General features: G+C 41.6%; 1 protein-coding gene across 4 annotated transcripts; it reads right to left on the bottom strand.

Moving 5' to 3' along the window:
* Window positions 1-13,826: 13,826 nt before the first annotated feature.
* PXYLP1 (2-phosphoxylose phosphatase 1) lies at window positions 13,827-67,388 on the bottom strand. Of its 4 annotated transcripts, none has more exons than XM_054074828.1 (6): window positions 67,273-67,388; window positions 47,175-47,306; window positions 28,891-29,052; window positions 27,840-27,966; window positions 18,565-18,704; window positions 13,827-16,122 (listed from the first exon to the last, which is right to left on the bottom strand). In XM_054074828.1, exons 2-6 carry the CDS (start codon window positions 47,251-47,253, stop codon window positions 15,191-15,193), a joined length of 1,440 nt encoding a protein of 479 aa, XP_053930803.1. In that variant the 5' UTR covers window positions 47,254-47,306; window positions 67,273-67,388; the 3' UTR covers window positions 13,827-15,190. The 4 variants fall into 4 exon arrangements, with proteins under 4 accessions (XP_053930803.1, XP_053930802.1, XP_053930804.1 ...); XM_054074827.1 differs by lacking the exon at window positions 67,273-67,388 and adding an exon at window positions 63,780-63,877; XM_054074829.1 differs by lacking the exon at window positions 67,273-67,388 and adding an exon at window positions 51,061-51,083.
* Between the last annotated feature and the right edge of the window lie 4,701 nt (window positions 67,389-72,089).

Genomic DNA, 72,089 nt, shown 5'->3' with positions numbered 1-72,089 from the left:
ATGTTTGCTTAGAATGTCATCTGCAAAATTTACCAAAGTTAAGGTTGTAAAATTTCTTAAAGGGATGGCTGCAAAATGGAACCTGAAGATAATAATCAATATGATACCGCCGGTGGATGAATCGCCTTTTAAAAGGTAAATAGAGCAGGGATTTGTGATGCCAGTAACCAGGACGAAGCGTGACAGAATTTAAGTTCCTGACTGTTTGTAGCCTTCAAAAATGAAAAAAACCCTACAAGTACAGGGCTGCCAGAGGAGCAGCCTGGCCTCCAATATGGCATATTTCCATTAGCAACTATATCTTACACGATATCATGGAACAAACAGGTAGGGAATTCGTTTTTACCCCCTGAGGGGACCGGCTGCCGTTCTGCCTTCGGCATGAAGGTCTCTCAGTGAAGATTCAGACCTGGACACTGCTGATGTATCTTAACGAGATACAAAAAGGAATGGGAGGAGGGAGACAGGCAGTCACACCTTAGCATGGCCACTGATGTGAATTTTGAATTCCATTTGACACTGGTAAAATATTTTTCTCATTTGGAGAGCTTCTAACTGCAGCCTCACGAGCTATGCTGGTTTTTAATAAGATACAAATGATCAAACTCCAGGTCCCTCTCTCAGTTTGCAGCTCAATTTAGAAACTGTCAGCAGAAGAACTGAGCAGCCCCGCACTGCACTGCTCATGCTGTGTCTGATCAAAGGGGAATTATTCTCCAGGGCTTAAGGAGCGTTCAGTCACTGTTTACCCCAAGGCAGGAAGGAATAGCAACAGCAAGGCATCGCAGCCCTTAGAAAGTCTGCAGAGAAAAACTTCTAAGATGCATTAAGTACAAACAGTCTCAGTGCCCAAGGCAAACTGGAAAATATTCCCTCCCTCAAGTTACTTGAAGACTAAATTATCACCTGCAGACTGGAGCTGTCATTTCATACTGAGTAGAATCTTAGAGTGTCAGGAGTTCTACTCAAATCATTCACTCTCCCCCTCTCCACTCCAACACACAGAGGGGTTTCTTACACAAGCATTAAGAGAACACTGAATTACTTGAAGGAAGCAGTGAGATTTACATTAATACATAACATACATTAAAGTCCTGATTAAATTCAGCAGCTGCCTTCCAGTCACTTCAAACAGTTCTACATTCAATTTGGGGTTTATAAAAAACAAATAATAAATTTCTCAGCATTTCCCGGTGTAAGCACTAACCTAAGAATGAGTGGTCTGGTCTATAAACACTAAGAATGGAGCTTAATGATATGATTCCACCGGTGCAAGAATCAGAGAGGCAAGACAAATTAAATACAACCACTTCAAAGATACTCCTGTAGTGCAGACTTTATAGCATCAAACCAGCACTAGACGAACCAGTCAGGTTCTGGTGAGGATCAGACAGAGAAGATTGCTTTCTTTCACTGTCTAGTCAAAGCGTCTTGTCCAGTTCATTTTGGTAAAAGGGTCATCCGTTAGCGTATACGCACTGGCATTATGGTAGTAGGATCTAATCTTATCTCGCTCTCTCATGACTAAAAATATAAATACTTCTATTGAAAATACAATCATACGTAGGGAACTAAAATGATTATTCTTATCAGAACACAAGTTGGGTTGATGGAGAAGAACCAACGGAGTAAACCACACAACATGAAATATTTTGAGTTACGCACAGGAATTCAATGCAGTCTTCAAAGTTTCACATCAAGGATAAAGCCAAAAGTCAGGCTTGAGACGTTGGAAGTCCTGCCCATTGCTGTGTTAGGAGTGCTGTACAATTTGCAAATCCCTATCAGTGTTCTGTGGACGAAAAAGAAAGTAATGCAAATCTCTGAACTCTGCTGCACAATAAATTATAAGCTGGTTCCTTGAAGCGAAATCCTCCACAAAAACTGTATAAACCTGGTAAAGCCAAACAGCCTTGCAGCAACCAACCTGACCAGCCCTCTTCCATCACAGCCTACAGAACGGTAGATACTAGGTAACGCCTTTCTATCCAAGGTGTTTGTGCACTGGGAGCACGTGCTTTCAGAGCTCGTACACGTGACCAGCAAACAGAACTTAGCAGTTGCTCCTACGTGAGTAGCACAGGTTCTCTATTCAGCCAATAAGAATTTTGCTGATCTACTTTTACAAAGAGAGTCAGCCTAAGTTCCAGGACACTGGATTTATGTATGCATATACTGACCACATGCTTAGTGTATTTATGTTTTAGAAAATGCACAATTAAGCATAAAAATTTAGCATACCAAAAAAATTAACTCATCAACCAGGTTGATAAAACATCTCTCAGTTGGTGTCCCATTTCTGCTGTGTGTTTCATCCCGAGGAACACTGATGGGGCTTTGAAAAATGCAACAAAGCACTGTATAAATTAGATACATTATATTATCATTCACCCCTCAGATGAAGTCCAGCACCTGTTGGACACTGAGCAGCATAGCTGCACAGCAGGCTGCAGCTTGAAGCAGATCAGCTTTATATATTAAAGCTGCAGGTGGAGCTCAGAGCCAATGTAATTCCAGAGGCTGGAATTTCATCAGAGCACTAAGGTTAAAATTCCTTTTGTTACTTGTTGTAAAAGCGTGTAGAACTTGAATTAACAAAACGGTTTCTTTCTAGCCACTCTTATTTTGAATTGACATTGCTTCACTCCATTGGCAGTTTTAGTGGTCAGTAAAATCACAGAGGAATCGCTTCCCGACAGTCATTGCTTGTTGGAATGAGTTCAAGATATTCAGTTGGGGTGCAGGTGAGCCTTTTCACAGTTTGGTCCACAGCTCATGCTCATTGGCCTATACTGTCAGCGTGTTAGCATCCCTCAGGTGGATGGCATGTGTCACTTCTTAATGCAAATACCATGCTAATGCTTCCAGCAAGATTTGTTTGAAATTGCTTCTTCTCTTGACACTGAGAATGTAGACTGCCATGTCAAAAAAAAATAACATGGAACTTACCCACCTGCTTTCTTTGCAGACACTCATCAGAGCAGATCAGCTATCGAAAAGTACAGATATGAATCCAGAAACACTGTGTTACAGTACCTTTACGGGCAAATGTCTGTTCATGAAGAACAGAGATGAAAAAAACAGGTTGAGCATTTAAGGAGCCTCATCTCTGATCAACTTCAGTGTCTTCAGAATGTGCTTTGAGTTGCCCTAGAGATGAGGCACTTGGAGGCTCTCTTTCCTCCACCTGGTCCTACCACAAAGCCTGTAGAACTCAGCGACTTCTACATTCCTCTTAAATGTTGTTGAAATCAACCCAGGTTCAACAGTTACCAAGCGGAGACCTCTCCCCAAACCAATGCTGAACGTGATTACAGAAAACCCTCACTTTAGTGTCAAAATGCTACCAATAGACCAGATTCAGTTAAGTACCAGATCAAAGTACCAAAGCTTAATGTTCTTTTCTTCCATACATAAGTGTTTCATAGAATCATAGAATGGTTTGGGCTGGAAGGGAACTTAAAGATCATCCAGTTCCAACCCCTGTACTGTGGGCAAGGACACCTCCCTCTAGAATGATTATAGAATCGTTAGGTTGGAAAAGACCTTTGAGATCATGGAGTCCAACCGTACCTGTCCACTACTAAACCATATCCCTGAGCACCTGTTTACCCATCTTTTAAATACCTTCAGGGATGGTGACTCAACCACCTCCCTGCGCAGCCTCTGCCAGTGCATGACAAACCTTTCAGTGAGGGAAGTAAAAGTTTGGTGAGAGACATCCAAGTCTCCTTCACTGGCAAAAGCCATTTTCTGTTCCTGACATCTCAAGAAGGTAACGACCAACATCTTTGCCTCTCTTTGAGCAGATAAACTGCATACCTCCCGGCAGTTTTGATAGGAACTGAATTGATAAATGCTGCCACAGCTTGAAAATATACATCAATATTTAACAGGACAGACTGTAATCTCCCCTTGCAGGGAAGTGTTTCCACTACAAAAACTACTTTCCCCACAGGGAACATTGCTGGAAAATTTAATAAAGAACTTTTCAAAATTCACAGCTTTGGAGTCCCTGAGAAAAGAGAAGAGTAGATGCAGAAGAAAGTGTACCGTTCAAGCCTGATTCTGACTAGACAGATTTGAGAGCCAGAGATAAAGATCTTTTCCCATGTACTTACTTATTAAAGTCCCCTATAAAAACTTGTATTTATATGCAGACACACAAACAAACGCACATGAACTCACAGGCATCATTTGGATTCCGGAAAAGCCAAACTATGCAACAAGTTCAATTAAGAAGCTTAAAAGATGAAGTTTAATAAATCCTAAAAATAGTGGCTCAGACACGCAATAAGCCCTTCTCAATTCCCTGTCTGGAAAACAAGCTCCCATACACACGCCAATATTTTGAAGTTGCCCCAGCTGTCACTATTCTAACAAAAAAACATTTCAACTCCTTTAGACAGAGAGAAAATAGAGGGGAAAAAGGAAGTAATGAAAGGTAACAGGTTAAGACGATATAGATTTTTCCCTGATGAGGTTTTTGGCAGGAACCCAGGAATAAAATGTATATTTGCACACTCCAGTGGGAACTGAGAGAAACCTCAGCCCTGCCAAATTCTGTGGCTTCATTTTGATGGATGAGAAGTCATCACACAGCTAGTTGTACGTGACTTGAAGATTCTGAAGAAACATGCAACTACCAAACATCTGAATTGACGAGTTCTTTGCCAGGAGACTATCATGAATACATGACACCGGCGTTTCATGTGGTGGAGGTTAGAAACATATTTCCATGGAATCAAAGTAAAAATAAAGGATGAAAGAGACTTGTAAGTCACCTGTTGATCTCCTAGTTGCAATACAACATCAACAGATGCTCCCAGAAGGATGTTTATTTCTCCCGTTCCTGAAGACAGTGAAGGCTTGACTTCAGTCCCTCTCCCACCGCTTCATCCCACCATTCCACTGGGCTTGCTCCTGCAATTAAGTGTCCAACTTCAGTCTTTTTTACTACAATTACTTCTTGTCTTAATCATAAGGAAGAAGAGATAATTCCCTTCCTTTTCATAGTAACCGTATCTGTATTTGATTAAATTCTTCTCCCTTTTCAGTTTTATGTTCTGGAGTCTCTCTCACTCGAGGTTGTTCATATTCTTGAATGACACATTCTGTGTTTAAAAGTGAACGTGCCCCTGGAGGCAAGTCTTTCACCAGTGCTGAGAAAGTGGAAGGATTACTTGATTTATTTTTTTAGGCCACACTACTTGTTTATAGTGTACCATCCTGTTCTCCTTCTGACTCACCATCTGTGGACAGCATGATGGAAACATCACTTGGCTCTGGTTCTCTTTCTTTCACACTACTCTCATGGCCCTCAAGAATGCAGCCCCATCCCCACTCTTCTAAAGACTCCCCTTTGCTCCGAAACTGTCCTTACTTGTCAATTTTATTGCTAAATATTAGTATTTTGTCCTAATTACTATCATTTGCAGAGCACTTAGTCTGTAAGTTATCCTTAATTTTAATAAATACAGATGAAAGAAATCTTCAAAGATTGCACTGACTGTTTTAACACCATTTCGTACTGATAAAATGGTGCATTGAAACACGCTTCAGAGCTTCAAGCAGGAAGAGGAATCGTGACTGCTTCCATGCTACGTTGAAAGCTGAAGAGAATGAGGATGAAAGTGCATCCATGTTTCATCTGTTCTATATTCATTATTTAAAAGCAAAAAGGACTGAGTAAATGTTACCTGGAGTCTGTACTAATGAAAGAAAATGTCATTTTAAAAGGAAACTAAAGCAACACTACACCTATTCCAGAGCAGTAAGCAAATTGCCCAGAGACTATTTAGAGTTGGAAATATTCACAACGAGACTTTTATTAATCTATCACGTTTCCACCACAACTTAACCACAATCAAACTTCATATTTTAATTTGAAGGGCAACACCCAGAAGTATTCAAAGGGATTCCATGACATATTCAATTTTGGGCTTTTGTGCAAACTATTCCCTGCACCTGCTGCTTCCAATTCTTCATATTTGACATTCTATAGCTTCCTCACATCATTCACACACTATTGATATTTCTGTTCCACGATTCCAAGCCCTCTATTCAACTAGCAAAACACCTTCATGATGGCCAAAGTTGGATGAAATCTACACTCATATTTATAGGGAAATATGCATTTATACAAAAGCTGATGACTTTCTATCAAAGTGCATCAGCAATGATTTATTCCCTCTATGGATATAGAATAAACACTCTCAGGTAATAAAAAAGACATTTGAAGTTGGAGCAAAACATCAGCACAGGACACAAACGCAACTTGCATCCAGAATTTTTTGGATGACGCAAAAGGTTGATTGGGGTGGCATTTACATTACTTGGAGGAAATACATTCTGGGGATTTGGTGTTAGAAGATGAGACCCTCTCTCGCCAGATAATGCCCCGGTTTGTACAATTCATTAGAAACTATTGCTGCTAAGATTTTCCTCACACACTAAGTGAGCAAACACAAATACATAGGACTGCAAATATGACAAAGAAATATATACCTTAGTTCACCACCCACTCACACAATCACATCCCACAGTTTCTTTACTGTCCCGACTTAAATGCTAGCTGCTTTCATTGCGTTCTGCTAGGACATTATTTTACTACCACTTCTGCACCTAAGAATTAAACCCTGGTTGACCTTAGGTTTACTGCTGATCATTGGCAAAGCTGTGCCGATCTCTGCAGTGGTATTTGAAGTCCTTTGCCAATCTCGGAGCGATGCTGAGAGCCCAGGAGGAGAGGCAGGAGCAGACTGAGGACCTCACAGTCCATGTGCCCTCGTGGTGGGGAGAGGAGAGGGAAAGGGAAACCCTTTCCTTTGCCAGCCATAGGGTACAGGACAAAGATTCCCAACCGAATAGCCCTGGGGCTGCTTTTGCTTGAAGGGAAAGCTGCAGAAAGGAAAACTGCAGTTGTAAAGGATAGAAGCAGCCAGTGTATGTGGCAATCACAAGGTCCAGAGGTAGCATTTTTCAAGTGTGCACATAAACATCAGAGAATGACAGAAATGAAAAGGAGAATAGCTACAAAAACAAGCAGGAGCAAATAAGTTGGATTGTATCAGCATCACCTGCAGGAGACTGGCACCAAGAATGCAGTGATGGAGCTGGTGAGATGCAGGAGCACATCCCTAGCAGACACCACAAATCACAACTCCAGCAGCTACAGCAGAGGGCCAGGGGTCTGCAGTGGAACACTGTCCTGCCAAGGAGCTCTCAAGAACAAAGAAAAGCTGATTTCCCTCCTGCACATGCTTCTGGAATTTGCAGCAATTTTTCCTCCTAGTGGGCTGCTGGCCCTACGGACTGAAGCTAAGGTCTGCATCCCAATGGAGTGCTTTACAAAAATTGAGGACAGCAGTCAGTCCTTCGTGAAAAAGCAAGATTCTATCAAATCCTGTGGTTTCACAAGGATATAACAACATATGGATACAGAATAGAACAGAACAGACTATGTATAGGACCTACAACAATCATTGAGCCCAACTGCTTGACTAGTTTAGGGCTGACCAAAAGATTAAGCATGTTAAGAGCATGTCCCAAAGCCCTTTAAACACTGACAGACTCGGGGCATGGACCGCTTCTCTAGGAAGCCTGGTCATGTGTTTGACCATCCTCTCGGTAAAGAAATGTTTCCCGATATCCAGTCTAAGGCACTCTGGCACAGCTTTGATTAACTCCCATGCACCCTGTCACTGGATACCAGGGAGAAGAGATCGGCACCTCACTCTCCTCTTCGTCTCCTCAGGTAGTTGTAAAAAGCAATGAGGTCGCCCATCAGCCTCCCTTTCTCCAAACTAGACAAGCCCAGTGTCCTTAGCCACTCCTCAGAACATTCCTTCCAGCCTTTTCACCAGCTTTGTTGCCCTCCCCTGGACATATCTAATTCACATCCTTCCTAAATTACGGGGCACAGAACTGCACACAGCAGTCAAGGTGCTGCGACAATTAATTCCCATCCTATACCAGCCAGAAAAGCACTGTCAGAAGTAGCGCAGATGCACAGCAAGCCCTGACAGTTAATGAGGCTCTGCCTATCTCTATCTGTTTAAGCTGTCTGCCTTCCTCCTCATAAAACCACCACTTCAGAGCATGACCGGCTGATTCCAGCCCCCTATTAAAAGCAGAAATATTGTTATCACTTTTCTGCGAGCTGCTACATTTCACTGTTCTTTCTTACCAAAAACCTAATTACCACAACACAGACTGAAGGAGAAGTTAATTCTTAACAGATAAAACTTTCCATAAGCCTATTTAATTGTGGGCTCCCATCTAAAAGGTTGGGGACACAGCTGAGAGGACAGTAATTGCTGACAAACGTCATCTTACACCAGCTCTATTACACAGTAATGGCCATCACTTAAAGCCTTGTGAAAGAGGTTCAAGCAAAGAGATACCTCTCTGGCAAGACAGGAATAAGAACACACTCAAGATATTATTGTTACCCACTTGACAGAGTAACATCAGTAGCCATTAATTCTCCTTCTGGTGCCTAAACCGTGCATGTGTGAATGCAGCAGAAAGGCACTACGGCCTCTTACTAACCAAGGCTGAGTTTCTTTAAAAGAAAGAGACAGTGAATTGGTCAAAGACCTGTTCTAACCAGCCCTGTCAAAGGAAAACGTTAAGTGTGCGACCAGATGAAAAAGGAGAATGAAATTAGTGGCCAGTGGGTTAACATCAATTCATCAGAACTAGGCTTGGTTCCCCCTCTGTTGTTGCTCACCATTTTCAGGGCAGTCTTAGAAATAGACTTATCAGTATTACAGTTATTCCTCCCATCATTTAAATCTGCAGAAACCCTTTTTTTGAATCACAGTTTCTGGTTAAATATTGGCTGGAGATGCCAAATCCTGTAGCCGTACACAAGCGACTCTGCTGCAGCTCCGCGCGCCCCGGGGCCGGCCAGCAGCGAGACAGCACTCCATACCAGCCCTGGACCACACATCCAACCATACACACCAGCACTCACTCGTACACGCTACAGATGCCCTCTGAACTGGCCTTGGACATTCAGTCTGTCCCGTACCCGGTCCTGGATCCTCCTCCTGCTGGCTGGCACGCTTAAAACAGCTGCCTGTTTGTACCTGCTCCAGGGAAGATGCTGCAAGAACTTGCAACAGAGACCACATTTTATACCTCCGTTACCAAATTTTCTTTTTTAATCTCGTGTGCCCTGTTTTTCAAAGGCTTTCAACAGCAACAACTTCAGCTCAAATTTCCTCATCACATTCTCAAGGACCATTTTTCAAAGGCATCTTACAAGATGGACAAACAAATGGAATTTTTTGCTTTCTAACATAAAGAATGTTCTTAGAATAAAATCTGGACTGCTTCACATTTCAAACGCCATCACTGTTTGTCACCCTTCATTTTTATTTCAATAGCAGAAACTTGAAATGATGATTTTTGTCACGGGATCCTGAAGGAACAGCTTAAGGGTAGTTCTAAATCACTTTTGAAAAAGTCTGCCCAGGACTTTTGGAAACAAAGGGCTTAATGGTATTTGGTTTTAGTTTGAAGGAACTTTGTAAAGTTCAGAGCCTGTCATATCTCTACTGCTTTAATAATGACAACACACACATGTGACAAAGGTCCTTTCATGTGGAAAAGGGTAAGAAACCAAATCACAAGGCAAGCAAACTACTTGATGCCAAATCAGAAAACTGCCAGGGAAATACTCTGCTTCAGAATTCCATATCATAGAAGCATAGAATGGTTTGGGTTGGAAGGGACCTTAAAGCGCAACCAGTTCCAAGTCCCTTGCCACAGGACAGGGACACTTCCCAATGGATCAGATTGCTCCAAGCTGCATCTGACCTGGCCTTGAACATCTCCAGGGATGGGGCAGCCACCACGGCTCTGGGCAGCCTGGGACAGGGCTTCCTCACCCTCACAGGAAATATTCTTCCTAATATCTCACCCCAATCTCCCCTCTTTAAGCTGAAAACCATTCCCCGACGTCCTATCCCTGCACTCTCTGATCAACAGCCCCTCCCCAGCTTTCCTCTCTCCCCTCTTTCAGTACTGGAAGCTGCTCTAGTGTCTCCCCAGAGCCTTCTCTTCTCCAGGTTAAACAATGCTATGGGCTTTACTAACAAAACTGGCTTGGCTGAAAAGAGTAGGACTGAATTTGGCAAAAAGAAAAAAAAGCTCTAGTCATCTAAAGAATACACCTGCTTCCAGCAATATGAACCATTCGCTTCAAAGTAATCATCGCAGTTATTATTCCTACTTCACCCCACAACGTTTGGAGCAGCTTCTACAGACAAATAACCATTCGCTTCAGCCATAGAGAAGGAGGACTTTTGTTCAGACTGCAGGATGAACACCATCCGCAGCTTCCCTGGCTTTCACTCTGCTCTTCCACAACATAGCAATTCCAGAGCAAAGACACGCTTTATTCCCTAATTAATTCTCACAAAGCCATTTTTTGTACAACAGAAAAGGGCCACGAGAGGGCAGCCTACTTCTTCCTGCAAATGGCTTGCTCAGACAGGGTTTGCACGGAGAACCTTCTTTCTGTACGATTACACTCTGCACCAGATTAGTTCGCCTTTAGATAACTTCTCAACCATTCCCAAATACAAAACCAGAATATGCCAACTCTTCATAAGGTTCAAGGATCATTTGAAACTAGAACTATTACACCTTATTTTATATATTTATATATAAATAATACACCTTATTTATATATTTATTTTATATATTTATATATAAAATATATACACTTTATGTATTTTTTTATCAGAAATAAAAGACTGGGGAGGGGGGAGAAAAAAAGAATGTGCATAAGCACTATGCAGTAAACCAGGCTGAATTTAATGAGGAAACACTATGCACATTCACACATTTCTCTCAGGGTATACAAGTGCTCCACATGTTTAAATATCAGTTTCTAAATATGAAGTAGAGCACACAGCATTGATTCCAAGACAACAAGATGATCTCAAATGGGATTCCTTCAAGCAGCAGCCTAAATTTTTGCTCAGTTTGATTAAACCATGCAACTGCTCGAGTCAATGCTTCCCAGCTGGTAGGTCTAATTCACAATCCATCCCTATAGAGAGACTATAGATTCATCAGCTTCAGGAAAAATTCCCATCAATTTCTCTTTCTAATGTCTAGGTAGTTAAATTCATTCAGTCCAAATATATATCCACCCTCAATTGTCAGTCGAATCATAAATTAGGGCAAGCTTAAAGATCTAATAATTAACCAAGTTTGATAATGCAGTTGGCTTTTTGTCTCTGTAGCCAAGTCAGAAGTTTGCAAGAAGGATCTCATCATCCCTGTAGCTCTTTCTTTTACCTCTTTCAGTGACACTAGAGATGCAGGAAGTTGTTCATTCCTGAAGATCCTCTGACTACGAGGCTTACAGGAGATGGGCATACCTTAATGAACTATGAACCGTTAGCTCTTTCTTTTTTTCTACCTTAGAGATTTGGTAATGCCCATCCACTGACCCGCAGATATACGGGTGAGTAGGTGCTGGCAACATGGTCAGTTAGTTCGTGTTCAAAATGACTGCTTCAGCTAAAAAGGAAAAACTATTTATGACATTAGTACAAAAAAATGAAGAGAGGAAAAGATATTTTTCACATCTTTAGGCATCTAAATATGAAGAAGCTTTACCAGCGAGTGCAGTGATAGGACAAGGGTTAATGGGTTTAAGCTGAAAGAGGGGAGATTTAGATAGATGTTAGGAAGAAATGTTTTCCTGTGAGGGTGGTGAGGCACCGGCCCAGGTTGCCCAGAGAAGTGGTGGCTGCTCCTGTAACTGTTGAAGGCCGAGTTGAACGGGGCTGTGAGCACCCTGATCCAGTGGGAGGTGTTCCTGCCCAAGGCAGGGGTGATGGAACTGCATGATCTTTAAGGTCCCTCCCAACTCAAACCATTCTATGATATTCAAAAGATGTCTGGATAGCAGAGATACTGCAACATTATAAAGGTATAAGTTGCTGGAGTTCTGGAGAAGTTGTATTAACAGCTAAGTACACAGATGTTAAAGTAAGCGAACTGTAAGAATATAACACAATGATCTGCATTTCTCCTAGAAAAAGGAAAAGTTACTTACCTGTTAATTTTCCTGTGACCTTGTTTCTTCTTCAAAGGAAGGACAGGAGCACGCTGGAAGAGCAATGACTGGAAACAGTCACAATAACATAGGTGCCTTTCCACTGTAGTGCACACACATATCCCTGATCACATCAACTGTTTTGGACTGGATACCAGAAGAAAAACTGATGAAGACAAGACGTTAACAACCATTAAGCGCACTGCTTCTTTCACCTTGTTACATTCTGTTATACAGCCACCTACCTCTTTTCTTACAGGCTTCTGTATGCAAACGGGTCACAGTGAGTCTGTGCTCCTCCATTTATAAACTGTATATGTGTGTGTTACATCCCTCAACATCACACTGACTTCCTTAAAAACACGCTAAATATCATTCCTATATTCAGACACGGTGCAGGAAGGAGTGACCGCAGGGGGTGTTTGGCATTGAACAATGCTGGAAAGAGCATTTAGTACTCCTACACCACTTTTCCATCCTCCAACACAACAGAAGCTTACAGGTAATGGTGAAGTAAAGGCTGAGGAAGCGAGAACAGAAATGAGAAATGAAATGCTAGTTCCCATACCTCTCTAGGCACAAAGAGAACTTTGGCTAAAGCATAACAATACTTCATATTCTCCATTATCACCAGTATCAGGGACACCCTTCCCCGTAGCAGCAATGACTGCAGTCTGACATTCAGAAAGGAGAAACTTTTGACATCGAGGTCAATCCAAGGAACTGCAGCTACTAACAGAATCTGCATTTTTCTCACTTTCTTCTTGATGTATGACTATACAGAGAGCACATTTCCTGGCACCCAACCTCACTGATTTACCTAGTGAGATTAACTCCCAGGTATTGAGACTTCAAGCAGAATGCTTATTAGTTAACCAGCAACCAAAGGTCTGTAAAGCCTCTGTATTTTTCCTCATTTATAAAAAAAGTTAAGCTAGAAGTTTGGAAAACAGCTACAGTAATCATTAATATTTGGGATCTCAATGTTTTTTTGAGCTAAACAAATCAGAAGTTCATCCAAACTCACATCTCCAATCCGTGGCTGCATCTCAAAACCCCCAGGACAGACAAGGGGGATCTTTCTGCACAAGGAAATCAAAACGGAACACTCCTATGGTCTGTCTTCATAAGAAGACGCAAGGTCAGATGCTATTCCTAGTAGAAACTTTTGAAGACACCAAGACTGGCATTTGCAGAAGCTGTTATGGGTTTGAAATTTCTAAATAACAAACTTGAAACACCAATGATAAGCCTATAGTAATGTTTTCTGCACTTCAGCATCATTCCTTCAAACAGTCACCAAACAGCATCAAAGCTGAATGCTCTGAGGAGCGTTAGCTGCCTTCTGCAGACAGCTGAGCAGATCTTTGGAGGACTTGGTACTTAGGTTGGACAAAACGGTCCAGTTCACATCATTTACACAAAGCAAGCTCAGCTCTCAAAATCTCTCTTCCAGCGCACAAGCACACATGATGACGAACACAGGTAGTCTTTTAGACAGAAAGAAAATGTTTCCAGACATTACACATTCTAATGTGCTACAAAAGCCCCAAATTTTCTAACAGGATTTCTATTTCAGTATTCATGAAATGTTTACCTGCTCCTTCTCACAGAACCAGAACATATTAAGTGCAGATGTTACTATTGCAAAAAGCAGCTTAACAATGCACACTTCTCTTGTTACTGCAAAGAGCTAAGGAAGTCAAAATAAACATAACACGCAAGTATACAAAGAGTCCCCAAACTTTTATTTCAAGAAACATGTTCAATTGCAGCATTGAAAACAGAGTGGAATGCCAATAGAGAACTTATGCTGAGTTTTCTTTGATAAACTAGCACCATTGAATCACAATGACTAAAATACTTCTAGAGGCGTAAAAACCCTCCACCATTACAAAATTCCTATGAGCTCTATTAAAAATTGGTTCTTAGTTTACTACTCCTAAAGAGATGAACGCAGTTAAGTTTTTGTATCTACTCATTGCTCAAGTTACCCATAAAAGACAGTTTATTCCTAAGTCTAAACATCCTGATCAAGGGGGAAAAAATGTCTAAAAGTCAGTTTCACAAGTCTTTACAAACTAAATAAGTAAGAAAGATCTGCTGTGTTATAAATATACACAGTACGATATGTACAGGTCTGATCTTACAAAACAAGAGCTTCCTAGTCCATAAAAATACTAACTCAACTACAAAATTCTACTATTGTTTAGTCGAACTGTCTCAAGCAGTCACTGTAACAAATTCCTAAAACACTGATTTGTTTCATAGCACAGCAGCTTGAATGTGTTCACAACAGGAAAAAGCCCAACACTTCACCACAAAACTGATTTCTAATCCTAATTTCCCACACAGGTGTATCGGTAATGTTAGTGTTTGCTATCTATTTTAATGTCACAAGACCTTTACATATTTCCAGACTGTGTTTGAACTACTCAAAGTGCTGAAAGTGCGATCGAAGAACAGAGTTTTGTATCCATTTTCCAGTACACTTTTCTCTGTCACTGGTGACAGCAGCCACGTATTTCTAGGTCTGTGAGGTCTAAAAGGCACATGGTCATTTAGACATGCACAGGTGAGTGTGCACAAATACACACACCCGCTTTGCTTTAAAGACCTGCTCCTAAATATTAAAATGCTTCTTTTTGAGTAAGGAACTTCAAGAAATCCCTGCAAATGGTTTAATGCAGAACTCAGAAATACCGTGATACAAACTATTTCAAAAGACTGAAATGGCAGTGAAAAAAAAATAGCTTTGGGTTTTAAGCTTATGGTATTCAAGGACTGCTCTGGAACACAGAGAAACAAAGTCTGTGCTCTCACTCTATCCAGGGACATCGAGGTTACAGTACCCTGTGCTATGTATCATTTCATTACAGCTAACACAGCATTTCTGAGCACACACATATGCACAATGCTCCCTCACTATTCATTCTTCTACCGGAAACGATCTGCAGTCTGAACAAAAATATTTGGAGAATGTTTCCAGCAATATCCTCTTGTACTTACACATACAAGAAATAACAAAGCTGAACTGTGCCTCAACCAGAATACAGATTTTCACCAATACGTGAATTGACATTGCTTCCTTCTCACTTTCCACCCCTACAGTGGTCTTCTACGACATGCATCATAATAGCTAGTGCTGTTAAAAACTAAGAACATGTCTCTCTTCACAAAGTTAACAAATTTTTCTAGTGGGCACATTGGCTTGCTGGAATGTTTAAAATAATCCTTGCAAAATGAGGTCTGGAAAGTGACATCAGCGCCATTATAGAGGATGCGGATGAAGTGTTCTTTGGGTCTCTTCCCATCCTGCCACAGCTCAAAAACTAATCTGGCAGCAAATCTTGGAAATCTAGCCTCTGTAATGCCCAAGGCACTAAGGACAGGTGACAATGTGACATCATGTGCAGAGTAAAGAACAAATACTTCTTCTTTCTTGCCTTCTGCAATACGCTGCAGCCGATTAACAGTCTGGTTGAGGAGAGGATGAGTAGCCAATAGTGCATATAAGAAATAAAGTTTCTTTTCCTGTCTTTCTCTCTCATCTTCCAACTGATGTCTTTTGATCACTTTGAAGTGTTCCATACCAATGCATCCTGTTTGGGTACACGGAAAACTGACATTATGGCAAAAATAACACAAGAGAGAATCTATTGGGTTAGAAGCTCTCAGCTGCCTGGTGGGAACGCCTACAATCTTTGCCATTTCCACATATATTTTCTCCAAATCATTGTTTTTCACCCGTAAACTGTACTGTCTGCGCTGTTCCTCTTCTAGGTAGTGGTTTCGCATAGGACAATCGCAGCTTCCAGAGCAAAAGATGGTGCTCCACTGATGCCTCATGTTAATTTTCTTCCAGTCAAAATCTGGCAAAAGAGTGTAAAGCAGCGCCAACGCACTCTGCAGGGTCCGACTTTTTCCTGTTGTCTCCAAATAGAGCTGTTTTGCTGTCCAGTTGCTCAAAAGCAGTTTATGCTTGTTTATATAAATTTCTCGTAAGAGCTGGCCGTTTCGTAAGTGCTGTACAACCCCTGGAAGAGATTTTTTTGAAGAAGTTAGAACTCATGACTGGAATCTTCTTAGGTCTGGAGAAAAATAAAATACACAGCTAGCAATCTTACTGATAAATGCACAGTTAGTTAAAAGGTTATGAAATCCAACCCTGAACTTTACCTAGACTTGACTATTAGGAAAATGGCACAAAATACGAGATACTTGCTCTTCTTAAGTATCTCTTAGATTCTAGAAGCTAAACTGAGGTATAGATAGGAAAAGCTGGTTACATAAAATTGGTTTAAAACCTCGGTGGCTTAATCTTTGATCTTTTGACTAAAGACAGAGACTGAATGCGTCTAATGTGACTGGAAAAGTAAGACTGTTATGGGGATTGAGGCCGCATCTAAGCCACACTTCCAGACAGGCAGTGAATGCTGTGCTCCCCGCAGCCAGTAAAACTACTGCTCATCATGAAATGAACACACAGAATGTGAACTAGCATGTAAATTCACAAAACAGTGGTGAGGCATGGCAACTGCATCAAACTTCCCTCTCCATCTTCCTTCAGGAAGTATTTGAACTGCTTGTTAATTCTTACGCTAACGCTCTGCCTTTATCCAGGCGGAAAGGAAGACGGTGTGTATCCTTTGCACATGCCAAAACCTTTACTGTGGCATCCAACTATCTTGAGTTATCCTCCCACAGCAAAGCAACAGGCATGAACACTTTATGCACTAGAACATCTGTTTAACTTGCTACAGGCAATAGGAGCCTCAAATAGTAACTCTGTCACAAGCTGTGTGTGATGGTGAATCCAGTTTCACACACAACATGCTGTTAGAAGAGCTCCTTGTTAAGCGGACTAGATTTCTCCTGAGGTCACTTGGACCCTGGCCTAAGATTTCTTCCGGTTGGATTCCAAAACATAACAGAATTCAACAGGCAATTTTTGGACTAAAAAAAAACCCAGAGAACTCCAAGAGAAAAGTTGTCAGAAGGAAAGTGGTGCCACCTCCTCAAATCTTCAACACTGTTTTCATTGTCTTTAGAGAGTTTCCAAACACAGTGCCTGCCCAGATCCACTGTGATGTGCTTTTCCAGTCATCGGTATTTAAGATAAAAAGAGCAAAACGGTTAAAAGCAAGGTGTGGTAAAAAATTAAAATGGATCAATATTAACATTTGAAAAGACACAGGGGAACAGAAAAGTGCTATTAGTGGGAATTTTCAAATTAAATTAATGAATGTTGAAGAGAAAAATCCACGTGACTAACGCTCTTCACAATCACATTCCTACACTGTTGCAGAGCGGTATGTTTCCACGTGTTTGTGGGAAAGCACTTCTGCCTCATTTTTGATGCACCAATATGAATACATGCAGAAAAATAAGTGCATCAAACACACATACGGACTTCAGTTCATAGCAGCTCAGCCAGCTGTTCTGGGTGGAGGACAATTCCAGAAACTGTGGAATCTGTGAAAATCCGTTTCTTACAAAGTGGAAACTTCTTTCAATAATTCTGCCTTCTTACCTAAAAGTTGTACTGGATGAGCTTAGAAGTCTTTTCCAACCTTAACGAATCTATGGTTCTATTATTCCCAATGCAGCCAGCACCACTAGATGCCCAGCTCTCTGCTTACTTTCTTCTACATACTCAAATCCCTGACGGCAACACTTGCAGTTACCTCCCATCTCCTCACTCTTTTGGTATAAACTAAAGAATACATTTACTAACACAGCTCAGCAGCCTTTCTCTCAGCGGCAGTACTGATGAAGTCTCAAAACTTCATATTTGTAATTGCTGATATTTCCACCTTTTCTCCCAATAACCAGCTCAGTAGAACTGATAGATGGAATAAGAAAATAAGTTTCATCTTCCTATAGCGCAAATAGACATAAGTAAACATGCCAGAAAACATGCCTCATTACAAAGCAGGGGAGGGGAAGAAAGCCCTAGATGTTTAAAAGTTTTTCAGTTTCCATAACACAAGCATTAAATGTGGCGGTTACATCTGAATCTCTTGAAGGGGACAGTAGTTGCATCACAGGTAAAAACTGGCAACTATATGATTTTTCTTCAGTTCCAGGGCCATTCTGAATTAACACCGATCAGTAACGGTGCACCAGACCTTCTCCAGCAGTGACTGAACAATGTCATTTTGCAGAAGGGTGACAAAGCAATTTTGTAGCATGGAGCAGCATCAAGGAAAGGTGCTCTGATTTGTTACAAATGAAGTTAAGAGATGCCAAAGGTGATTTATCTGTAACAGAATGCAGGCAAGCTATAGGATAAAGCACTTTTACAGTAAAGAGTCTAATACTTTATTCATATCCCTGCATAATGTAAGCTATGACTAACATTCTTTTCACAAAAAAAGCATGTATTTCAATACAAACAGAAACAGAAGATCCCCCCTTTTCAAGCTGACTGCATGTAACAGAGCAGAAGAAAAGGCAGAGCTGCTACGGACACTCACCTGTCTGTGTAAGCTCTCCCATTTCGCACAAGGAATGGCTAGGGTAACGAGGCAGGTTGCTCAGGGCACCATCCATTTGAGCTGCAGACCCTTTGGACATATGTTTAATGAAAGCTTCGAGCTGAGGATGAGAAGGTTTCCTAGAAAGGTAAACCAAAACGTGAAAACTTCTAAAAGCATGTGGGAAAACAACACAAGAGTGTCAAGAATTCTAACTATGTCAGCTCCTAAATATCACGGTGTGAGGTTATTTCCCACTGAAACAATATCTGCTCTTAGTCTTTTTGCAAGGATATAAAAGAAAACTAACTACGTACTAACTACCAAAAAGCTGTAGGAAGACTGATGTCTTGTCATCTTAAAAATTATTCCAACCTTTGGTAATTTGGAAAGATTATTTTTATTTTTCTGAACACAGTCACTAATACTGTGGTAAATGTAAAAAAAAAAAAAATTCCCAAAAAAAATACTCTCTCCAGTTTCTTAAGTACCATTGCACTGTAACACCATAGCCAAAGGCACTAGTAATCTACAGAAGGGTTCAATAAACCAGTATTTTAAGTAGACAAGCTTGAAGGAATTCTCATGTTTTGTAATGTATAATGCTGATTATAATCGTAACCTTTATTTCTAATTAATTCAGAAATCAAACAGCTTCAAATCAAACAGCACATGTAGCCGCAGTTGGGTGGTACCCAGAAAGCAGTATCCAGTGGTCCCATTAAAACTGGAAGTAATTGTTTTAGATATTGTACTATTAAATAATAAGAAAAAATCCAACACTGGTGGACACTCAGATAAGATACCCCTACAGTACAAATAACGAACACAAGCTGAAGAGAGATATACACACACAAAGTCTAGGTTAACTCACTGAAACAGAACTCAAACCAGTGAAAGAACTTAGATTTCCTAACCCGTTCAGCAAATTTCAGGTACGCTACATACTCAATTCCCTGTTGTACCGGAGTGCTGAAAACAGCACATACAAACAAGTCCACAGGTAATAGCATTGAAAGGGATTTAAACCTTTTAAAAGGAATAAAATCTATGATCCCACTTCTACAACAGGAATACATTACATGGGGGTTTCTTTGTTAAACGTCGATGTTCAACAAGTGTCACACAAACACCTCTACTTCTGTGCGGAACTAAATCAGCAACTGTTTGGCATCCCAACGGTGCCCCAAACGTTTCTCATTTTAACAGGATTTTCACCGTAAAGATGGTAAATATTTTCTTTATGGTGCTCACCAAAAAAAACATGTATTTAGAAAAGAAGATAAATATGATCACAGAACTTGTACTGCAGTCTGGGGTTTATATTTATTGTTTATTTACACTTTGCTAGAATGATAAACTGTTCTGATACAAAAATCTCGGACCTAGAAAGAGCTTCCAGAGTTGCAGGATCCACAAGAGGGAGCAATAACACCACTGAAGTATGAAGATGTGTCTGGATTCAAAGTCTATCAGGACAAAGACATCCATGCTTACATAGAGGAGCCAACAGAGAAACTCTGAGATGAGAAAGCCCCTCGCAGAGCTATGCTGACAGCATGCAGAGGGGGGAGGTCTCACAAAAAACAGTGCCTCTGTCAACAGAAAGGTAGCTCATTGTCAGATCACTGTACAGAACCTGAATTTTCCAGTATTTAATTTAACTTCAGGGAAAAAAAAAAAAAATTGGGAGGAAAATAAGATAGATGATGGTAGAGCTGTCAGTAAGAAAAATATGCAATATGAGATAAAAAGCAAAAGAATAGAAAAATACAAGACAAACGAGAAAAAAAATGAGACAATTCATGACATTCTAAATCCACAGCTGTTTCTCTGTATTATAATTTTAACCATGCAAATGAAGAACAATATTTGAGAAGCTGAGGTACATAAAAAGACATTTTAAAGGCTTTGTTCCTTTCTAAAGCTGTGGAGGCTTCTTAGACTAAACACTCAAAAGCTGCATCCAGCTCCAGACCTGAATTTCAAACAGAACTTATTGTTCATCTCACTGTTTTCACAGCCCAGCGGTGCAATCTGAGAATGGAAGAATTAAGTTGAGAAAATTAAATTAAACCCATCAGCAAATAGTCTTCTAAGCTTATTACAGAACTAACCATTTTCTAAACTCTGCAGTTTAAAAAAACTCTGAATAAGAACAAACCGTCAACAGTAATTTTCCTTAAACCCTTTTTACTCAGTTAGAAAGTTCTGCAAATACACATGCAAGGAAGATAAAAGAACTGCATTAGCCATTCTGCTTCTTTTTTGCTGCTTTGCTTACAAAAACCTGAATTCTAACAGAATCAAACCTGCACTGATAAACTGTCAGCCATCACTTGTGGGAAGGAAGAACAGGCTTTGCAAAAAGATTTATCTAAAATACGTCAGGCAAGATAAACTAACATCCAAGATAAAATAATGTAAGATAATTGATTAAATAACATTCCTATGTATTAATATAGCTTTTGATATACATATATCTGTGCAAGTTATTTAACTTTGGATTACATTATTTTTAAGGTGAGCACAAGTTAAGAACATGCTTGCAGAAGTGAATTATGACTGTTAAACGTATTTCCCAATATAAATTCAACATTTACTACTTATTAAATCCATTCCAGGGAAAGAGAAAAATAAAAATCAAACATTAGACATAAGAGCCATCCCCCTTGAAGTGGACAGACATCTCAGGCTACAATATACTGCTATCCTGAATGTAATGCCCCTGTATGTCCACCAAATTCTGAGCATACCAGCAATTCTCCTGAGTAACTCCATACAACTGAGCAAACAACTTATTTTTCTCAACAGCAAAATTTAAAGCACCACTCAGGCTACCAGCTAACAAATTATTCCCCCTCCCTGCCCCAAGATTTCTCTGTTATTTAGAATATGAATCCTCTCATTGAATTGGCCAATTTACAGATGCCGCAGGAGATGGAGTATCTAGGCAACACAGCTAAGGCTGCTGGGGCTGTCTGAGCAGGAAGCAAAGGAAATTACGCAGTTGTATAGTTGAAAAGACTGAAATATCCTTCAAATTTTATTTCCATAAAAGTAACCAGATAATAAAAACCGGCAGAAAAGATACTGTTCTGTAATCTGCTGGACATGACGACAGTAACCTACCACATCTGCGAAATTAATACCATATTCCTAATTTTGTCAGAACATGGAATGGCTTTTCACTTAACACCACTAGTAATAACCATACCTTTTTCCTCATTTTAAACATTTATACGTATTTTTCATGTCTGTTAATTTGCCATGTAATGATTTGACTTTCGTAAACTAAAATACATTCTATCTGTAACAAAACTAAGTATGCTTCTTTTTGCTCGAATAATGAATTCAGCTTGGTTTTTTCTTATTTACAAAGTAAACACTGGGATAATAGATCCCAGATTTCATACTGTAGTTTTCGTGCACTAGCATTGAAAAGGACCAACATTTAAATTATCATTCAACATCTAAATATCTTATTTGTAAAGGTCATAAAAAGCTTTAAAACTGAAATGTCATCTCTTTATTGCTATGATCTAACCACTGCACATGAAAGAAATCACTGTGCAACCCTCTGAAATATGTATATTTCTGCCAGCAACTGAGCTGACATCCTTCACTAAAAATTTCCTTTTTCCTCAAGGAGTTTAGATAAAAAGAAATGCAGTGGGTGGGTTGGGCTTTTTTTTTTACTAGAAGCAGACACCAACTTACTGGTTATCCTGAATTAGCACACGAAAATGGGAAATACAGTACCAGAGTGAGCACATGCACACGACACCTCAGGAAACCTGCTGGCAGATTTTTGAATGGCTTAGCTGTAACAGCACAAAATACAATGAAAACACACATGAAAATATGATTATTGTATTTATTATATTCCATGCCTTTGGATGTTCATATAGCTGAACGTTATGTTCAAAAATATCACACAGTAAAGCCTCAACTCCTGTACAGCAGCACAGAAATCCTGTTACAGGACATCTTAGCATCTCACCCCATGAGGCTAACTGAATGCGAGACTTCAAGGTTAGTATAATAATGACAGTACTTATAATAATAATGATGATAGTTATAATAGAGAATCACAGCTTGGAGACCATTGCTAAACTTGAGAGATAATTCACAGAGCAAAAAGAAAATCACCCTTGATTCTCAGTTACTTGGCTCAGGACCACTCAGGAAAACATTGCCATTGATTTATATTGTCTACTTGTGAAACATTTTCTTCCCTCATCCTTGTGAGCAGAAACTGGCTTTATTAAAGAATTAAAACAGAAATAGAAATAAGATCTAGAGTACAGGTTTGTTCCTCCTTTAGACGTAACTGCAAATCAGACCTAACAAGGTCAAATTTGGCCGTGTTTCATCAACAGACTTGCCGGTCAACAAATCACAGCATTCACTCTGTTCTCCAACTCGTTAAACTGAATTCTCTTTTGAATCCCCAACAAATTTGATATTACATATCTGTAAAAATTGCAAAGAATCTAATTAGGGCAAAGTACTGTATTTAAGAAACAGAAGTGTAAGACATTATCTCGAACAAGACCATATGCAATTACAGTTTATTTAATAATTTAAATGTTCATAAAAATTCAAGAGTGGCATAAATAATGCACCTTCCCCAGCACATAAGATACTATGGACAAAAAAGATGTTAGTCGAAGTTATGATCAAAAGAGAAGTTGCAATAGAAGAAATACTTTATTTATTGAAATCAATGACTAGGAGTCACCCATTTGACAGCTAAAACAGAATAGTTAATTGAGTAGAAAACTAAGAGCAGATTACAGAAGTCTCAGAGAGTGAAGGAAGGGTGAAGTTGCTGCCCTCTCACAGCACTGCACAGTTCTGCAGATCTATATGCCTGAGGAAAGAGCTTGTGGAGGTGGATATTGATACAAACGGAATACTGATTTTTTTTCTTCCTTCCCAAATGACATTTACCTATGCTAATGTCACTTTTGTTACTAAATGCACAATCTGCAAAAGCCAAGAGCACCAAACTTCTTACAAAGAGCTGCAGAACCCGTAGTTTCACTTGGTGAGCAAACCCGACCATGCCAGGCGCGTGCTAACCTTCTGGTAAATGAGTGTGATCTTTTTGTACCATACTATACCAGATTCTGCCTGCTAACTGTACCAAAAGCAAGTCATTTTTCTCTTTATTTAAAATGCAAAAAAAAAAGATATATTCTAACTTCAATCAGAAATAATGTGTTTTCTGCAAAGTTCAAGTAGACAAAAAAGTTGTTAGATCAAAGGACTACACAGTTTCCTTTTTAGGAAGCAAATGAATGGGAAGATCCACTAAAAACAACAGAAGATTGTAGTCTACAAAAGAGATCCTCGAGAGAGCATTAGTACTGTTGGGGCTGATTTATTCATAAAGGTCTTGCAGCTTTCACAATTTTAAAGCAAATTCTATCATGATCCAATCTACTCCACTGCTCTTCTGAGTTTTTAGACAAGTCAGAAGAGGCCAGAGGAGACCTTTCTTCACCTGATTCTGGTCTGGATCATGCTTCGACCTCACTCTAAGTCAAATCCACACCTCCTTTAGTCGACAGTATAATACTTGCCTCTCCCACACTCTTCTCTCTCATTTTTCTGGCATGTTACAACAAACATGTGCATATCAAACCTAAAGTTCAAATTTTTTTCACTAAGCTTCTTACAATTAACATCAACACCTTTCGAAACACCTTAAAGCATTTGCCAACTAATTTAGCATAGTACCAAATCATAGCAGTCTTCTGAAATCATTATAGCATCTTCCAAAAAGCATTTCTCCTCTATCTTATATACAAATTCAGTGATGAAACACTGCAGTTGCTTTTTTTTTTTTTTTACTTTTGACAGTAAAAATGTAAAGTACAAAGGAAAAAAGAAGTGGGAGACTAATTTATTCTTCACTAGAAAGAAAGAACTTCCATAATACCATCCAATTAATTTTCTTGAGAAAAATGTACATATAATGCAGTTCCCTTTGGAAATCTGCATCTAGAACAATGAAAATAATAATAATTGAAGTTTCAGATTGAAGAAACCTCCAAAGCATTTAATCCATTTGCTTATATTCATTCCACACTTATATGTCACAATCCACAATTCAGAAAACCGAAGCGTGACCTCAAGGCTATTTTGCATACGCATTAGAAGTCCGTGAGGCTGTAGCATAATCTGCTTAATTAATGAATTCCATCAGCTGAATGCCAAGTCCAATAAAAAGCAGACTGAATATGAGCAGTGTACTTATCTAAAACTAAAGTCCAGGACGCTTAAACAAGCCAGACTTTCAATCAGACATCTCTGCTTAATTATACAGCATCCAGAAACCTCTGGTTCAAAGGCAGCAATTATATACCTTATACTCCCAATATAAATACATGTACAGTCAAGCACCAAATTTACAACACAAAGGAATATAAGCCTGAGAGCCAAACACAGCAAATAGCTTCCTGATGTTAAAGTAATAAACGCTGCAGTCAAAAGAATGGCACAAACAGTGGAACAGTAACAATTCTAGCTTTATTCAGAAAGGTCATATTTAACACATCTGGACAGAATGGTACAGCCGACTCCTTTGATCTTTCTGCTGCCCTTTCAAAGTTGGCCAAGAAGCTCTATTTTATATAAACTCTGTTCTCAAGGTCTTTTTGGTTCTCCACTCATTTTTAGTGGTTGTGAATGTGGCCTTCACATGGTATTCCTTGCCTGAAACTGAAGTGGAAATAGCTATAAATGCTTCTCTGACAAACAGAAAACTAAGGTCTCCTGTGGTGCTGTAATAGTGAGAAAAACAGCTACTCATCCAACATCATCGCTTAGACTTAACAACTTATCACATTCTAACGCGGCAGATATTGAGCAAGATCAGAAGATCAGAGCCTTTAAGAACTCCGAAAGCAATCTGGATCATCTTCCTTTACTCAGTATTACATGCTGAAAATAATCTCACCCCTTAAAGGCATATAATTAAAAATGTTATCATAGCTATTAGCAAATTATTAATTTCTTATCTTGTTAAAGAAATTAATTGCCCACTCAACTCTACAGCAGCTAGTTGGCTTGCAGCGAGCACAGAGCACTGTTGGGGGTGTGCACATCTCAAAGAACTCAAATCTCTCTTGATGAACATTTGATAAGACCACTGAATGTCACTTCTTGACAAAACAAGCATTTCAGTGGGACTTGAAGTTTGAATGAAGAAAAGAAGCAGCCAACACAATAGCAGAGGAAAGATGGGTTTGGTTGGGTGTTTTTTTAAAAAATGGCACTATTTTAAGGGTCCTAGACCACAACTGCTCATAAAACTTCTTCAGTGTAGTCAGAAAATCAGGTATTTTGGTTTGTATTCAGACAGGCATTTCAACAGATTAGTCTCTCTTCAAAAAGGAGAACATGGTTTTGTTCAATTTCTGATTTCACTACATGTATCAAGCAGATAGGAAAGATCTAAGTATATATATGCACTCTGAGAAACAGTAAAATTAGAAAATATTTGGATATTCCAATGCCATATTAGCTCTAAAAAGTTTTTGTACATAGATACATTTTATACACACATTTTTGTATATATATTTGTATACAATTTCAAACTAAAGAATATCTGTGGACTATTCCCCTGGTTAGAAAAAAAAATATGTAAATTCTCCTCTGTTTAGATCTTCATACAAAATGTAGGCAGGCAGAGTAGACAGCCTGAATAAAACTTGGAAGCCCTTACATCTGTTTCCTATGAAAAGGCAGACACATAGATGGGCTAAAACTGATAGTGGTTTCAAACTTTGGTAGGATTACTCCAACCACCAAAACAGTACCTCGATTCAGCAATAACTGCTACTTTTCAATTCCTTATGCCAGAACAGCTGACTACAACTGAAGATAGCACTGTAAGCCTTGAAAATCTCAGAACAGCTACTAATAATAAGGGCAATTTCTTTTCAGCAGCCAGATATCCAGAAAGAAAACCAACCTATTTCAGCTCTCCTCAGAGGAAGATCCAATTTGCCCATCATTTTCTGTTAGCCTTAGTGTTCACTGCTGTGAACTTGGCAAGCCTCTTTAATCAAGCTTCCCATCACCTTTATAAGCATGAGATGGAGCTCAACTTAATTAGTTTCAGGTATTCTTTCATGTCACTTCAGCCTATTAGAGCAACATTCTCACTGTGCAATATTACTGCTGTGTTTGGTTATTATATATTTGAGCCACAAACTGACACAGGATCAGATATGAAAATTGGTTTTTTTGAAATGTAACTGCTGTGGACTGGCTAATCACAAACCTAAAGTGCACCGTAATCCATCTGCTCCTTCCAAGAGACTTTTGTGTTTAAGAAGAAAAGCTGTAGCCACAGAATAGTCCAGATATAAAAGATGAAACCATAAATGCTACTGATGAAAGGAATCTACTAAATTTTTAAGGAACAGGGCCTACGAAGCTATCAAAACAAGAAACACGCAGTTGATATACCTATCTCAGTAATGCACTTTCAGTGTGCCATTAACACTTTGAGTATGACAGAGTAAAGCCAGTTCTGAACAATTCTATACCAGAAAAGCCAGGATACTATTTCTTAAAAGACAGAGGAGTTTCCACGCTATTTTGAAAGAAGGTATTTATGGTCAGCAGTCAGACATAAATAACTTTATGTGCGACAGTTTTAAACAGCAAGTGGTAACTACAGGAAAAGGGTAGGCTTCAAGTAGCAAACAGTACACTTTCTGTTTCACTTGTATTTTAAAAGTTATATGTACAACAGTCATGTTTTCTCCTGCACTTCAACATCAATCATTTACCTAGGGGAAATCTGATAACCTGTATTGCAGAAAAGTAAAAGAAAATAATAATACAAATCACCTAGTTTTTCTAGGTTAGTGGCCAACCGAGACCTTTATGGATTCACACAAAAGGAAGCATGCTCAGCTGAAATGGAAGAGATGTTCTCAACACTGCACTTACATTTTGCATCTGTGTAAAAGCTTATCAAAGAGAAACAGTAACCTAAATATTCAATGAAATAGCTTTTGCTTTTAAAAGAAACAGCAAGAGTTTCTTCTGGTCTAAACTGGCAACAGGTAACTGCTTCAAAGGAAATATTGTACACCACCGGTACAGGGATTTTTTTTCTTATTCCATGACAATACACAGAGATTAGAAGTCAAAATGTACTTCAACCTGCACAGGCTGCTTCCTGAAGAGGAAAAATTAATTATCAACCAAAACTCACACTTAGTAATGATAAAAGCCAAGAATTTTACCTGTTAGGCAGTAATGTACAGTCAATATCCGGTCTCTTTGTCTTGGGAATGGCATACAGTGGATACCTATCGCCATGACGAATCAACACTTGAACTGACACTAGCTTAAAATAATGAGGTGCATGACCTAAAACGAAGGGAAGAAAAAGAAAACTGAGCAGAAAAAAACAAACCATAAAAGTTAAGTAAATGTTACCAAAATCTTTCCCCTGGACACATTTAAGGAAAAAAAACAGGCATAATTAGCCTGACAGCTTTGGTATTGCAATGAAAGAAAATCCTCATGAGAAATGATACCTTACCATTCCAAGAAAGATTTCACTTCAAATTGCAAGACAATTTACACAGCGTATTCTCCACAGTCCTTCTAAAGTCCAACAACAACAACCATACAAGACATTATTCAAGCACTGAGCTCTGCCAACACAATAAGGTCATCCCACTTTCACAGTGCCTCTCTTCCAGACCCCTGTTGTAATGATGATTTTGCAGAATCCCTAATTGGGAGCTTTTTGATATACTAGTTTGTGGTTTGTTCAACATGCCTGAGTGGGATATGCCAAGGAGGGAATTCATTCAGGCTAAGCTGATGCTGCATCTGCTATAGGGGGATGCAAACACGCCTTCTTGCTGACTATGTCTAATGGTTTGGAGTTCCAAAACTCATTACTTCTGGGGGGGGTGGTGGTGGTGTGTGGATCAGAACTCCAAGTCAGCTATTAAACTGATGTTAATAACAGTTTGTAATGCAGCTCACTCGTAATAAGAATCACAATTTAAATATTAAATTATCACTCCCACCCCTTGCCATTTTAGACCTCCAGTTGACCACTGACAGGAAACAGAACCACTTCCAAAAATCAGCTAACAAACAGGATACAAAGGGAAGGAAAGAAGAACCCCATATTTTGAAGGATTTAACAGAATTTAAGGTGCATTTGCTGCACCTTCTCCAAGCACCAAAGAACTTGACGATGCACAAAGTTATCGTTTCCAATGACAGCACGTAGAAACAAGCAACTGAAGTGTTGTTTGCATTCACGAAGCTCACCTTCCATGCTGCGCTCAGCAATGTTTGGGATATTGCAGTAAACATAAGCTTCATAAACGGGATCTATCGCAGGAGGCTCAGTCAGCAAATCAGGCATTATTCTCTTTCGGCTCTTAGGATTCAACCCATCTTCTCGGACAGGGTTTACTGGGATTAAATGCACTGAAAGATACAAAACATACACCATATGCTTTTAGGAGTGTTTAAAGACATACAGGACTGTATTGTTTAAGGACAAGCCCTCAGCTGCATCTTGATTCTCAATCCTAATTGTAGGGGTGAATTTGTTCTGCAATAGAGAGCTGTGCACACAAAGAAAATCAACGACGACAGCAAACCAAAGCGAAACACACCAAGATTTTAAGAGTGTGTAGCTGTTAATATAACACAGACTCTTCATTGTTACACTACAATACACCACTTTAAATATTTTTATGTGGTTTCTCTTTGCTTGCCAAAGCCACAGTTCAAGCATTTCCCATATCCTCGCTTGTGCTGTTGACATGGCAAATACCCACAAAGCTCAGGGACTTGAGACTTTTCCTTAAGCTGTTTCAGATTTTGCATAGGACTGCCCAAAAGCCTGCGCCTGGCGAGAATATTAAACGGTAATTTTGACTGTGGCCATTTAAACTGCAGGGTTTAGCTGTGATTCCAACACTTTATCAGCAGATTAATTTTTTAGAACGATAGAATATCTCAAGTTGGAAAGGATCCATAAGGATCGCACACTCCAACTCCCTGCTCCTCACAGGACTACCTAAAACTAAATCATATGACTAAAAGCATTGTTCAGACACTCCTTTCAGTTCCTTCTATGCTAAGACTCACATTATTATGAAACATTACAAACCACCGATGACAAAACTCTAGCAGTAACACAAAGCCTTGGCAATATCTACTAAAAGCTGACAACTCTGGCTTGAAGAGGGCTTGCAGCTAATTTGTATTTGGTGTGTAAATCCCAAACCTAAGAATGTGTTACAACACTTGCTGACCTCCGCAAATAAGCGGTATTACAAGACAGAAGTTGCCTAAAGAGAATAAATGGAGAACTACATCAGTTCATAGAATCATTAAGGTTGGAAAATACCTCTAAAATCATCCAGTCCAACAGTCAGCACAACACCACCATGCGTACCGAGTCACGTCCTAAAATGTCACATCTACACCTTCAAAGTACCATTTGAACCCCTTCAGAGATGGCAAGTCCACCACTTCCCTGGGCAGCCTGTTCCAATGCTTCACCACTATTTCAGTAAAATTTTTTTTCCTAATAATTAATCTAAACCTCTCCAGCGCAACTTGAAACCATTACATAATATCTGTCAAGTTTCCTAGCCACAAAAGGTTAGAAGCAACAGCTTTCAGCCTTCCGTTAACAATTTTCTCTAGATCAACCCACAACATCACTACTTCTCATTTAACGTCACTGAAACCATAAAGATTTGACTGAAGCATTCAGGGAGGTAATGCAACTGAGTTCAGCTTTGACCCATGAGCATTTCAGAAGACAAAGGGACCTACATTCCAACAGCGACAGCTACGAACTCTGGTGCTAAAATTTGGTTAGGAAATTGAAAAGTAAAATAAGGAACCTAATTTTTGACCTAAAGCAGTTTTGATTGCAAAAAAGACCTGAACAGATAATATTTTTCTATTGAGACTATTAACCACATCAGTGAACAAATGCATACATTATTTTATTAAGATCAGCTGTTGAGATTCATGTGGCCAAATAATTTATTTGCAGAAAGCAAGTCTCACTTCTAATCAAGCCAGTCGAATAAATACTTTAAGACTGCTAGGCAAAACTAAGAACAAGAAAAAGCACAACATTTTAGAGATTCTATGATTTAACTGGAAACTTACCAACACCAAAGATATAAAAGCATGTACATATTATTACAGTGGTAGTTTGACAACAAAAAGGGAAAGAAAATATACTTATTGTCTAATATCCATAAATTTGTTTTAAAACTAAAGAGGTTACATAGAAACTAGTTTGAAACATTAATTTTGAAAAAGTTATAGCTAGGAAAAAGGTGGAAGGCTTGCAGAAACAATAAAATCAAGTGGACTGGCCCACCAAGCTAAAACTGAAACACGAACGAAAATTAAACTCAGGGACTGGTATCAGACAAAAGAAGGACCTCGGAGAAAAGCCAAACAGCAAACTCAGTCCTGTGACAGAGGCTTGAATGGGAAAATGGCTAAATAATGCTGCAGAATTGATCAAGAATTTTTTACAGCTCCAAATTCAAATATGATTTTGTTTTTTACGTTGACACAACTGAGATGAAATAAAATCCAAATTCTGATACTCAGTATGTGATCTACTAAGCTTTTGAGTTTGTCTTGAATTTTCACCAACTTTTAATTAAGAATGTGCAGCTTTAAAAAAACAAACTACAGTAATTGTTATTTTAAATCAAGCAGTTTACCCTACAGAACCTGAAGACAAAATTTTAAAATAAACTTCAGTTTGACTAAAATGTCTTTCTGAACTAAACCAACAGAAATATGACATATGGTTTTATTCCTAATGTACATTAGATATGACCTATTTAAAGGGCAAGAAGCTAATTTGTCTGACTTCCACATCCACTCCTCTCCCCCCTCACAGTTCCTGAATGCCAGAAAATATACCAAAAAGGAAAAATATTAGACAAGGAGTTTCTAACAGAGAGAGACAATCATTCAGAAGTGCTTTCACTATAAGGACTGTAACAATTACTACATAGCAACTAATCCCCTCTGGAAGAATGTCAAGTTTATCAAATCAACTATTGTACTCGGAAGCTCAAGCAGAGAGCCAGTCTGATGCGAATTAGGACTACAAAACTGACATGAATTTTACAAAATTCAGTATAGCAGAAAAAGAAACACAAAGCAAAGAGCAATTCCTGTAGAAGAAACATCAAATTAAACATTAAATCAGCCCATTACCGGTTTCTCTCCCTCCTGCAGCCCTAATTTCAGCTTGAAAAACAAAAGGCATCACCGCTATTCAGCAAGAAGAAAAAGATCTATCCAGGGGGAAAAAAAAAAGTTACCTAAAACCAGAAAGACAGAGAATAAAATCATTTTCCACTTCTGTTTTCCCTTGTAGCTCCAACCAGCCTGAGAAGCAGCACCACGCTAGTCTCAATTTTCTGACTAGACAGACCAAAGTTTTCATCATCTATAAAACAGAAGGTTCTTTCAGCCCCATGCAAACATACTATTTAAAACAGTCACATGGAAATGAAGTCACATAGCTGAAATTAAAAAAAAAAACAAACCAAAACCGCAACCCACTGCAGGTAACTTTATGCTAACGGGTGAAGAGAAGCAAATGCACGTCAGGCAGCACAAGAAGTTATTTATCCCTTGTCCACCCTCTTTCTGCTCGTAGCAGGGCATGAAGAAGGCTGCCAAGCACAGAGGGGAACACACCACCTTCTGTAATTCTGATGAAGATGTACACTTCCCTTCTACTCGCATGGTCTCTGATAAAAATGGAAGCAAGAAAAGCAGAAGTATAGGGAAGAACAACATAAAAAGGCAGGGATGCTTCAAAACCGATGTAATGGAGGGGGAAGGGGAAATGTTTTTTCTTGCAGGAAGAAAAACAATCTGGAGAAAGTAGCTGAGGGGCACATGGGCTGGAGAGCACCCAGCACAATTCCGAGGGCAGAGGTAGTGGGTCTGGAACTGAGGCAGTCTGGGCAGGAGCTCCAACAGAGTCTCCCCACGCTCACACCCAGCAGCACATCCTGAGGGTCACTTCTATATCCTGCTTAGGTTACAATGGCATCTTTGGACAGCAATGAAGTTCAAATATGCCTGTGTGACACACGATCCACCTGTATCGTTTTATTCTTTTGTATAGCCAAATAAAGGCTTTGCAAGCCTCAAAGGTAAGAGCTGTATGAATAGTGAGGACCTTCATCCATTATGCACAAAGCCACAATCACTAACGTGCCGTATGCGAATGCTGAAGAACTGCAAGCAAAGAAGGCTTATTAGTCTCACACTGGTCAAACTATCAAGCAGTATTAAGAAAAGCCACCATAAAAATCTTTAAAAAGGTTTTCTAAGCCTGTGAACATAAGCTTCTAAGCTTCAGATTTTGTATTTATATAAAATACAAGTGGAGCCACTAAACTTTCACATATGTTCATCTTAAATTTTCAGTCTTTTATTAGTCATGTAAAGTTTAATTAAACAAAAAAACCTCTAGTAATTTTTATTTGAAATTAAACCACTCGTCCTGTGACTAATTCTATGTTCACATAAAACCTGTCCACACTGGACCGATGAAGAAGCGACAGCCCTCAGCATTTCTGCAGCCTCTGTCCCTTTAACCATCCACATATGAACCTACTTCTTCCACCACATCCCTGCTTCCCCTAGCATCTGTCCTTCTGCTTTTTCCACTTCTGCCATGTCTTCTGCCTGCCCAGGAGCAAGGAGAGCTGGGGGCCCTTGAAGCACGGACGGATTCTCTGCAGAAAGCTCCACAGCAATTGCTGCTGTGTTTGTATTTCCTCATGTTCATTAAACTACACCTTCTGTTTCAGAGTGATGACGCAGAAGTTACAGTCCTATTTCCTTCCCAAATTATTTCTTGTGATTTAATAAAGACAGGAGGTTCCAAGCTTCAGAATTTGCTTCCCACAGTGCTGCGAACTTCTCCAAACACCTCTCTGAAGGCAAAACAGTGTGAAGGGAGCTTTGTGGATAACAGAAAGAACAACAGCAAGGGGCTGGGGAGACGTGAACAGCAACAACAAAAAGCTCTGCCTTGACAAATCCCTGACAAGCTAAAAAAAGGTTCCTTAAGAGTGTAATTTCTCCACAATACTTCAACCTAGCAATAGTATGTGTTTCAAAGTCACGTAGGTACAGCTTTCAGATTGGAACTGTAAACACTTTCCTCCTTATACACTTAAAAATGCTATCAAACCAAAGGTCTAAAAATGGATAACCTGAAGAACACATTCATTATTCTTAGTGGAGAAGTAGATGGGAATTTTCAGCTGCATGGTATCCACTGTGCGAAGACTGAACACAGACTAAAGATCCCCTTAAACAAGTTTCCTCTGAGTTTCCAAGAATTTGCAAACATTTGGCGCTAGCAGCAAGTTACGGACGAGGACGTGCCCAGACACACACACCTATTTGACATACATCCAGTTCCTGGATTGCTGCTGCTGATCTTCCTTCTCTAAGAGAGATGATAGTCATTCAGAGAATTTCAAGGAATCTGTTGACTTAAACAATCCTATTGCAAGTACTCTTAAGTTTCAAGTTCTAAGATAGACTTTTAAAACTACTCAGGAAAAGCATTTATAAGCATAGTAATCGAGCGGCAAATAGCACTGAATAAACATTCTTTTCAAGCCAGTACTTCTAATCAAAAGTGCTGAAAAATGCTTCCTATGGCAGCCGTGAATACATGCACTTCATCCTGCAGAACCACTGATTTCTGCAATAGCCTTCATTGCAGCGTATTTTCACACTAGAAGCTAAAACCCACTAAAATAATTCTATTGATCTTATCAGGTAAACAAAGACATCTCTCTTCCTACAGCAAAATATCAATTGCTTTTGACAATGAGGAATGTTGCAGCAGACTGGTGGAACAGAACATCGTATTTTGACTTCTTACACACAAACATTAACCTGTCAAGAGAAATCAATTAAATTCACAAAGTTTTTCAGGTTTTGATGCGCTAATCGTTGTAGGGTAAATTTCTGCATTACTTGGATCGATACTACAAAAGCACTGCGTTAATAATTCTGTTCTTTAGTGCTATGTTTGTATTTCCTCATGTTCCTTAAGCTACATCTTATGTTTTAAAGCGATGACACAAGTTGCAGTTGGATTTCCTTGCCAAATTATTTATTGTGATTTATTAAAGACAGGGGGTGGATTTCCCTTCCCTTTCATCGTTGCAGACCAAGCCACCACTGAGCCAGCGGCACCTGTTCCCTCGCTCCCCTCCCCTGGAGAACAGTCAGTCTTCAAACCCGAACACGATGTGGATGGTAGCAGGACAGGCAACACAAGGAGCCTATGATTCCATGTGTGCTCAGGTGGCCAAGGAGGCCTCGATCAGCTATGGTTCAGGCAGCAGGAGCAGGGAAGGAATCGTTCCCCTGTACTCAGCACTGGTGAGGTCGCACTTTGAATCCTGGGTTGAGCTTTGAGCTCCTCAGTATAAGGAAGACATTGAGGGCGTGGAGCATGTCCAGAGGAAGGGAACAGAGCTGGAGAAGGGTCTGGAGCACAGAGGTTAAGAGGAATGCCTGAGGGAACCAGGGCTGTTCAGTCTGGAGAAGAGGAGGCTGAGGGGAGACCTCATAACTCTCCGCAGCTCCCTGAAAGGAGACCGCATCAAGGTGGTTGTTGGTCTCTTCTCCCAAGTAATAAGAGACAGGACGAGAGGAAATGGCCTCAAGTTCTGCCAAAGAAGGTTTAGACTGGATAGTAGGCAAAATGTCTTTCATGTAGCGAGGGGCCCAAAACTGAACACAGGATTCACCAATGCTGAGCACAGGGAAACGATGAATTCCTTGGTCCTGCTGGCCACTCTGTTTCTGATGCAAGCCAGGAAATGTTGGGAACTTCTTTAAAGCTTTTCTTCAAAGCTTTAAAGCTTTTCCTCACCTTGGGGCAACTGATAAAAGTAGCCCCTGCCCACTGAGCCATAGCGAGCAGGCATGAACTCAGGGCCATGTTCCTTATCATCACAGGTGAAAAGGCCAGATTGCCTTGTCTCTGTATTTCTATTCAAAAATCAAGAGAATAACTACACATGATCATGATGCACAGAAGCTCTACAAGCTTTAAATAACTCACTCCAGGACTTCCGAGAACAAGTTTCTTATTTCCAGCTGCATTAGCTGCATGTTTTGCTGATTTTTCACGGGGTCCCAATCCAACTTACTCAAGGGAAATAAATACATGAAGAAAAATCAGTTTTGCACCAACGCACAACATGGCAGTATAACGGGTGCTTGCATTTAGTGGCTCCAGATGTGGCTCCGAAAAGGGTTTTTTTGTTTAAGGGGTTCCCCCTCCCCATTTGTTTTCCACCCAACAGTTCAGAAAGGCAACAGTACTGCTTAAACCGCTTCCAGGATTTTCAACTTGAGAGCAATAACACAGCACTCCTGACTCTAAGTCTGAGCCTCTTCAGGTTCTAGAGTAATTTTCCACTCCTCCCAAACTATTACTCTCAACATTCTATTCTATTTTCCTACTACACTGAAACTCTACATTGTTTAACATGGAAAAGACTTTTATTTCCATCATTTAAACGCACTCCTTCCTTTAAATTAAATATATATGCATAATAAAGCTTTCCTTACCAGCTTCTCACTAATTACCTCTCTGCTTGGCTCTTCAGTCTATTTGAAGGGGGTGGGGGAGGTTCCTACTAGACATCTAGACAGGCAGAAGGATAAACACACTACTCAAGTCAGAAATTGCTTGCATCCCAGGTTATGTAGTGACAAGATGCTAAAAAAAGCCCCTCCACTGCTTATGATGAAGCAGTTACGTTGGTAACTTGCCTGCCGCAGATTGGCTAGGATTCACAAAAGAGAAAGGTTACACAAACCACACCACAAAGCTAGAAATAAAGTCGTTTCTGTCAATGTAACTGCACGGCTGTCATGTCTCATCAGGCTCAGATGACTTTGACTACACCAAATCAGTGTCCTGAGGGCCACCAAGTAAAGCTTAAAGTACATAAAGACTAAGCAGGGGGGGGTTATGGCCTGAAGGCATGATTTTTTTAAATTCAGTAGATCCAGCCATTGTTACTTATCTAATAAGATTCATAAGCACTACAATAAGATTTTAAAGCTCTGTTCTGCCTCTGTCTACACAACTCAGCAACTGGTAAATGAACTAATCCAGTTGAATTGTCCTGGAACAGATTCTCAAAACAGCTTTTATCAGCTGTGTTCAGAAACTGTTGGCAAGTCTTCCCATTTCCACTGTATTGTCTCAAAATAAAGGTCAAAATGAAAAGGTAGCTGCAGGACACAATACAGTGAATGCTGCTGCCACAGTTTGCCTGTGGGTGGTGATCTTTTTTATTCCTTTTTGTCCTGTGCATTTTTCTGGACCTCACAAATACTGAGTTGGGAAGCCGTGTAGCCACGATTGCATCATAACTGAAAAAAAGATGCTTGGCAGATTTCACATGTGAGCTGAACCCAAACACAGAGGCCAACTACGCTAAGTGTTCAACACAGCAGAAAAAATCATGGCAAAAAGTATTTTCTCAGGAACATGGACTGCACATCCTCTGGCTTCTGTGATCTTTTCATCTCCACCAGCTGAGAATGATAGAAAAATATGCTCCATACAGTACAGTTCAAGCTAGTTCATAGAAGCCAGCTTAGCAGCTGCTCCTGTGCCGTTATCCAGCAATCTGTTGCTAACACTTTACGGCTTCGACAAGGGTGCTCTGCTGCTGCGACATGCATGCTTCCCTGCACTTATTCTTCAAGGAATTCAGTAACTCTTGATATTAAACTCCCACTCTCAAATGGATGTGAAAAGGAAGCATGCACAATTGTTTTCTATCACCCTAGACAAAATGTTTTCTCTCCCTTTAAAAGACCACATGATAGGAGTATATCATCACCTAGAGCTTCAAGTGCACGTCCTCACCTCTCTTCCTTACAACTCTCCTTAGATAACATCCCAAAATACTTGAAATGGCTTTTGAAATACAGCTTTTACCAGGGTGTGTAGTAGAGCATCCAGCTATTGAAACAAACATTGCAAAATGCATGGGTTAAAAAAAAAAGAAAGAAAAGGACTTAAAAGCACACCTTTGCTCTCCTAACAATCTTTGCAAGCGTTGCTCCCCTGGTTTCAGAACACCAAGTCAGCAGCTTTTTGGGCTGTAACAAATTCTGTACATCCGCTCACTGGCATTATTATGCTTTTATTAAAGCATCTGTCGCATCTCAACAGAGCTGTTTTGCAGCACTCCTCAGCAGTATCTGGGTCTGCACACCTGGTTCACACAGTAACCTCGCTTTCTTTGAAAGGGCTTCCACCCACACAGCAGGAAAACCCACCATGTCTACAGCACAGCTCCAGCCTGTACGGGAGGCAGGCACAGGACGCAAACTGTTTAATATGTTAATGTCATCAGTCAAACAGAATCCACAGACATCTGGCACTTCTCAACATCAGTGTCCTTCCAAGATAAAAAGCCTTACAAATTCAAATCAATATTTTTAACTGCATTAAATTAGCACCTTTCTGTTTCACATCTAATCCCAACTGTTTTCTGTCCACGAACTGACCTGCTCAGGGAAGCGATCTCAACACCATATGCCACTGCTTATCCAAGCCAAGCCAGCTCATGTGTTTGTCCTTGTCAATACCAGGGCACAGAAAGCTGCCACGGATTTGCTAGCAGCAGACCCCAAACCAACATATTTAACACAGCAGAGTCTGACAGCTTTTTGTGCTGAGGAAGCCTGTAATGACAAGATGTAGTCATTAATCTCAGAAATTCAGAAGAGCATTCTCTGGATCAGAAAATTATTGATATCTTTAGGACACTTGCCATAAAAACAGCTTAGAGGAAGACGGTAAATCTTATTTCTTGTCTTCAGCCAGTATTAATGCCCGCAGTTGGTAAACCCAAAATTACACCACGTACCTCAGGTTTCCAGCTCTTTTAATCCAACTATCTCACAATAATCATAAAGGGAGATCACTTCCACTTTCCAGGGCTTCATATTTCACTACAGAAAGTCCACAAAAGCCTCAGTCTTTTAAATACAAACTACTTAGACCCCATCTCATTAACAAATAAACCACAATGCCATTCAGTGTGCGCAAGCACTGCTTTTCTCTCAGTGAGCGAGCTTGGAAATTTAAAAGGGAAATAACTTCAGGGACAGAGATTAGTCTTCTGTTTTTAAAAAAAAGCAAGAAAACTGCCTGCAAGTATTAAAATCTTCAAATCAGTACAGCTTAAGAAATCTTAATCACAGAAGATACACAAGGCCGAGAACACATAAATTCAGTCAGATGATGAGACATTTTGGATCGAGTCAATCACAATATCGTTTCAGCAATAAAAGCCCAGCAAGAGCACAGATAAAAGAAAAAAAAACTGCCTCGAAGACAAAGTGCAAGAGGAAAATTAAGAGAACTAAGAAGATCCATGAACAACCAGTATCTGAAGAATACTAAGTATATCTGAAACAAACACAGGGGAGAAATGGCACATCCATAAACCCGACGGTTTTCAACTCAATTTGCAGCAGCACAATGGGGATTAAGGCAAGCACAAAGCACAGCTCAGAATAACAAACCTATCCTCAAATCTAAAGTTTAAAGTAGTCATCTATGCTTTCCTCGAATGCTGCACAGTGGCCTATAAACAGAGGGGACATGACTACATTAACCCACTGATGTTAAGATAGTTTTCCTGCCACTCTCCAGTCCAGACTCTGTGTCTGTGCTCTGAACAATGACAGGAGGGAGATTTGGGTCTGAATGTTCCTGTGATGAAGATGCAGAACACAAATCCAATACAAAGAATAGCAAACAGTGAGTGTTTGTGGAATCCATTTGCAATTAGTAGGTGGCGTTGTCCTAAATGCTAAAATAAGCCTCTAATAAAAGTGAAGTAAAAGGAATAAAGCTAATACAGTGTGAATCGATTGTTAATTCTCAGAAAACTGATCTAATATCAAACAGGTCAGCAAAAGATTAACAGAGGGCTTGTACTAAAACAAAACAGGGTGAGAAGGCTGTCTTTGCTTTCTTGAGTAAGACATCAGGTTTTATTTTGACACCACGATCTCTGTAATGAAATGTGAAAAAAACAAAGGTACAAAGGAAGGCAGCCTATAGCAAGGGGATGAGCAGCAGAGAAACTGCACGTGGAAAGGAAGAAACAAACTTTCAGGGATGAGAATCAATTCCCACTGCACAACCAGCTAGAACAGAGCAGCTCAGCAGGGCGAGAGAATCAGAGGAGAGCAGCAGAATCAGACACAGGCAATCTCTGCCTTCACCAGCTCAACCACCAGTGAGCAAAGACCAAAGCTGCCCGTGGCACATCTCCCAAGCGGCCCCAAGCAGGTGTGCGAACACCAGCAATCGCAGAAGGGATGGGATTATGGAAGCAAACTGGCTTCCAAAAGGGGCTGTGCAGCAACACAGCAACTGCCTCCTACAGGCAGGGTTACATATGGCGCTCTCACCATCCCCATAAAGTAAGAGCTGCCCGCGGCACTCAGGCCAATAAAATATGACGCCACAGCTTTTCCTCGTGGAGAATCAAAATTTGTTTCCTATGACTCATCTATAAAATGAAAACCTCTAGTGCAAAACAAGATGACAGACAGGAGAGGGAAAGTATTACCAGAAAAGCAAAATGTCATCTCCAGACGTGCTGAAACACCAACACCCAAGTCTGAACATCAGGGCAGAGAAAACATAGCAAAGAAATTAAATAACAACTCCCCACACTACATGGGAACCACCGCTCTGGCAGGGTAGCAGCCGACATTCTGAGAAGCAGTAGCAGATACTAACATTATTTTTACGGAAAGACAAGCCTAAGGCACCGACTAAAAGTATCAAAGTACTTAGGGAAACAAACTTCAAACCATAAGAGAATCACAGAATCACAGAATCACAAGGTTGGAAAGGACCCATTGGATCATCGAGTCCAACCATTCCTAACACTCCCTAAACCATGTCCCTCAGCACTTCATCCACCCGTTCCTTAAACACCTCCAGGGAAGGTGACTCGACCCCCTCCCTGGGCAGCTGTTCCAGTACCCAATGACTCTTACTGTGAAGAATTTTTTTCTGATATCCAACCTGAACCTCCCCTGACGGAGCTTCAGGCCATTCCCTCTTGTCCTGTCCCCTATCACTTGGGAGAAGAGGCCAGCTCCCTCCTCTCCATATCCAGGATCTGCTTGAGAGCCTGGGACTTCACCACGCTCGCAGTGCCTGAAACAGGCAGGCTCAACAGGAAAGTCTGCAATCTATGCTTAGCACAGGGTAAAAGAACTACTATAAAGAGCTGCTTTCCCACTACAGTTTTAGTCCTCTTCTATGGTCTTTCTTTCCTTGGGCTTTCAGGAAACAGAAACGACAAAACAGAAAACAAAGGTATTTATTGAAAAAGATATTTACATGCATTCCATTAAAAAATAAAAATCTACAGTCGCTGTCAAGTAAACTTTTACAGAGATTCCATATGGCATCTCAACATCTAACTGTTCAATTTAATTGTATTCAAGGTAGTTTCAAAGATAAATAGTTGAGACATCCTAAGGAGGCCAACCTTCAAGCTTCTGCAGTCACAGATGTTCTAACAGACTGGAAGGTCTGTGCTTGCCCAGTAATTGGGATCTCATGCATTACACCCATGTTGGGGCGGGGAGGAGGGGCAGTAAGAAAGCAACAGCTCTTCAGGCATACTCACAATCTCCTGTTCCTGAGCTGACCTAAGAGCTAACCAACATAATTAACATTGATAGGGTCCTAAATTATGCTTTTTCCCCTCAGTGGAAAGCTGCAGAACCACAGCTGGATTCTGACACATCCCTTATATCACACTTGAATCTAGCTGCACTGCCATCCTCTGCCTTTGAACTATAAGAACTCCCCAACCATTGCGTTTACAATCCTTTTGCATAGCTCAGAGCAGAAGCAAAGACCTCCACCACTGCAACCTTTTCCTCTGGCAAAAAAGAATAAAGTATCCCAGCTTGCATTCACTCTGTTTGTACAGAATTAAACTGCCCAGTTTTAGTCAACAGCATTACAGAATATATTTACAGAGACAAAAACACAGCCCACAAAGTAGCATAGGTCACTTCTCCGTTCTGCAGTTTTTCTGACAGAGCAAAGCACTGAAGCCTTTTGAGAAAAAAAACCCTATGTAATTAGAACAGTCTAATCAAAAAGTCTATCAAAACCATTTCTTTTGTGTCTCGTATTGAAGGTTTAAATTTTTAGAACCATGACCACTTACATAAAGAGACAAAAAGGGGAAAAATAAAAAGATGTGGCGAGTGATAAATACCACAAGGCAAATACTTCTCCACCCTTTTCCATAGATCTGGCCCCAAACATAACACAAGAGGGAAGCAATGACAATTCCCAATAAAGCTTTAACCTGCCAGTCATGTTTAGTTTGGAAGTCAACCAGTCACCCTACCCAGTGGGTTTCCTAAACACAAACTCTCATCACTATAATTAACCATCAGAGACATCATAGTATGTTTTCACAGCCAGCAGTGGAACATTTTCCAAGTTATAACTTTTAACACTGTCATTTCTCTATACTATTTAAAAATTAAAACATGTACAAAGTTCAGAGGTATTTGCCATTAAAAAGTTTCCCTCTATTGCCAACCTGGTCCAGGCTTCACATCACACAACCTATTAACAGCCAAACTGAATTCGACAACACATCTGGTTCCCAGTCTTTTGCTTCAAAGTCCAAGCCACAGAATTTTATAAAAGACCAGGTATCAACTTCTTTTTAAAAGTCTTTATATGCCTGCTAGAAATGGTAAACCACCCTGGCAAAACCATGAATAGGTTTTGGAACATTCTAGTAAGTTTTCAAACACTTCTCAAAACTCATTCTACTATCATCTACCAGACAGGCTCAGAAATAAACCCGGAGGTGTTATTTAGATAACTGAATACTCACAGCTTGAAAACAGTAGGATTTCTTGCAGAAAAGTTTTCTCCCCCTACTGTTCCAAGGGAACCACCCAAGGAGCTGACTAGCATCCCATGCAGACAAGCCTGGCACCTGATGCTGTAGGAAGCAGCACATGAGACAGCTGTACTCAAACCCTGTGCCTTTTACTCCTGTATGAGAGCACAGAGAGCCAAACTGGTCAAGTCCCACACTGTCCCAAACCTACGTGACAGAGGACTCTGGCAGCAGGAAAGAAGGTATCTTAGGGACCCATAGGAACTATATCACCTTGAAAAATGACTGATACAGTTAAAAAAAAAAAAAAAAAAAAAAAAAAAAAAGAGTCCTTCCTCCAATTCTTTGATAAAGTACAGTCTGCTTGTACAGAGAAACTGAGGATGCCCCATCCCTGGAGGCGTTCCAGACCTGGCTGGATGAGGCTTTGATCAATCTGATCTAGTAGAAGGTATCTCTGCCCATGGCAGGGGGGTTGGAACTCGCTAGGCTTTGAAGTCCCTTCCAACCCAAGCCATTCTATGATCCAGCAAGACAAACCAGCAGATAACATTTGACAGACGTAAACCGACTGCTCCACAGAGCTGCCCTCTGTACCTCTGGTACCAAGACACTGCAGATGTCAGGCAGAAGGTAGCTTCTGCTTTGGGAAAAGTGATCCTTGCCAACCGGTCCATATCCATCCACTGCAACTGTTGATGGGACAGAATACTTCTAGCACTCAGAGCTGTTGTTTGCTATTAAGAGAGATTTTGGAGGAAACTCTCTTAATTATTTACCCCGTAATTTAAACAGTTTAGTATCCACATAAAGGACCAGCCTTGATGAGGGAAAACAACACAGGAGAGCAATCTACTTTAGATGGGAAGTCAGAAAACAAAAGAGAAGAGAAGAGAAGAGAAGAGAAGAGAAGAGAAGAGAAGAGAAGAGAAGAGAAGAGAAGAGAAGAGAAGAGAAGAGAAGAGAAGAGAAGAGAAGAGAAGAGAAGAGAAGAGAAGAGAAGAGAAGAGAAGAGAAGAGAAGAGAAGAGAAAGGGACCAAGAACAAACATTAAAACCAGAAACAAAGTTTTCTGTCCATCCTGGGTACATCCCCAGCCTACCAATAGAGTCCCTGAGCTCCAACACAGGTTGTTTTCCCCAGCATTTCTCTCCTTGCATCTAAACCCCAGGTGTGACAACTGTTAGCTCTGAAACGATTGCCTTGGGAGTTTGTCTTACAAGGAAGGACAGACTCGCACATTAGGACTACTGACACCTATGACATCCATCACCTCCACTTCATCGCAGCTGCAGAAGGAACTGCTCATAAAGCAGCTCCAGACCTTCCACAACATGGTCTATTAAAGTAAATCAGCACCGATTTCTGCTTGACTGGGCAGCAAACTGCTGCAAGCAATTCCTGAACCCTCACAGCTGAAGCATGGGACAGACTATAACCTTGCCAGCCATCCCAGCAGGGGATATTCACAATATTGAGTCCGAACCTATGGAAAACCAGCTGAACTTGGCCTTCGCCGCTCCCTTTGCTTCAGGGTCAGCTAAAACTCATGGGTTTGGCTTCAAACTGCCACATTTCCACATGTGGACAACAGGGGATAAAATATCAAGTATTTACAAGAATGATGCTCTGCACTAAAGCAAAAGTTTAAAACAGGAAGATAGGTACCACTTGTATACCTATGCATTTAATGTTACTGTTTCACTTTAAACAAATCTAGCACAGGAAGGAAGAGGCATTTTCAACACTCGCTGCTTGGAAAAGCAGTAATATGTTTTAAAATCACCAGCCCTCCCCAAAGCTGTGCACCGCTTGCTAACAAAGAATCACAATCTCACAACAGCATAAACCATCCGTTTCCACTCAAAATGTTTTAGGAGGTAATTCCCTTCAAGCAAAACAAAACAAAACAAAAACTTCAGTGGATCAGACATTTTCTTGAGTCTAAATGTATAAACTCTCATTTTCATTCAATGATCTAACAAATTACAGAATCATAGAATGCTTTGGGTTGGAATGGACCTTTACAGGTCATCTGGTACAATCCTCCAGCAGAAGCAGAGACATCTTTAAATAAATCAGGTTGCTCAGAGTCCCGTGCAATCTGATCTTGAATGTTTCCAGGCATGGGGCCTCCACTACCTTTTCTGGGCAACCTGTGCCAGTGTTTCACCGCCCTCATTGTAAAAGATTTCTTTCTTATACCCAGTCTAAATCTACTTCCCCTTAGTTTAAAAAGATTACTCCTCATACTGTCACAACAGGCCTAGCTAAAAAATCTGCTTCCAGCTTTCCTGGAGCCCCTTTCAGTACTGGAAGGTCACTATAAGATCTTCCCAGAGCCTTCTGTTCTCCAGGATGAACAACACCAACGCAGCCTGTCCTCATAGAAGTGATGTTTCTTGACCCTCATTTAGGTTGAAAAAGACCTTTGAGATCATCCAGTCCAACTATAAATGTAACACTGCCAACTCCACCACTAAACCATGTCCCTAAGTACCACATCCACAGAATTTAAATCCTTCCAGGAATGGTGATTCCATCACTTCCCTGGGCAGCCTGTTTCAATTCTCAACAAACCTTTTGGGGAAGAAATTTTTCCTAATACCTAATCTCAACCTCCCCTGGCACATCTTGAGGTCATTTCCTCTCATTCTATCACTTGTTATTTGGTAGAAGAGACTAGCACCCACGCCGCTACAGCCTCCTTTCAGGCAGCTGTAAAGAATGATGAGGCCTCCCTTCAGTCTCCTCTTCTTCAGACTGAATCCCAGTCCCCTCAGCTGTTCCCCATAACACTTGTTCTCTAGACACTTGAACAGCTATGTTTAAATTGCAAGCAGCTCAACAACCACTTGTACACTCTAATATAATTTTGCAAGTCATTAATTGCTTTGCAGTTGGAGGAGAAAAACTGGGTTTAGCTTTTAAGACTTGGCTTGGCTTTTAAACTCTCCAAACTCCACTCGGTTTCCCAATAGTTTTCTATGGTGATAGAAGTGAGTTTTGCCTTTAATTTGGAAATGGTCTTTGTTCCAAATCTGAACTGAACGCTCTTCAAGCTGAAGATGGTAGAACGTCAAGTATCAGGCTACCTGTATGTCTTAAACAACTTGGTATCCACTAGCCTGTACTGCAGTCTCACTATGTAAAAATTTCTACATGTATTTTAGTACTGGTATTAAGCTCATCATGCCTGCTTGCTGTATCCTAAGTGCTTTTTGAAGCACCCCTGAAACACCTCTGTCTCCTGGAATTCCTCTTGCACAAATGCTATCTTCTAATTAAGTGGAAAATAACTTCCTCTTTTGATAAAAAGTGATTCACTCTCCTATGTGCTTACCTCCTCATCTCCAAATAAAGCTCATTTTTGTTAACGATTCCGTTTCAGGTTTCAGCTTAAGTTCCTCTGGGACGTTTGCCCTATACACAATTCATAACCAACCATATAACATTAAGGGCAAAGCCATAAAGAGTCTAATGGGCAAAACAAGCTGCAATCCGACCCACTGGCATGCACCTATAGGAGGCTGAAAAAGCAGTTCACAGCTAAAGATCTCTTTATTGCTTGCAGATTAGTTTAAACACAGAAAAAAATAATAACATAAACCAATGAAATTTCTTTCCCTCCCATATGCCCTTTATTGCAATTGTCTATCATTTGCAAAAAACACATTCTAAATCTCAAGTAATCTTCTGGCTTTGGGATGGATTTTACACTTATGCAAAAAAAGCATAGACGAGAAGGACCACACTCTTAAATTAAAACATGATGCACGACAACAACAACTAACACTATCCTATACTATGAACACGCATTTTTTCTTGCCTTCTAACACCAAGTAATTACCTGGGTGCTTATTAGTACATATTAGATTTACACAGAGATTTGCTTTACGTAGCAAATGTTATCCTTCATGAACCAGGTGACAGGCAGTCACATAGCACAATGCTCATTTGTCGCCATTCAGCACCAGCTTCCTGCTTAGTCGTCAGTAAATGATGCCCTCTGGACTGACCTGTGATTAATTGATCTGCGGCACAACATCATTTATCTTTCCTTAAACAAACCGACCACTTCTGATGAGACAATTCAACTGTTTAAGTTCCCTAAGGCGAGGGTACAAACAAGGAGAAGTTCCAGCACTCAATCCTCTCACAGCTGTCTTCTCAATCCTGTCTGGTCTGATGCAATGTAAAATAGGAATTGCAGCAGTTTTTACTCAAATGAGTTTTGTCTACTTTCACGGAAGGATTCAATCACATTCCATTACCCAGCTGCACTATAAAATTAAGATGTCTTTTTTTTTTTTTCTGAGATAACCTAATTTGGAAAGTTTCTAGATTGTATAGATTCCTATATGGCACACAAAACTAATCAAAGGTTATTTTATTCTTACATTTACATACCTATTTTGGGGGAAAAAAAAAAAACCAAAACAAAACCAAAAATATTACAACAACAAAGAATGTTTTAACACTATGTAAGCATGACCACTTTTAAGCACACCTACAGATCACTATGTACAGAAAACAAAAGGGAAGGACACTTACAGAACTGTAGACTGAGGCTCAGAAAGGCTAACAAGGCTGCCAAAGCCAGCAAGAACAGAAAACGGTTTCGGAAAAGCATTATTATTCGTTCTGCTGTCTCTTCATGGTTTCATCTTCCTATATCAGTGGTGCCTGCAAATAACAAAACATTGGCAAATGTATTTCAGACATGGAAGCATCAGCTGTAGCAAAGAAAATTCAAATATCCTTTTGACAGCATGAAGTTACTTCTTAAAGGCAAGCAGGAAGCAATTCAAATGGCAACAACAGTATCACTAAGTTTTCACCCTAGTTATGAGATTAACTATAGTTTCACAATAAAGACTTTTCAAGTAAACAAAAAAATGGACATTTCCCATAAAATTCAGTTTTCTCCACTAACACGAGGTTAATGCTCATGTCACAACATGGTCAATTGTTCCTTAACAAAAGTGTCTTGCTACTGTGCAATACAAATCACAAGAATATTATTACTTAAGACCTTCAAGAGCAATTTGATAAATCATCCCTGAATACAAAATAATCCTCTAACGTGTTTAAAGGGTACACATACACACTTTTACAGAGGTTAACAATTAGTTTCTTTAACTGGTAGTCCTTTTACTGACAAAAGGTTCACAATTCTTATTCTCTTGAATAAGGAGTAAGAAATATTACCAGCACCACTAAGCAGAGAATGGAAAAGTGTATTGACTTGAGATGAATACCTGAAATAATTCTGTGTAACTACAGATTTAAATAGTTGTTTTGATGACTGCTAGAACAATATCTTTCAAATCAATATTATTTTATCAAACTCCAAAACTCAAATAAGTTATTGCAAAAGTTTGGGTTTTTTTAAAGTAAGCAAAAAAAACCCAACCCTCTTCTGAAAATGCCCAAACAAGAAGCATGCACTGTTAGTGAAACATTCACTTTTCCCTGCAAAATGACATCCTGAAGCACACAGAATTTGCTGAAGTGCCTTGCTTTCACAGATGTTGGGTTTCCATTGGAAAATGACTCTCTATAAGAAATGAGGGGGGCTGTTCTCACACACACTTCTGATTTTTTAAACAACCAGCTGGTCCTGTGTGGAAGAGATGCCTTTTCCTAGCGCTGACACTGTTAAGTCTTGAAAGAAATGTTCTGAGATTCCCAGACTCTTTGAACTGAGCTGTTTATGACAGCACATCCAAACACTGTCAGCAAAAAACTTTCATCCCCACCACTGTTTCTTTTTGCCTTAGCACTTACTGTCTCATGGAAAGAGATCTCTCTTGCTTCTTTCTTACTTTTCAGAATTAAAATGCTTACAATTACATGTAATTAATACATAACTGTTTAACAAAACTCTTCTGTGCTCCAAAAACTAATCATCTTAGCAAAATCTCTATCTCTGCCTCCGAGCACTGACAAACCCAGTAAAATCACAGTCTCAGAATTCAGATTTTTTTTTCCCCAATTTATTTTCTCATTAGTATTAAAAAACATCCCATAAATCATTGAATTTCTTAACTATGGTGGTTTGTCTCTTAAGAAGAGTTGTAGGATCTATGATTTGGCCCACACTAAATTCCATAGTTCGACCCAGGGCATGTCTCAGGAATGAGGGCAGCGGCGCTTGCAGTAAGTGAAATGTGTTACACGTGTACATTTTGCAGGATTGAAGTCTTTCCATTTCATTTTATTGGAAAACCACCTTTATAGCTTTTGGAAACTGTGGAAAAACGGAAAGAACTGAAGATTTTGAGAAGTGAGAAACCGGAGCTATTACAGTGTTTTTCCAAAATGCCAATATCACCATAAACGGGATGTGCAAGCAGTCATAGAAAGAGTTTCAAGTAAAAATGGGGCGTAGAGACAGAAGGAATGATTTTAAAGGTCTCAGTTTCACAAAATCGTAGCTCATCCTGGAACATCTCAGTGAAAACGCACGCTGAAACTAAACTGAACGGAACCACTGAAACTAAACAAGGCTTGGAAGGGAGAAGGATTAGTGTATACAAACCACCAGGAGAGACTAAAGCAGTTAAACCAAGCAGATGGGAGAACAGAAGGGGAACTACAGGAAAAAACAAAATTAGACTTAGCAAGGAGGAGAATGTAAAATCTATTAAAAGGCTCTCAGGAACAAGAGTCTACACTCATTAATCCCGCTGCTGCACACAAAAAAAAAAAGTTGCTACAAAAAAGGAAAAGTTACAACACTGGAAAAAAGGAGATCATGCACACCTCTCATTAGCAAAGAAAAACCTTAACTGCAAGACCAGAAGTTTCAAAACATTTAGTTTTAAACGCAATATTCAAGAAATTATAAACAAAGTGGAAATATTTTTATTTTAAATATCCTTTGCCATGTTAAAAAATAAAAGTTGATGTGTTATTACCTCTAAAGAATAGAACAGGTCTTGTTGAGTAACTGTTAAATAAGAGCCTGTCAATACTATTTGTCACCAGCTCCAACTTGCTATGAAGCTGCTGAGAACCACAAATGCATCTAAGAGTGAGTACTGAAGGCTCACTCAGTATATTATTTTATTTATATAAAAGATATAAATGAGCCTGAGGTGGGGGTAACAAAAACCTAACCAACCTTATCTCCCCAAAGAACTACTTCTACATGCACACAGCTCAAAAACCAAACCACTCAGCAAAACACAGTTTGGGTCTTCTATATATAACCACATAGGAAGAGGGTGCAGTGTTGCAGAGCATCTGGGGCTAACATGACATTTAGAGAATATTGATCTTGATCTATTTACTCTCTGCAGAGGCCAGAGTGCAGGTCATGCCCCAGCCTCAGCAGCTCCACATTTAAAGCTCCCAGGACTCAAAGGTCAGCTTCTATCAACAACCGACAACACCCAGGCATGGGCCTTGGTTCTTTGCTTCAGGGACAGGCAAGTAGTTATTGCTTTTCAAGGTGAGCTAGCACCATACCACTGCAGGAGAGGTGGAACTCTGCACTGGGAGCAGCAGCGTTCTGGCAGCAGCAGTGTTCTGGCAGCAGCCTCTGACATGCGCCAGAAAAGCAGCAAAGGATGCATATCCCTAAAACCAGGTGCTTTTGCTCAAGACCAAAACAGCCTCAATTTGTGCTGGGGGTGGGAGGGTTTTAGATTGGGTATTATGAAAAATATCTTCACCAAAAGTGTTGTCAAGCACCGAAGCAGGCTGTCCAAGGAAGTGGTGGTGTCACCATCCCTGGAGATGTCCAAAAAAAATGTGTGCATGTGGCACTTTGGGACGTGGTTTAGTGGTGGACTTGGCACTGCTAAGTTAATGGTTCGACTTGATGATCTTAAAGGTTTTTTCCAATCTAAATTATTCAATGAATGCAGGATTGATTTGAGAAAGATGACCTACAAACCCCAAACTTATTTCAGCAACACTAATTAGAAGCGTGACGTACATAAGCTGTCTAGATCTTCTGAAGGATAGTCATTTATAAAGGATTCTTTATCAAAATGCAGATAAATAGAAGGCTACTTCTGACCCACTCTCTGCCGCATACCTGCCTGCCCTCAGAACTTACCTTTTTCTTCTAAACATGATCCAAAAGTCTCAGCTCATCAGAACACACCATAACGACTCACAGCCCCTGGAGCACCTTCAGCTCTTAACTAATCACGCGAGACAGTGCCAACACACACTAGTGCGAGGCACTAGGCTATCGCACGCTCACACAGGGTAAAAACAATCTTACAGTGGAAGGGCCAGGCAGCAGCTTAGCCAAGCCTCTGCTAGGCGCTTGGAAAAATCTGGTCAGGTCACATTCTCTGTTTTAGGTCATTTCACTGGAAAAGTTAGTAAGTGCCTAGGAATGCCGGGAGAGCAGCACGCCTGCTAAGAGCCCGGGCTGAGCACATCGCTCCCAGCGGACCAGCTGGCATGACTAACCTACTTTTTGTTCAGCACGAGCTGGGTATTGCTAGCTGGTGCTCCACACAGAACAGGCCCCCGGCATCTCCTCCTCCTGAACAAAACAGAAAGAGAACATTTTTTTTGCAGGGTTGACTAGCTACATTATTTCTTTCGATTTTTTTAAGTCAGGCCCTGAAAATAACTCGATAATGCATTTAAAGTGCAAGTGAGGTTAGACACGACACTAAACCACCAGTGCCAAACTTCTGTGCCAGTGGACTGATACTGTTACGTCCTCTAAATCACCCATATCCATCCAGAAAACAAACCTACTATTTAGCATGAAGCGTAAGCACATTATTACACTGACTCACCATGACAGCTTAAATGAATTTACTTGATTAAAATAGCATGTCTCCATAAATAATCAATAGTACTTTTCTAAGTCTGCCTCAATAAAATTACTGTATGTATCTGACGTGGTACATCAAAATGACATTGTCTGCTGAAATACAAGTGAGCAAAAAAAGTGGTCACAATGAAACAGACAAGAGAAATGGTGACTTGGCCCAAAAGAGAAGGTAGCATTAACTTTGTCGCTAACAAAGACAGATTGAGGTGTATTTTGTAGCAGGCTTGTAGAGCCTAGGAGGAAGAGTAAAAACCCTACAGGCAATGTGAGGTTGATTTGGAGTAACATTCACAGATAGTTTTAGAAAAAGCCACAGAAGAACACAGGGACCCACTTAGAAGTCTGATGTCTCTACCCTGTAGAAGAGCGTTTTTAATTTTAATTGCTTTTTGATGCATCTTTTATCTTTCATCTACATCTGCAGGCATATTTTCTGGCAGAACCTGTTTCGAAGACATCTGAAATGAAGGTGACAGCTCATGATACAATTATAATGAAGACTTCTGCCTCTACTTTCATTTACCTCATCACGCTCCATCAATTATTCCCCAGCCAGCCAGCAGCAGACTACCAGGCAGTACATTTGTCATCCCCTAACACCCACAAGTCTAACATCCAGACATTCTCAGACACATGAAGAACTTCATACTCTTGAAATGGAAACCGCAGAAAATAGCTGTGTCAGCAAGTGGTGCGAGCCAAACCTTTTCTTTGGTGCTTCAAAGGATTTCCTTTTTTACGCCAGGAATGAAAAATAGTGGTTTGGATCTGGTGGTTATGATCAAATTGACCAGTGCTACAAAGATCTACAGCAAGCACCAGGACACAGAGGAAATGGGAACACTCAGCTGAGCCAATTCTCCAGTCAGCAGGACTGCTTAGTTACTCATGCTTGTAACCATCACATTGAGGAAACCCTCACAAAACCCCTGCAGCAGACTGGAATGTCATTAGTTTGAACTGGACATAGGATTCCTGCAGCACTGAGGTTGCCTTTTGCGTAGCATCATGAAATAAAGCCAGCATGTGTGATACCATTAACCGTATTTCTTCCTTTTCCCATCAGAAAGAAGCAAAGATTCCATTTATTTTAAAAAGCATTCATAAGAAATAGGTCAATCACTTGGCATAAAAACTCTGCATTTCTAAAAAAGTAAAAAAGAGCTCACCATTGGAAAAAATAAATAAAACCCTCTCAGTAATGTTACTCATGGCAGCCCACTCCACAACTTCAGCTGAAAGTTGGCAACCACAGGTAACACAGAACTTGACTGAAAATATAAACAGGTCAGTAGTCCGAGAAATAAAATGGAAGTGAAGATAAGGAAAGCCATGGTAAACTGAGGCAACACGGACCATTCCACAGTAATCATGCACAGAAGCAGCGCCTATCAAATAGTGCATAGCTACATTTGACATGTAAAAATTAATAGTTACTTTAAGATAATTTTATTTTCAAATTACTTAATACTTCGGCAGCAAGTATCTGATAAAAAAACCCAAACCAAACACCTAAGTTGCTAAAGCTTAGTATATTTTAGTATTTCAAACATCAAAATATCTACATCTAAACTTCTCTTTTCTCCTATTCCAAGCGTCTCCCTTATCCAGCCAATCCTAAAATCCTTGTGCTGGCACAGCTGGTCATTTTGAGATGTGCAAAAGTTATTGAAAATGGCACAGCAGTATTGCCCAGTCTGTCAAAGCGACCAGTACAAGCTCTCACTTCATTACAGTTAAGGGATCAAAAAGAACTCTTACTCAAACAATGCTGCCTCTCTCTACAGCACTCATTATTTTCACTGTGCAGCAAATTTACTGATGGATTTAGCAAGTAAAGGTGAAGAGCTGCTCAGCATTCAGGAGTGATGAAGGGACAATCTAGCCATACTGAAAAGTGACCACGCCTTGAAGATAAGCTACTGCTCTCAAAATAAAAAGTCCACTTGACTCTGAGATCTTAGCTTTTTAATCTCAAGGTGTGCAAGCAGATAACACCGTGAACATTTTAAACATCTCTTTCTACTAACCAGTTTTCAGATCTGAGTAGGACTGTCGTAAAGTGAATAGAATGCCCAGGGAACCCATGGCTGCTCCATCCCTGGAGGTGTTCAAGGCCAGGCTGGATGGGGCTTGGAGCAGCCTGCTCCAGCGGGAGGTGTCTCTGCTTATGGCAGGGAGGTTGGAACTGGATGGGCTTAAAGGTCTCTTCTGACCCAAACCATTCCGTGGTTCTATGGTCCTAAAGTTTTATGCCACAAATTCCAGGAAAGCAGTCTTCAGCTTACAACTTCAGCTCCCACCCTTCGAAGGACAGTTTCCAGCTCTTCCATTCTGTTATACTCAAACCACCACTACAAATTGCGTTCTTTCAGATATCAGCACCTACCACGCACAAGCAGGACAAGCTTCTATATAGTTTAGGTTTGCATCTGATTTCTGTCAATCCAAGCCCTTTAGAACAGATTTCTTGCACTTAAAACCTACAAGTCTATGAAACTCTTCAAAGTAAGCACAGGCATGCAGACTTATCTATATTCAAGGTATGCTTGGTGCATTAATTGTGTAGTTAATTAATGTAGCATTATAATATTACAAATACCCTTAAAAAGTTTCCCAGCATTAGAAGTTAAGTTATTCTGCAGCCAGAGATCTTCTGGTTTCTGGAGTTTCCTTACACTTACATCAGTTTTCTGATGAAATTACACCTATGTTATCTTGAAAAAGAAAAAAAAATTAAAAACTATGGGAAGCGTTAAAGCATGAAAAGACCATTAAGTGTTTCATTCTTTTCTCTTTCTCACACTTCCAGAAAACACCATTTAGATATATAAGCTCACTTCACCTGTACTCTGACCATGAATCACCACATCTAAAGCCAAATGCTTCTGGCAATTCAAAGCATTTTTTGAAGAAGTACTATCAATGACTTGTAAATATAACTGTTGCTACACTTGAAAACATATAAACAACGAAACAGCAGGTTTTCAGAGCAAGCTCAATCAATTTTGACACGTAGTCACTAAAGGTTATGAGTACTGCAATTATTTCAACATAACCAAAGAGTTCCTAGCACTAGTAATAAAAATAATAGCAAACGTACAGAGTAACTTACAGATGAAAGAACCTATAGCACCCAAATATAAGGGACTGTAAACACCTAATTCCTGCAGGACAATGTTATTGTTCTAGATTGTTCTCTTCCTTCTCTACTCTGCTACTCCCAAAACAATCAGTAGATAGCAGAGAAGTTCTGAACAGCTGGAATTCAAATATAATTATGGCCTGTAAATCCTTCCCTAAAAATAAAGAAAGAAATGTAAACATTTTAAATTTAGTTTCCTTTCCTCATCTTCCCAGAACGCTTCCTCCCTTTACAGATTCAGCCAGTTTGCTGCCTTGCTGCCCAGGCTCTGCAAGCATCCTGAGAGCAGAGGCATTTTTCCTCCTACCAGCTTCACTGGTCTATTTATAAAGACCATCAAGTGTTCCCCTCAACCACGATGCTGAGATGACGTGCCCCTGCCTGGAGGAATTTACAAGAGCCTAAATTAGCTCTGTCAGTGAACAGAGAGGAAAAGCAGGATTACACATAGAAACAATTATGGAATGTTTATCACGACCTCTCTGTAGTCGCCTTTATGTTCTGCTTTCTGCCAGATTTAGCCATCTGTTTAGATCGGAGGACAAAGCGGTGGTCAGCATCAAAATTCACACTCACCAGCTCATGCATTCTCTCTTGATTAGAACGTTAAGTCATTCTTCTTAGTCAGTGACACTGTGTCCTATCACTCACTCCAGGGGGCTCAGAGATGAGAGAAGAACTTCTCCTGAATTCTGCTCCAAATTATGCAAACACATAGGTAAAGCTCCACATCGCACCCACAGGAACCTGTGAATTCCAGTTCTTCAGCACAGACATACACTTTTTTCTAGTATCCAATCTGAACCTCCTCTGGCGCAACTTGAGGCCATTTCCTCTCATCCTATTACTTGTTACTTGGGAGAAGAGGCCAAGAACCATCTCACTACAATCTCCTTTCAGAAGCTGCAGAGAACAATGAGGTCTCCCCTCAGCCTCCTCTTCTCCAGACTGAGCAGCCCCAGTTCCCTCAGCTGCTTCCAGAACCCCTGTGCTCCAGACTCTTCACCAGCACCATTCCCGTTCTCCGGATGCATTCCAGCCCCTCAGTTTCTTTCTTGTAGTGAGGGGCCCAAAACTGAACCCAACGTTCGAGGGGCGACTTCACCAGTGCCAAGTACAGGGGGACAATCCCTTCCCTGCTCCTGTTGGCCACACCATGGCTGATTCAAGCCAGGATGCTGTTGGCCTTCTTGGTCCCTTGGGCCACTGCTGGCTCATGTTCAGCTGCTGTCCACCAGCACACACAGGGCCTTTTCCACCAGGCAGCTTGCCAGCTACTCTTCGACAAGCCTGGAGAATGCATTACCTGGGGTTGCTGGTGACTGAAGTGCAGAATCCAGCACTTGGCCTTGTTGAATCTCATACAGTTGACCGCAGCCCATTGATCCAGCCTGTCCAGGTCCTTCTGTAGAGTCTTCCTGTCCTCTGGTAGATCAACACATCCACACAACTTACTGTCATCTGCAAACCGACTGAGGGAGCACTCAATCCCCTCATCCAGATTGTTGATAAAGGTATTAAACAAGACTGGCCCCAACACTGAGCCCTGGGGAACACCATGGGTGACCAGCTACCTACAGACTATTTAAGTTTGTATTTATGTCACTGTTTGCAAGCACTAAATATGACCCAAGTTTTTACTTTACTATTGCTGGTTGCAATTGTAGGATGCATCTAGGGATGGAACAGCAACAGATGCTGCGATGCCACACAATCACAGAATCATTTACGTTGGAAAACAACTTTAAGATCAGGTCCAACTGTAAACCTTACACTGTCAAGTCCACCACTAAGCCATATTCCTAAGTGCCACATCTTTTTTTTTAAACAATACACAGCCAAGCAAGCCACCAAAACATAGGAATTGAAACACGCTCCAGCAGATTTCCACTGGGTTTTCCCTCTTCAGAGTTTACAGAAATCAGATGCTAAGCCCAAATGCATCCTCACTACAGCTCCCGTCATAATCAATTTACACCACTGCTGTTTTTAAGTTGTAATGGATTTATAATCAATTTCTGCAAACACAAGAGGAAAACATGGGCCTTCATACATCCTTGGCTTTCACACCTCTGCACTTTTACAGAAACAAAAATCTAAACTCAATATACAGTACTTCTCAGCTTACCTAATTATGAGCACATAATGAAGATCTGTTACACTCCTACTAAGTAAATGAAAGAACATAAAGTTTACTAAATATCAGGGTAAAAACATCACTGAAAGCTGATTTAAGGTATCCTCTTCCGTCGCAAACAAAAAAAAAATTTGGAAACAAGTTGGACTACTTTGAATATTTTTGTTTTCTGTCCAATTACTCAAAGAAACTGCATGTAAATACAAACCTTTGCGTTCTCTAGGTCACACACTAGTCTAGTCTGCCTTTGACCCCTGCTTTGAGGGCAAGGTTTATGCAGAAACATATTGGCTGCAAATTGATTCTCCTGTATAGATAAAAGATTTTAGGAGGTGTCCTCACTCTTCACTAAGATAAAAGGAAAAGCATCATCAAAGTCCTACCACCCATAGCACTGAAAATACGCACAAGCTGCTGCCATGTGCAGTTTTGTGACATTTCACACAATCAACGTTTGAATTACTGTTCCCTTCCCAAGCCTCCTTTCCCTCAGCTCAGCCTAGCCCAACTATTTGTTTTATACTACAGCTGCTCCAAACTGGCTCAAACAAATCTAAAAGCTAAAAAAAAGTCCCCAGCTCTAAGGAAACTATAAATTTTAGACAACTTAAATGAAGACTGAGAAAGATGACTTTGTTTGAGAGGAAGAACCCGCAGATCTACCACTGCTGCAAGGTTGCTCAGAGCGCAGTGGATACTCTGCAGCCAGATGTGGTTTGGAATTTGAAGCTGCACTTCGAACAGAATGGACTACTTCTCTTCAAACCACAGAGAAGCTTCACTGTCATGTTAAGCCTATCAATAAAATCCAGTCTACAATAAAATCTATCAAATTACAAAGCTTTAAACAGTCTTGAAATAACTGTGGATCACAAATCATTCCCCTTTTTAAAAAGTCATACTTCACGGCATACCCAAATTATAAGTACTGAAAAGACTGCTGCAATTCCTTTGCTAGCTCAATTACTCTTCCCTCACTTTCATATTCCTTTTAGGATTGGTGAAAGCTTCCATGTTTCGGGCTCTGGTTTTCCAACTATGATTTTATAGGTTTGGTTTGGTTTACTCATTTGAAGATGAGAGCACAGAATCACAGAATCATAGAACAGTTTGTGTTGGAAGGGACCATAAAGCGCATTCAGTTCCAACCCCCTGCCATGGGCATGGACACCTTCCACTGGATCAGGTTGCTCAAAGCCTCATCCAACCCAGCCTTGAACACCACATTAAATACTTCAAGAAGAAGATGTCCTTAACTTCAGTTTCTCCAGGTCCATCTAATCCCTTAGTTCAAGGGATCGTTCCATTCTGACCAACCTCTCAATAAGTGCTTTGATCTGGCCTTGACTGTCTCTTTTGGTTGGAAATAAGGTTGGTGTCCTGCAGCTATATACATTACTCTGTAGAAATCTGAAAAAAAGCTGAAGTCAGTAGCTATCCACCAGCCCAGTACATCACACCTAGGAAACTCTGTCACAAGCCCAGCTCTGTGCAATCCACTTCTGGAATGTCACCATATTCCTAGTCTTTTCCTGCACAGGTCATACACATACCTGAAGTGCATGAAAAGTTAAAAAAAAACCACCAACAACAAAGGAAGTGCTTTTACTTCCTTAAAGGAAACTGAGCAACTCTTTTTGAACATTATTATGAAACTTGAAAGAAACCTTATGATTTTGATGGCTCCGGGCCAGAACTGAATCTTAATTGGCAGCAAAACCATTCCAGAACACAGTCAATTATATAATTCTTAAAAAACAGCACCAGAATGTAATTATTTTAAACTCACAATTTTAAAATGCTATATCATATGCTCGTAATTGTATGAGCATAGATCCTAATCACACACAGATCCCAGCCAGTGGCTGATCAGATAACACCACGGCTCCAAAAAGCACGTAAAGGCAAAGTATTTAACATGTTTGAACTGTTGTTAGTTAAGCTTTTACTTTTTACAGTTTCAATTGTTTGAACAACTCCCTCTCCTCCTGTAACACTCCCTTCTGCATGTGTTTCCAACACGGATCTTGGAACATGCCTCTGAACAGGAACCTGGCTCCCTTTGCTCCAGTGTCAGGGGTTCTACTCAGCTGCAAATACCTTCTTCTGGCACTAACTTTGAAAGCACACGTGGCAGGAAAGCACTCAAAGCTAACGGCGATCAACCAGTGAACTCAAACTGAATAAACGTTTCACTGAAGAAATGCAGGGAACTGTTTATTCTCCCACAACAGGTCCGATTAATCCTTTCCAACGTCTGAGATAATGTTAGTATGAAGGACAGTATTTTCCTACGCATGTCTGCCCTTTCAGACGGAGTTGAGAAGAGGACATGAGCTCCCAAATCTGCTGCTTTCAGTTCCAGGTCTTTTTCTAGGTCTGTTTATAACCTGCCTGCACACGTATATATTCTAATTCCAAAAGCTCACACACCCACAGCTCTCAGCACTTCACACAGTCAGACTGCTTTGCTCACAGTATTCAAACTGAACGGAGTTGGGGAGATTCTAGTCAAGTTGCAAGAACCTGCTGGCCTAATTACTCCAAGCTCTCACCTTACTGTCTTGTATCTCCTCTTCAGCTGCTCCTTTACCTCTCACCCTGTGGAAAACTGCTAGAATCTTAATCCACTAAGTTCCCTGGCAGCTCGCACAGGACCCCCCACTGGTAACCATTAGCTGTCCATGCCTTCGGCTTATCCTGAAGCACAGCATTTTACATCTGGGGATCTTGCAGCTACTGAGGGCCTTCCACAGAGCAAAACAAAATTGTACTAAATTATCTCCATTACACATGCGAAAAACGGCAGCACAACAATCTGTTAGAATTGTTTGTTCAAGATGGGTGGAAGGGCTGGTATTTAATTCATTACCAATTATACCTCTATTCTATCCTTGTTCTCCACCTATATCCAACCATATCCTGGGCTGCACCCAATTAAGTATGAGCAGCAGGGCAAGGGAGGTGATTGTTCCACTCACGAGACCCTACCTGGAGTCCTCCATTCATTTCTGGAGTACTCAGCACAGAAGGAAATAGATCTGCTGCAGACAGTCCAGAAAAGGCCACAGAGATGATCCAAGGGCTGGAACATCTCCCACATGAGGACAGGCTGAGAGAGTTGGGGTTGTTCAGCCTGGAGAAGAGAAGGTTCCAGGGAGACCTTAGAGCAGCTTCCAGCACTGAAAGGGGCTCCAGGAAAGATAGGGAGGGGCTCTTGATCAGAAAGTGCAGGGATAGGACGAGGGGGTAGGGTTTTAAGCTGAAGGGGGGGAGATTTAGGTTAGATAATAGGAATAAATTTTTTTCAGTGAGAGTAGTGAGGCCCTGGCCCAGGTTGCCCAGAGCAGTGGTGGCTCCCTCATCCCTGGAGGTGTTCAAAGCCAGGTTGGATGGGACTTTGAGCACTCTGATCCAGTGGGAGGTGTCTCTGCCTACAGCAGGGGGCTTGGAACTGCATGATCGCCAAGGCCCTTTCCAACTCAAAACATTCTATGATTTTGACCCTTATCCCCAAAACCATTTTCTCCTGACTATGGCCCTGCCATGAGATCTGCTCCATCCTATCTGCATATGCAGGTCACCCAACACTTCCAATATTCAACCCCTCTATGCAATCACAAGGATTCAAAATTACAAGGTAGATAAACACTTCTGTTTCCCGTCTTCCAAATGGAAAACTTGTGTTCCTCTCCACAGGTTATCCCATTACCCACTGCAGCACAGACAGCTGGCAGCTCATACTGAAGAGGAAAAGAAAAAAAAAGAAAAAAGACTAAATAGACTTTATTCAGCAATTTTGTCACCTTCCTGCAATCTAACCCCAGACTGGTGATTACACAGATGCATTAGCAGACGGTCAGCACCTTCTGCTGCCCTTTCTTTCCCTAACACTTCATCCAGCTGCCAGCTAGCCTGGGTGCTGGGCAGCTGAACAGGGAATAACACAGACAACACACTGGGAAAAATGCTGGGCTGCCGGCAAAAGGGCACACCGTTTTTTTTCGTAATCCTCCTGGCAGCAGTACAAGCTGACCTCTAGAAACACACCACGGTCCAGTTAGACACAACCTGAACACAAAAGTGTGAACAGGCGAGTTCTTTCTTCAAAGGGTAAAATACCAATGTATTTGGGTAAACAGCGCTGGCATTAAACACAATGTCGTCTCATTTCATAGGAAAGGTTCTGTTGCTTAGTTCCAAAAAGCTTCCACCACTTATTGGCCCAACAGAAGCTTTTCATGAAGGTACCGAAAAGCCTTCAGAGTCTGAAACGTAAGCCAGTGTTCAGACTTCTAATTCAGAGGCAATCGGTAAACCAACATGAGCAGAGATGGGAGGAAGCTGAACAAAGCAGAAAAAACAAGGCAAAGTGCAAGATCTAGTGTCAGCATGGCGTTGTCCTTTAAAATAAACATTCACGACAGAGCACATCAGGTATTTCAGGGCCTCCCCTTTATCACCAGCAACTACCAGCATTAGGAAAACATCGCACAGGATCTTCCACTACGTCAGTAATTGTAGGACTCATCGTAGCAGGCACTAAGGCAAAGTTATGGGGTTTATTTTTGTATTTTCACAAGGGATAGCATGACTGCGTGACAGCTTTCTGGGGGAAAATGACTTCACTCTTGGTACATGAGAAAATTTAAAGTGGCTACAGAATCAATGGGTGAAACAGCTGGCAAACAGTCAATGATGAGCATTTCCAAACAGCATTTCTGAACAATGTCTTCACTGTGTGTCACGAACAAATAACCCTAACTATTTCAGGTTCCAAAAATCAGTTATTTTTCGGTCAGCTATCTAGCTTTTTAATGCCCAGTTTACCTCTCTAATCACTACCAAACAGGCTGTCAATCCTCCTCTGAGTCCTTTGCCTGTCATCAGAACCACTTAGTGCATCATCACACAATCACCACCCACCTAACTAGCCCTCTCAGCAAATGTTCCTAATTCATTATCATCTTAGACAATGAAAAAATGGTCTTTTTTTCTGCTTAGGATGAAGCATTATATTTATGATTCAGGCATTACCAGAACACAGCAAAATGACATTATCTTATTTTTTTTTTTTTAGAAGAATCGTAAGCACCGATTCTCACACTACACCTTCCCACTCTTTAGTTCTTCACTGAACAAACTGCCTCGCCCAGCTGTAATCAGAGATCACCTAATGCTTTCAAGACAACAAGAACATAAATTTTCAACTCTAATCTAAACCAAATACCACAAAGCAAGCCACACGGGCAAAGCTCCCGTGCTCCTGTGTAGGCGTATGTCAAGACTCATGTATCCCACACCACAAATCTGAGACAACACAATTTCTATACGTTTCTGCCCTAAATAGTTTGCAAAACCAAATGCTTGCTTAAGGGGACTCCATTTGGCTTTCAGTGAAGTGCAGCCTGACTTTAACAGAACATGAAGTACATCACAGTCTGTATGACATTTCTGGTACCGTTCCGGAAAGCTGCTACATAAACCTTCAGTCGTCATCATCATCCTATATGTAGCTTCACGATCAACTGTTCCCACTTCTATTTCTGTGTAATTTATACCATATACAGCCCTGTATTCATTACAGAAAACATTCTGGAAAGCATTTCAAAGAAGAAAAAAAAAAAAAAAAGAGTTATTTTAAAGCACAATCTTTTTATCAGCACTGCAGTATTTTAGTGCAATTCCAGTAAAATTATCACAACACTCAAACCCCTACAAGTAGAGAACTTGTATGAAATCTACAATCAAAGTCTCCTCCCAGGCATTTGGTATTCCTTCCCTGTTTGCTACACAATTTAAGTTTGCATTGTTTATATATAATTTACCACTCAAGCCACAGTATTTTTAATACAGCCTTCTACAAGTGAATCAATGGGTACCTCACTCACTGACTCCCTCGCCCAGCCAGGCAAGATTAAAGGCTATGTTCCAATACTTTCCAAATGCAACACACCGCTTGAACAGTTTTGACCTGAAACATCTAGTTGTCCAACATTTGGACCATTGAGGTTCTTTTTTCAGCAAATCCTTCCCCATCAGAGGCTGCCATCTAGCAGTGTTTGTGTGTGGTGGCCAAATGCTTGCCAGCACAGCTGAGCTGCCCTGCTGTCTTTTCCCTTATCTTACCAGTAACTACCTCTTGCATCTCCTAGTGACTCCCAAAACCTTCCTACACAAACCTAGGCTTGTGGTTACCTACCACAAACTCCATCTTCTTTACTCCCCTCATACTTCAACACTGAACAGTGGTGCATTTTGTGTGCGCTTCCCAATACTCCTTGAGATGGCACCTTCATCATTTTGGTAGAGGCACAACTGAAGACCCTACTTTCCAGAACAATTAAGGTGCCACCACCTCCTTTGTAGCATCCATCATAAACCATAAATATAAGCATAAGTAAATCATAAAGCATATGTTAGTAGGTGGTTTAACATTTGATGTATGTTTGTGAGCAACGTGCATCTCACAGTCAGGTTTTTGTATATTAATTGCCAATATTTTTTTAATTAGTTAAAAAACAATAAAAACATTGGGGAGAGGGAGAGAATATGTGACCAAATCTAGATAAAAGCCGCACTTAGAATCATATGAAATCATCACTCATCTTTTCGGTAATACTATGCAGATAAACTTCAGATAAAAGTCTCTCGTAACTATGAATAAATAGGGTTTTTTTAATTATCTGCAACTTCAGCAGAAAAAGCATCTAGAAAAATTTCAACTGAAATCTCATTTCAAAGGTCTCTTAAGAGACGATGAAAACGAACAAAGACCTACATAAAAAGCCTCTCAGGACACTGAAGGTTTCTTTCGTCTATGGAGGTTACAAGGAAAGATCAGCGTGTAAAAACACACACTCCCCTGTAAACCACCGGAGAAAGCAAACTGCGTGTGGGACAGTACTTTTACACACCCTGAGGACATCGCTTTTTGTGCACGCTTATTCCAAGACACCTGCTTTTTAATCTAAGGAAAAGCCCCAAAGAGGAAAGAAGCTGCTAGAAGAAAGTAAGTTCACAAGGACAGAACTGAAACGAGCTAACCAAGTGCCGCAGCCTCACCAGAGGCACCCCTCCGCCTCGGGACACAGGTACAGGTCGGTTCAGTTCCACCAGTGCAGTTTTATAGCTCTGCTGTTGTCAGACCATCACATGAAACTCTGCTGTTCCTCACCCACTTCACTTTTCCTGCAAAACAGGGAGCTCGTTCAGTAGGTATTGAATCTTATAAAATTTAATGTTTCAGCATTACTGAGTTTACATAAAATATTTAAGAGACTACAATTAAAAGCCATTAGAGAGAGAAGCATATGTGTTTTAACTATGTGCACTACTTTTAGTTACCTTTTTGAGAAGATTAAAATTAAGCAGCTTTTGCTTTTCATCCCACTCGTACCCTCCCACTACAAATCCTGCCGCAGCTAATCCTCCTTCTACAGACGTCAAAACAGAGCAGAAGTATTACAGCTACTTACTGCCAAAACGTGTTGGTTTAATATCCCATTACTATTGTAATACTGGCACAATAACTTACTATATGTGACAGCTTTTGCAGTTAGTCAAGGATAGAGCCACTTAGTATTTTTTTCATCCATGTGAAACTATATATGTAAAAATTGTAAAAGAGAAAATTTAACGAACGAACTAGCAGCTCAACTCAGAACTGAACACCAGACAATGTAAAAGGCTTACAAGGTCATCTCATGTCTCCTCCCACCCTGTCATTTCGACTGTCCCAACCTTTACGCAAAGAGATCTGCTCAGAAATTCAGGTTACGGTATTTACAAATACATTGTTTAACTAAACATTGTTTAATCATAGAATGATTGAGGTTGGAAAAGACCTCTGAGATCATCTAGTCCAACAGTCGGCACAACCCCACCGTGCCTACTAAACCATGTCCTGAAGTGCCACGTCTACACGTTCTTTGAACACCTCCAGGGATGAAGACCCCACCACTTCCCTGGGCAGCCTCTTTCTATGCTTCCCCACTCTTTCAGTAAAGAAATTTTTCTTAATATTAAAACTAAACCTCCCCTGGCACAACTTGAAGCCATGTCCTCCCTCCTATTGTCACCTGGGAGAAGCAACCAGCATTCACTCCACCACAATCTCCTTTCAGGAAGCTGCAGGTCACCCCTCCCAGCATCTTAAACAAGACTTGCGTAAAAAATAAGGAACAGAATTCAATATCTAAGAGGAACAATCTGCATGAAGGACAAGACGGTCCCCAAGTCAGAAAACACTTCCAATGGGAAGTCCTCATTTGTCAAAAGGTTTGGGATAGGTCTCCAGGAACCTGCAGCACAGAAATACACTAAGCCTGTTCCGGGCTCTAGAATTATTTAGGTTATTGAGGTTACAGTGAAAGGGACTGCTCTCGGATGCACTAAAGCCAACAGGCATCAAACAAAGACTAATCCACCCTACTCAGCACTCGCCAGGCCATAACCTGGTGCATCCAGTTTTGGTCCCTACTGTAGAAAAAAAGATGTGGCCAGGCTGGAGAGGGTCCAGAGAAGGGCCATTAAGATGATCAAAGGACTACGAAACCCACCATACAAAGTAAGGTCGAGAGAACTGTGTTTGTTCAGCCTTGAGAGAAGAGGGCTTAGGGAAGACCTTATCACCATGTACCAGCACCAAGACAATGGAGACTCCCTTTTTATGAGGAGCCAACATGGAAAAAAACAAGGAGTATGGGTGTAAGTTGCTCCTGGGGAGATTCCAATTGGATTCCAGAAGAAAATTTTCCAATGTGAACACTTAAACATTGGAATAATCTTCCCAAGGAAGTGATAGATTCCTTCACACTGGACACTTAAGGCTCAGCTTGACAAGGTGCTGGGACATCGAGACCCCACCTGGAGTACCAAGTCCAGTTCTGGAATCCCCAACATAAGAAGGAGATGGAGCTGTTGGAACGGGTCCAGAGGAGGCCACAAGGATGATCTGAGGGCTGGAGCACCTCTGCTATGAAGTCAGGCTGAGAGAGCTGGGGTTGTTCAGTCTGGAGAAGAGAAGGCACCAGCGAGACCTTAAAGCAGCGTCCAGTACCTGAAGGGACTGCAGGAAAGCTGGGGAGGGATCTTCTATGTGGGCATGGAGTGACAGGATGAGGCGGAATAGTTCTACATTGGAAGGGGGAAGATTTAGATTACACGCTAGGAAGAAACTCTTCACAATGGAGGTGTTGAGGCACTGGCAGAGGTTGCCCAGGGAAGTGGTGGTGGAGACACCCAAGGCCAGGCGGGACGGAGGCTGATCCAGTGGGAGGTGTCCCTGCCCATGGCAGGGGATGGGACTGCATGGGCTTTAAGGTCCCTTCCAACCCAAACCATTCTATGACCTTATATCACCTAAGAAGTTTGGCCCAGACGATCCCTGAGCTCCCCCCCAGCCTGGCGTTCCACGACTCAGCCCCGGGCCGTTTCCCCGCTCCGGCCGCAGCTTCTCAGCCCCTCGGGGCCAACCTCTGCCCCCGCCGAGCCCCGCACCGAGCCAGGGCCCGTCCGGGGGGAAGAGCCGCTCCGGGATGCTGCGGGGGCGGCTGCGCCGGCCGAGACCCCGCCGGGTCCGCAGCGCTCCTGCCGCCCGCCCCGCTGCTCGAGAGGCCCCGCGTCCTTCCCGGCTCCCGCAGGACCCCCGCTCGCCCCCCGCGACACCGACAGCTGCGCGGGGCTAACCGAGACACCGGACCCTTCCTACACCCATCGGCTCCCGCATCCCGCGGCGCTCCCGCTCGCCCATCCCAGTACCGGGGGCTGCTCGGGGCAGGCGGGAGGCACCGAACCCTTCCCGGCTCCCCCCGCTCGCCCACCCCAACACACGGGACTCCGCGGAGCAGACTAAAGGCACCGAACCCTTCCCGGCTCCCGCCGCTCGCCCAGCCCGGTGCCCGGAGCCGGCAGAGGCACCGCACCCCGAGTCCCGGCGGCCGCAGCGCTCCTGCCGCCCAGCCCGGTGCCGAGGGCTCCGCTGAGCCGGCGCAGACACCGGCCCCTTCCCGGGAGCCCCATCCCCGTCCCGCAGCGCTCCTGCCGCCCAGCCCGGTGCCGAGGGCTGCCCGGAGCAGGCGGGAGGCACCGCGCCTCGCTGCCTCCCAGTCCCGTAGCGCTCCTGTCGCCCATCCCGACACAGAGGATTCCGCGGAGCAGACTGGAGGCACCGGATCCTTCCCGGCTCCCTCCTGCTCGCCCAGCCCGGTACTGAGGGCTTCGAGGGGCAGGCAGAGGCACCGCACCCCGCCCGCACCCCGCGGCGCTGCTGCCGCCACCCCCGACACCGAGGGCTGCCCGGGGCAGGCGGGAGGCACCGGACCCTTCCCCGCTCGCCCAGCCCGGTGCCCGGGGCAGGCAGAGGCACCGCACCCTGACCGCATCCCGCGGCGCTCCTACCGCCGTCCCCAGGGCTCCCGGAGCAGGCGGGAGGCACCGCGTTCTCCCCGGCTCCCTCCTGCTCGCCGGAGCCGAGGGCTGCGCGGAGGCACCGAAGCCCCCGAGCGTTTACTGGGGAAGGGCAGCCCCGCAGAGCCCCGTCCCTCCCGCCCCTTACCTGCCCCGCCGCGCCGCTCCCGGGGCCGGCGCTGAGCCGCTCCCGCCGCCACGCCACGGCCCCGGCCGCTCCGAGCACCGCCCCCGCGCGCCCGCCGGCGCCCCCTGCCGCCCGCCACGGGGGGGACGGGGGCGGGGCTGCCCGCGACCCGCGGCACCGCGGGGAGCTGCCCGTCCCTCACGCTGCCTGCCCCGCACGGAGCTGCCCTCGTCCCCGCTGCCCCGCAGCCCCCGGGGTCCCCGGGCTGTTTCAGCCCCCTGAGGGCTTCCCGCATGACCAGCAGTGCACGTCCAGTCCGAGCTCCCGCACGCCGCAGCCCTCTTTCCCAGCTTCCTGCTGCTTCCATCCCTGGAAGAGATGGCCATCAGTTCACAGAATCGTCAAATCGTTGAGGTTGGAAAAGACCTCAGAGATGGTCCAGACAAACCATCGACACGAGCCCACTGTACTGACTGAAGCACGTCCTTAGTGTTGCGTCTGCTTTGAACCCCTCCAGTGATGGAGGCTCCGCCACTTCCCTGGGCAGCCGGTTCCAATGCTTCACCACTCATTCAGTAAAGATTATTTTCCTTTATACATCCGATCTAAAACTCCCTTGGCAGAACCTGAGGCCGTTTCCTCAAGGTCTATCACTTGTTACTTGGGACAAGTGACCAGCACCCACCACACTACAACCTCCTTTCAGGAGCTGCAGAGAGCAATAAGGTCTCCCCTCAGCCTCCTTTTCTCCAGACTTAACAGCTTCAGCTCCCTCAGCCACTCCTTATAGGATTTGTGCTCCAGAGCCTTCCCTAGCTCCTTTCCCCTTCTCCGGACATGCTCCAGCCCCTCTATGTCTTTCTTGTACTGAGGGGCCCAAAACAGAACGCAGGATTTGAGGTGCAGCCTCACCAGCACCGAATATAGGGGCACAATCACTTCCCTGCTTCTGCTGGCCACACCATTTCTGATCCAAGCCAGAAAGTTCCCTGGAGATACAGCACAAACATCTAAGGCAGCTATGTGAAACGGTTACTGATAAGTAAAACCTTCTCATACTTAACTTACTGGGAAGTACAGCTGGAAGTTTTCATGGCCCTTTGTATGAAATGCCAACTGCAAGTCCTTGTGAAAGGAAAATTCCGCAAATTTCAATAAAAAGATAATGCAAACATATTCCCTTGTATAGTCGATGTAAGTATTGTTATTTCATAACCTGGAAAGTATTCCCCAGGATTCGTTGCCAACCAAGAAGGTCTCAGGGCATCTGCCTTTCCCCTCACAGGAGGTGATTCTGCTCGAGCACGAGCGCTTGTTTCATCCCACAAGCTGATTGTCATTCAAATACACCGATTTTTTGTGTATCCCTAAAACTGAGCTTCGAAAATTAATTCTATGGATTTGGAAAATCGTCATAGTATCATGGAATTGTAGGGACCTCAAAGCCCATGCAGCTCCCCATGGGCAGGGACACCTCTCACTGGATCAGGGTGCTCAGAGCCCATCCAACCCGACCTTGAACACCTCCAGGGATGGGGAAGCCACAGCTTCCCTGGGCAACCAGGGCCAGGGCCTCACTACCCTCACAGGGAAATATTTCTTCCTAATAGCTCATTTAAGTCTCCTCTCTCTCAGCTTGAAATCGTTCCCCCTCGTCCTCTCCCTATTTGAGGTTCACATACTCTTGCTGTTCTACTTTCAACCCTGGCTATTTATGCCAGCTTCCAACTGTGCTGTCACTCTGCTCTTAGGCCAAGATACTTATCTGTGCGGCCTCTGCTCTTAGGCCATGGTGACCGGTGGTCATTGCCCCGTGAACAGCCGAACAGAGCCAAATTTTCTTTCTTTGTTATTGCAATCCACCAAGTCAACATACCTGGCGTGTTTTTCTTGTTAGAGTAGAACTTTTCCCCGACTGGTATTGTGTCGCCTGGAAACATTCTGAGCTTCTCTATTTTTCCATTTGGGATAAGGAGAAGAAATTCATCTAGTTGTAACCAGTAGACTCTACAGTGGTGTGGGAAGCAGTCGTCCAGTGGCAGATCAGAAGGCCTTGGCCAACTGCTGCTCTTTAAAGCCCACACCCAGAGATGCTGAGCAGCGTGGCGGGCGGCTCGCCAACTGGCTGCTGCACAGCAAACACACAGACGCTGCTCTTCTTCCCCGCTACGGGCATCATGTCAGATTAGAGCTAATTGATCATAATGATTTTCTGATTTTTCAGAACACTAGCACTGACCATCTGTAAAGGAATGGTTTGCAGAAGAGTAGAAAACAAAATTAGGTAAGGATATGGTTTAGGATATGATATGGTTTAGTGGCAGATAGGTATGGTTGGACTCAAAGATCTCAGAGATCTTTTCCAACCTGGTAATTCGATGATTCTATGAAACTCTGGAAACCTACACGTGGAACTGTGAGACTTCTGACTGCTGTTTGCCAGATCACCTTGGGGTTTGACATTAACACGAAGAAACCTGGCCTTTCTGTACCCAGAACAGAGTACATACTTTACAGAAAAATCATCTCCATATGGAAACAATGATTTACCATGACAGAAAATGCTTGCCAGGACAGTTACATTTCCGCCTCCATCCAGAACAAAGTGCAATTCACAAAGGATTTGGGACTCAGGAACTGTCAATCTGTTCTCTGTGTAATTAAAGTATTCAATTTTCTTCACAGAATGTTTTTGTTTTGGAGAATGAAATATGGTTGTCTATACACAGAAATCAATTTCATTAGAGACAGTCTTGTAATATTTATAATACAAATGACTATGTACTCAATTGTTAGCATCCTGAAAATTCCTCTGCAGAAACCCCATATGCTTGGTTTTTAAAGATGAAATGAGAGGAGACGAACTGCATACTCACAGGGCAGAGCAACTGCAACTGGAGCAGGCTTGGAGTGACGCGCAGTCCCACGCTATCACCTCACTTCATATTCTTGTCCATTGGTTCTGCTTTCTCCTATACATACTATTATGCAACCAATTACATTCTCATAGTGCAAATACTACTACGCATCATAAGAATCTGTCTTCCAGCAAGTATTGTATGGATATCCTTACAGTAGAGCAAATTAGCTATAAACTAACAAAAATTGCATGGCATTAACCAAAGAGTCGCCATGAACATGTGTGGATGCTAAAGCTGCAAGCTCGCTCACTAATATCCACTGACTGCTACTGAGACAATCCATGGTGACATGTGGTTAAAACACGGTAGTGTTCCTCTGTCTGACCTCAATCCCAAGAGAAAAACTGACAACCAGAATTACAGAGGACAGGTCATGGTGAAATGCAGCCCCACCATCCAGGGAGGACGGTTCTAATTTGATGGTTTACTGAGATTTCTGAGCTCCTGGTCCTAATTTTACTCTTTTCTTTCTTTTTTCTCTTTTTTTTTTTTTTTTTTGAGAATTACATGGAATTTTTTTCTCCTTCGTTTCTAGTCACTGAATCAGAATGACTACACATCCTACTGTTTGCTAGAGTTTGTGAACAGGAGATTCTTGGGAGAAGGTATGGGTTGGTTCAGGGCTCTCCTGCAGACAATTTCTAACACACATAGTACACAATCGGTTATATTTTAATGTATAAAATAATTCAATTTTTTATTTAATCCAACAGCTAATACTTTTGCAGGGAGTTAGAATCAGGAAGTAAGCCCAAAGACAGTGCCCAGAATGCCAGCTAGATCCCAGCTATGGATCTTAGCTCCTAAAAGCTGTGACAGCAATGGAGTACAGTACCAGAGCATGAATGAGTGGGAAGAGAGGCGAGACATTGCTCTACAAACAAATCTACAGTCACTTTTACTCATAAAGGAAGGCTTTAGGCACTTCTAAGCTATTGCATATTTGAACGGAGTATTTTATATGAAGCAATGTTTGAACAAGGTATTCAGTTCCAGGTTCCTTCTTCACTCTAACAGTCTCAGGCTCTCTACATTTGGGGGGCGGGGGGTTTCTTCTTTTAAGAACACAAGAGTTTCAGCGGTCCGAAGCATTATTTCAGTTCCATTGTTTGACTTTGGCTGGATTTCTCAGCTACATGCCTGAATGCTTCAGAGAGTCCTTACTCTGTATCTAGCAAAAGGTCACTTCTGACAATACCCCATTCTTAGCCAACACTGGTTTCAGTTTGCTAATTACTGCCCAAGATGCTTTGTGTATCAGTCCTACTGCTTTTAAGTATTTCAAGAAACCGCTGGCAGTTCTGGAAGGAAACTCCTTTAGAAACAGTTATTTACACCTGCTTTTTGCAACCACATACCCAAAGTCTGATGTCGCATCTTTCAGTTGCTTTGTGCACGTTCCTGAGTCATTCCAAGTGTCATTTCTATCCGATACCTGACAAAGTCAGCCCTGGTTTTATAGCTTTCAGTGCCTTCAACACTCTATTCCTGTAAGTTCCTGGGATGCCAGTGTTGTTACCCATTAAGTTACCTCACTCTGAGTCTCATTGGGTCTTTGGGAATCTTTTAATAATGTCATAACCATTGGTCTGGGTACGGTGCCAAGGCCACCCACCCTGATTTCTGTAACTCTTCTATTGCATTGCAGCAGCTTTTGTTTTCTTCAGAGGCTGTATATTACCTTATTTGTTAGCATTTCGACATACATGACTTTACAGCTTTTAAATTTTCTTTGCAGTGTGTCATTCAATTCAGCCCTCAAACTTGGTATCTTGCAGTGCATCATATTCACATTAAGTGTTATGTTTTATCTCTCGCTCTCAGGCTTTTAACTTCCTGATAACATCATCATACTCAGCCTCATCAGTTTCAGCAGTAATCAAGAAATCAGCAATTACAGTACATACTGGGAATATT

Source organism: Cuculus canorus, chromosome 9 (genome assembly GCF_017976375.1).
Source record: "Cuculus canorus isolate bCucCan1 chromosome 9, bCucCan1.pri, whole genome shotgun sequence".
Lineage (NCBI taxonomy): Eukaryota > Metazoa > Chordata > Aves > Cuculiformes > Cuculidae > Cuculus > Cuculus canorus.
The sequence above is the reverse complement of the archived record's forward strand: the minus strand, read 5'-3'. Positions and strand labels throughout refer to the sequence as shown.

What these genes read in the sequence shown, in the direction of transcription:
- PXYLP1 (XM_054074828.1), bottom strand. Translation starts at nt 47,253, where the DNA reads ATGCTTTTCCGAAACCGTTTTCTGTTCTTGCTGGCTTTGGCAGCCTTG. An exon ending in TGTACATTACTGCCTAACAG is followed by an intron (nt 18,705 to 27,839) that starts GTAAAATTCTTG and finishes TTACCTTTCTAG; the next exon opens with GAAACCTTCTCATCCTCAGC. An exon ending in GGGAGAGCTTACACAGACAG is followed by an intron (nt 16,123 to 18,564) that starts GTGAGTGTCCGT and finishes AATCTCTTCCAG; the next exon opens with GGGTTGTACAGCACTTACGA.